This window comes from Danio aesculapii, chromosome 11 (assembly GCF_903798145.1).
Source record: "Danio aesculapii chromosome 11, fDanAes4.1, whole genome shotgun sequence".
Taxonomy (NCBI): Eukaryota; Metazoa; Chordata; class Actinopteri; order Cypriniformes; family Danionidae; genus Danio; species Danio aesculapii.
In genome coordinates, this window is record NC_079445.1 from 876,944 (window position 1) to 949,032 (window position 72,089).

A 72,089-nucleotide genomic window follows, 5' to 3' on the forward strand; every position below is an offset into this window, starting at 1 on the left:
CATCTGTTCAAGTAAAAATAAAAATTCACATTATTAACTACTGGTTGTTATTTGCATATTAACCCTCTTTTAATTCTGTATATACTTCGACTTTCAGGACAAAATGAGCCTCCTTCACTAAACCTCTAAAATAAAACAGATCAATTTCATTTCAAATTTCTAGCTATATTTATTAATTGCATGAAGTGGCAATGGTCTAAACCATTATAGAGGTGGTTTTAATTTGTTTAATTAGTTAATTAGTGAACTCTCTGACATTTGCTCACTGCTTATAAAAGTATTATCTTATTCCAGCCTGATCTCACGAGAAAACGTAAGTATTTTACGCTTTGTCAGTTTAGTGGCTAATTGGTACGAATTCGTACAAGTTCAGTTGTACGAAATTGTCCAATTTAAAAAGGAGGCGTGGCACCTAACCCCACCCCTAAACCCAACCGTCATTGGGGGATGAGCAAATCGTACGAAAATGTACGAATTTGATCGTACGAATTCATCCGAATGAGCCACTAAATCAAAAAGTTACGAATTGCCGTGAGATTGTGTTGTTTATTCTACATCCCTAATCCTAAACCCAACTACTATCTTAATAACTATTATTAAGCAGCTAATTAATTGTTTACTAAGCTAAAACTCATGTCTAATGATTTCTTTATAGATTGAATTTGACATTAAAATAAAGTGTAGCCATTTTGCATCTTTTGTTCATTGCCTCAATTTCACTCAAATGCATTTTTTTTTTCTGCACAGAATCGAAAAGCTTATAATATTTAGCTAGTTTATTTTCTGAACGTGGCATCCTCCAAATCTTGTAGTAATGACACAGAGCCAGAAACGGCACCACAGGTCTCGCTCCACTTTACATTTGCAGACCTAATTTGCTCCGCCAGTACACTATTGTGCACTCATAAGTGCATAATATGCCTGAGAGGATGCATTGCATATTACTATGTAGGTCAATGCTGCTTCTAGATGAGAACCTTGGCTTCTTTCTTCTAATTGTGTAGTTTTATTTATTCTGTATTTAAAACTTTAGGTAACACTGCCAATTCTCATTATTAATTATACTGACTTATCACCTACATGTTAAATTATGATATACTGTTCAAACACATATTCTGTATGTTTTTATTCTACATCTCTAAACCTGACCCCAACTACTACCTTAATAACTATTAATAAGCAGCTAATTAGGAGTTTTAGGCAAAACCATAGTTAAAATTGTGCCTTGACATAAAGTGTTCATAAACTTTAAAATGCAAGATTCAGTATACACATACACTACCTGACAAAAGTCTTGTTGTGGATTCCAGCTGTAAAGCAGCAAATAATATCTTGACTTAGTTGATCATTTGAAAAAGTGGCAGAAGGTGGATTTTTCCCATGAATCATCTGTTGAACTGCATCCCAATCATCACAAATACTGCAGAAGACCTACTGGAACCCGCATGCCTGCATGGACCCAAGAACCCAAGGAGGCATGCGAGAGATCTGCAGAGTGGATGGCAACTTCAACAGCCTGAGGTATTTGTGCTGCCCATTACATTACAAAACCACAGGAGAGGGCAAATTCTTCAGCAGGATAGCGCTCCTTCTCATACTTCAGCCTCCACATCAAAGTTCCTGAAAGCAATGAAGGTCAAGGTGCTCCAGGATTGGCCAGCCCAGTCACCAGACATGAACATTATTAAGCATGAGTGGGGTAAGATGAAGGAGGAGGCGTTGAAGATGAACATAAAGACTCTTGATGAACTCTGGGAGTCCTGCAAGAACGCTTTCATTGCCATTCCAGATGACTTTTACATTATTTCTCTTTATGGACAAGACTTTTGTTCAAGCAAAGCCATTAAATTGAATAATTCAAAATCAAGGCATGATCATATTTTATTGTGGTAAAATAAGCGTAATCTAGAGGCCTTTGCCTTTCTAATAAGCCACTTCTGATACCAAATGATTAACTTAAATTGGCAACAAGGCTTTTGTCAGGTAGTTTATTTTACATTACAGCTTTTTATGTTATATACATGTCTATGATGATATATGATATATGATGCTACTGGATAGTCAATATTAGACTACATTAAATATTAGGGCATGGAAATTATAATTGACTAGATGATTTCTGGCACTCATTGTGAATCAGGCCCCATCCACATGGCAATAGATTTATGTTAATCCGCAAAGGTCTAATAACGCTTTCATCCACATGGCACTATTTATTTTGATTGACATTTTAGTAGTTTGAAATAATAATAATAATATAATGTATAAGAAACAATCTCTAGAGAAACAGGTCTGTAAAATAACAGAAAATGTGCTGTAGTTTATTACAAGGTTTCTGTAGCGTAATATACAACACCAACACATGCAATACAGCACTGCACACTATTACAAATGACAATAAAAGTCACTTTTTTACAACTTTCCAAGGTTAAAAGTTGTTGGACGAAAGATCAAGATCCCATAATGCAATTCAAAAGCAGAAATAAATGAGGTAAAATAAAAACATGAATCAAGAAATACAAAAAAAACGCTCATTTATGGATATGATTTACAGTGCTTTCAGATCTTCTTCGCTTCCCCAGTTGGGTTCAGATGTATAGCAATAAAGTTCCACATGACATTAATGAGCAGAATTTGACCCCAGCTGAGCTTTTTGTGTGTTTGTGCATGTCTTTAAAAGTGGATTTACAGCATAGAGGAGTTCATAATAGGCTGATCGTTTGCTCTTACACTTCTGATAATAAGTCAAAAACACTACAAGTTTCTCCCTGAGGCTAAAAGAGAGAGAAAAGCCTGGATAATCACATGTGAGATTGAGTGATGGCGTCTCCATTTGCCTCCTACCATTCAGTTCCAGCGCTACACACACACACACACACACACACACACACAGAGAGAGAGCCTGGGCATGCTACATTAGTCAGCTAATATATAAGCAGCTCATAGTCGGAGCGGAAAATGCAGCTTTCACATTCATCATAAATTCTGTTGGTGAAGGAGATTGCAAGCACAAAAATATGAATACAGAAAATGCATCCAAATCAATTTCAGAATTTATTAAATCAATAATTACTTTAGCTGACAATGATATTAAATGCAGACCACATACAGCACTTTAGATGCTGATGTGGAGGCTAAACTGCAAAAATGAATGTACATTGTAAAAATGATGTTCTTTCTTAGAGTTTTGTCTTGTTTCTAGTGCAAATTTCTAAGAAATCTTAAATCAAGAAGCATTTTCTAGACATTTGTATTTTGTTTTTTCCATTATATACATTTATGGAGATCGTCAATTATGGAGCCAGAGGTACATATGGCTGCATTTGGTCTTTAAAATGAACGTTACAAGGCGGTATGACACCGTTCCTTTTCCCGCTTATCAGTTGACCACTTTTCCACTGTTACCAGTTTACCCAAAGTAGGTAAGACAAAAACAAAAGCCAAAAAAAGAGAAAATAAACAAGTAAATAACAGGGTGAGGATGTGGTAAAATCTGAAAACGTGGTAAAAATCCATCAAGGGCTTTTCTTTTGTCAGTTAGGTTTAGGGAAGTGGGTGGGCAGGTCAATCGGTGCAAAGTAGGAGGGTGGGTCAGTCGATTGGTCAGTCAGTCACTCGACAGTGGCCTCTGGTGGAGTTACGTGAGAACAGCAGACACGAATGGCACTTGCATATGTAATTTGAGAACTCAGAAAGCATACACAGCGGCCTCTGGTGGATTCGCGAAACAAAAACCGCAAAATATGTACCTCCTAGGACATAATTGGCGCTCTTCAGAAATGTATACAGGGGTGCATTTCCAGAATGTGCTTGGGTTGAAAGTAATTTTATAATGATGATCCCTCGGTTCCAGCTCGCATCTCAGCCTGCCTGTCAGACATTTCACACTGGATGAAAGATCATCATCTTCAGCTTAACCTCGCGAAAACGGAAATGCTTGAAGTTTCTGCCAACCCAACTCTACACCATAACTTTTCCATCCAGATGGATGGGGCAACCATCACTGCATCCAAAATGGTAAAAAGCCTTGGAGTAAGGATTGATGACCAACTGAACTTCTCTGAGCACATTTCTAGAACTGCTCGATCTTGCAGATTCGCACTCTATAACATCAGAAAGGTCCGACCCTTCCTATCTGAACATACAGCTCAACTCATTGTTCAAGCTCTTGTTCTCTCCAAACTGGACTATTGCAACTCTCTACTAGCCGGGCTTCCAGCTAATTCCATCAAACCTCTTCAGCTGCTTCAGAACGCAGCAGCACGAGTGGTCTTTGATGAACCCAAAAGAGCACATGTCACTCCGCTACTCACCCGTTTGCACTGGCTGCCAGTTGCTGCTCGCATCAAATTCAAAGCTCTGATGTTTGCTTACAAAGCGACCTCTAGCTTTGCTCCTTCTTATCTGCTCTCACTTCTGCAGATATATGTGCCCTCCAGAAACTTGCGTTCTGTGAATGAACGTCGCCTCGTGGTTCCATCCCTAAGAGGGAAGAAATCACTTTCCCGAACTCTCACATTCAATCTGCCCAGTTGGTGGAATGAACTCCCTAACTGCATCAGAACAGCAGAGTCACTTGCTGTCTTCAAGAAACCACTAAAAACTCAACTGTTTAGTCTCCACTTTCCTTTCTAATCTGTAACTGCCTCTCTGGCTATACCACTAACTGTACTCTCTCTCGAAGAAAAAGCTTACATTACTAATGTTTTGCTTCTTAGACTTTACACACCTGAAACTTGTCTATAGCACTTGTTCACTGCTGCTCTTATAGTTGTGTAAATTGCTTCCTTGTTCTCATTTGTAAGTCGCTTTGGATAAAAGCGTCTGCTAAATGACTACATGTAAATGTAATTTGCCAATGGGGTAAACTAATAATCTTGTTTTTCTTTTTTCTTACCCCATTGTTTGAAGGAAAAACTCACTAAATTTTGAAAAAAACTCATTATTTATGAAAACACAACAATAATTGCTTGTTCAGAAAATGCTTCTTGATTCAAGAAATCAAGAAGACAAAAACAAGATGAAAACTCAAAGTAAGAAAAGCATTTATGCAGCATATATAAGTATTAAAAATCAGCGTATAGTGTTAGTCTGTGCTGTCCGCAGAAATGCTGACTGATAGACCATTCTGGATTACTGAAGGCGGAGAATAACTGAATATGTGTGGAAGGAAAGATAACAGAAGTGGGCTATAGGAAGAAAACTAAAGATGCGAGGTGGACAATCTGATTCAGATTGCTTGTTTAGAAAATGCTTCTTGATTTAAGAATTATTTTGATATTTTTTGATTTTAAAGCAATGAACGCATCATCAACGCAACGGTGTGGTCTGAGTGGCCATGACACCTATAGAGTGCTCTCCAGATAGTGAGCGATCAATGATTGAACACATCAGTCAGAGACTCTGAAAGGGAAAGACACGTCAGGTCAGAGCACAGCGCTTGGTGTGAACATGAAGAGTCGCTGGTGCACTGTAATTAATGCTGACAATCAGTGCTGCGTCAGTCAGAGATGGAGAAGACCACTGTAGACACCACAGGAGGGACCGGGACATGGTGATCAGTGATGGAGCAGACCACTGTAGACACTGCAGGGGAACCTAAACATGGCGATCAGTGATGGAGCAGACCACTGTAAAGACTGCAGGGGGGAAACAGGACATTCTCTCGCGGGATAGCGTCGAATACTATGAATTAGGACATACTACACAGCTTGCATACTGTTTTTATCATACTACACAGCATGGAAGTGTGTATTTCCGGACGTAGCCCTTGTGATATCCACATATGCAAAGAAAACAAACCTAATTACTTCACAAATGAAGTTCTGTGTAATAAAATGAAATGACAGAGGGAAAAAGTATCGAACAGATGAAGATAGGAAGGTGTATTTGGGCAGTGAAAGCCCAGATAGTAGCTGAAATCTCTCAGCAGTTCTTCAGCAACCCTCTGCCCTTCCTCAGTGTAAATGAATATCAGCTTCTTCAGTCCAACATCTACATTAGCAGGAGGATGAAGATGAAACCAGGGTGGACATTTCAGCAAGACAGTGATCCAAAACACAGCCAAGGAGACTCTCAGATGCTTTCAGAGAAAGAAAATCAAGCTGTAGAATGGCCCAGCCAATCACCTGATCCCAATCCAATAGAAAATCCAAATTAAAGCTCAGATTTGGTAGACGAGACCCACAGAAACATCAAGATTTTGACACTCTGTTGAAGTCTGTGAGAAACTCACATCTGAGCAATGCATGAGGCTTTACTCTCCATATGAGAGGCGTCTTTAAGCTGACATCATTAAAAGAATTCCCCCACTGTATCTGTAGTTTATAATGGCGCTCAGTGATGGAGCATACCACTTGAAACAGAGCAGGGGGGAACAGAGGCGAGAACCAGACCATGGCCCTCAGTGATGTCATGCCAGGCAAAGCATACGTTTAGAATAATTACATAATAGCAAAATGGCAGATCGCCATTCAATTGCCCCAAAGGAAATAAAGCTATAACGATTTTGTTTTTTGTTTGTGTTGGGTATCTTTAGTGTGCGTTTGAGGGGTTGTCAATGGTTTTATAGCTGCCGGGGGCGAAATTGATCACCAAGAAATCTACATGGAGTAGATCTGAATGTGTTGGACCTTCATGAAAATATCAAAATAGAAAATGGTTCATTTAAAGGTTTATTAATCTGAATTAAGGAGACCCCTCCCCAAACTTTCATCCCTTTCAGCATTGTTTTGAATATCTCAATCTATTTGTTTATTTATTATTAATTTAGTTCCTTTATTTCAGGCTGGGTTAAGGCCCAAGCTGTTTTTTACATGCATGTTTTATTTCTCTTTGCTATTTGGGCTTATTGGAACCTAATTAGAATAAAACCTAAGTATCATCTTTCGATATGATGTACTTTTAGAGAAAAATGATGTCCATATGTGTGGACTCGTGGTCCGAATTTCCATAAAACACCTTTTCCTGACTGTTTTTAAGGCATTAATAACACACACATATTTTTTGAACATGTTTTGACTATCAGAGAGTAAAAACTAAATTTTTTGCCCATTTTGGACAGTTAAAATAGTGTTTGGGATATTTCATGTGCTTCAAAACAGTTGCAGGATGACACTGTGTGTCTTTAACAAAATATAAAACATTTAAAGTATTTTAAACAGCCACTTAAGAGCTAAAATGTGCTGTGCACGTATGTGGAAACTAAGCCAGAGGAGGTTAATTTTACTTTTACTTAACCTTTAACACATAACATTTTTTGGCACTTTTATAGTTTTATATTTATTTAATAGTCATTTGTTTTTAGGTTTATCATTATAGTATTATCATTATTATTTTATTATTATCATCTTCCTGTATAGACCATTTCAATGTGGTTGTGTCATCGGCCCATGAACATTTCCTGCTTGTTATCGAACTATTTCTTAACTGTAACAACAGGCAATTCAATCATAACTTAATGTTAAAACAGCTTTCATAACATTATCAATATGTGGCTCTTTGGATTCTCAGAAGCTATAGAAATTAAAAATGTAAAACAGGAGATACGTTGGGACCACTGTTTTTGTTTACATCCCTCAAAATGGTCTACTCCTGTATTTTGATTATTATTCATGCTTACTGTGGTGTGGTGATTGTCTACATTATAATTTTTGTGTTCACATAATTTCAAAACAATCAAAATTTGATGGCAAAAACAAGCAAATGAAACAGTTTCGGGTTTTCAGCTGTTGAAATGTTGGTCATTTTTGACCTGTGATTCAACAGAAGGGTTAAAATGCGGACTCTATACACAGGGCTGGAATGTGTGTGTCCAGTAATGGTGGCTACACCTAAACATGAGACTCTTGTTGTTTTATCAGTTCAAGCTTCCATCAAATAATGACCAAAGCTGGAAAATAAAAGTGATGTGTTTTAATGCACTCAATGGACTTCACACAGTGGGCTTTATCTCAGTAACATCAAGGAGGTTTTAATTGTAGTTTTTAAACTTTGCTAATTTAATAGGGAGCAGGACTTCTTGCAAATTGTGCTATTTATGCTAGAGGTGACTCTGTACCCTTGAGATGAATGCTGTTTTCTGCAACCTTGATTTTTAACTTTGTTATTGGCCTACATCAGAACAGTGTTGATTATATTAATCACATGTTATCCCTGTTTTCATGCATAAGTGAATAAAGGTTTTATCTGCTGATATGCTGATATAAATGTGTTTAAACTGGCATAGAGCTGGCTTTGTAGCATTGACCATTCGTCTACATTGTAAAAATGACACAATAAAAACAACATGGCGACGTACACAGCAAAAAATGCCTTTCTTACTTGAAGTTGTTGTCTTGTTTCTAGCCAAAGCTGACTCCAATGGACGTTTTTAAAGCTATCCAGTTGTTGACAGTGATCCTCAGCTCTGCATCAAGTTTGTTCTTCTTAAAATTAGGGTTTTAGGCAAGTTTAGTGGTTAGCTCATATAGCTCATGCTAAAGAGCTCCATTTTAGGGGAGGGGCTCAGTGTCTCCATTACATCATATATAGACATGATTTGAGCCCCACCCAAAAATCCTGAACACACTGGAAAATATGATTCATTGAATTTACTAAAAATATTTAAGGTAAGTGGATGCAAATAATTTATACGGGCTGAATTTAAACAAAAAAATCAAATAGTAGTAATGTTCAATGTAATTTGTTTGTTTAAATTCAGCCGATATAAATTGTTTGCAATCACTTACCTTGAAAAAATTTGTAAATCCAATGAATCAATGAGAAAATATGTTCATAACTCCACCATTTAATACCACATAGTTCACAGATTTAATGTGTTTAGAAACAATTCACTTAATTGCTTTTACACAAAATGTTATGATGGATATTTACTGTCCTTTCAATTTGAACAGGACTTATTTAAACAAAATGGTTAAGTGGATAATTCAGCAACTCAATAAAACTAAGCAAAAATGACCACTACTAATTGCTCTGCAAAAAAAGCTTTTATTACTTAATTTTATTACTTAATTTTATTATGTTGTCTTGTTTCTAGCCCAAATATCAAAAGATTCTTAAATCAAGAAGCATTTTCTAGACAAGCTAAAAATATTGTCTTGTTTTATGGAATGATGAGTCGAAATGTTTTTCATTAAAACAAGCTAAATAATCTGTTAATAGGATAAAATAATCTCGTTTTTTATTTTGACATACGATTATTTACCTTACCCCATTGGCAGATTATTTTGCTTGTTTTAATGAAAATCTCCTACCCAGGCCCGTTCTGAATATGTATCCCTGTATACATTTCTGGTGGGCACCAAATAGGTCCCACAAGGTTCATTTTTTGGGGGGGGTGTTTTTGTTTTGCGAATCCACCAGAGGCCGCTGTGTATGATTTCAGATCTCAAATTTCCTTTGCAAATGCCATTCGTGCCTGCTGTTCTCACGTAAAACCACCGGAGGCCACTGTGTATGCTTTTCAGATCTCAAATTTCCTTTGCGAGTGCCATTCGTGCCTGCTGTTCTCACGTAAAACCACCGGAGGCCACTGTGTATGCTTTTCAGATCTCAAATTTCCTTTGCGAGTGCCATTCGTGCCTGCTGTTCTCACGTAAATCCACCAGAGGCCGCTGTCGACGGACTGACCAACTGACTGACTGACCGATCGACTGACCCACTCTTCTCCTTCCCTAAACCCAAGCGACAGTGTTTCCAAAAGCAATCCAGACAAAGCAAAGCCCTCGTGGGCACCTAAATTTGACCACGTTTTCAGATTTTACTATATTCTGACCCTGTTTACTTGTTTATTTAATTTATTATTTTTTTGCTTCTGTTTTACCTGCTTTCTGGAACCATTCCTCACCAGTGGGTGGGTGGGTCTGTCGGTGCTTTTGAAAACACTGGGTTGGGTTTAGGGATAGTGGGTGGGCGGGTCAATCGGTGCTTTTGAAAACACTGTGGGTTGGGTTTAGGGAAGTGGGTGGGTCTGTCGGTGCTTTTGAAAACACTGTGGGTTGGGTTTAGGGAAGTAGGTGGGCGGGTCTGTCGGTGCTTTTGAAAACACTGTCGGCTGGGTTTAGAGAAGGAGGGTGGGTCAGTCGATCAGTGGATTTACGCGAGAACAGTAGACGCGAATGACAATCGCGAAAGAAATTTGAGATCTGAAAAAGCGTACACAGCGGCCTCTGGTGGATTCGCGAAAACTGCAAAAAAATGTACCTCCTGGGATGTATTTGGTGCACTCCAGAAATGTTTATAGGGGTACGTAATCAAAATGAGCCTGGCTTGATTATTTTGCAACCAGTATTGTGGTATGCTGATTGTCTACATTATAATTTTTGTGTTCATATAATTTCTGTCATTATCTGAGGTAATTCAATGAAAATGAGTAATTTCTCATGAAAAAGAAAAGAATGATTTGAAAGAACTGGAGTCACCTTCAGGTTAACACACTCTCAGCATGTTTATATAGCATGCACACAAGTTTATAATGATAGTGACTTCATAATTAATGATGGATGAATGCATGAATATAATGAATGCTATTCAGCAGAACAAAGTCAGATATTAATAGCAATGGTATTAGTCCATTCAGCATCGACAGACTCAATAAAGAATGAGAAGATTACTTCACTTTAACAGCAGTGACTGTGAAAAGCCTCGAAACAGGTATCAAATAAAAGGAAATTTGTAATGACATAACGACCAGAAGAAAATACAAGGCCAGTCAGAAATGTGACGTCAATAAATAAAAAAAAGCAATGCTGTTTCATCCCTCTTTCACACATCACAGCGGCTCTGGCAGTATTGTTGTTAAATTCTCATCATGGTTTCCTCGTATATCCTCTTTAGTGTCATCATGAAAGCTTTACAGGCCGATACTTTAGCAGAACGAGCAGAGAAAGGCACAGATTAGATGTTCTGTAAATTTGACTGCGGCATGTGGATAATATCAAGATGCAATTTAAATCATTTGGATAAACGCCTTAGATAACAATGGCTATCCTGACCTGCCATGTGCAGAGCACTGATAAGAGCAGGCAGTGTGTGTGCGTGTGTGTGTGTGTGTGTGTGTGTGTGTGTGTGTGTCAGGATTTGCCTACATTTGAGGAGCAACTGTTTCCACAAGGAGAGCAGAATTTGACATTATCAACATCGTGTGTCCAGCCAGGGGCTTCACAAGAGAAATAAACTGTTAAATATACTGAATAACATTTATCTAAGAATTGAAAAATGTTTCTTTGAGGATTAAGCGTAGAGGTACACTGTAAAAATATCTGATAATTAAGAGTTTTGGTATTTTGTGATTCATAAGTGTTTATTTGTGATTATGAATTGCATTATGGGATGTTGATCTCTGCTCTGTCCACTTTTGATGTTGAAAATTCAACTCTACAGTTTAACAAAGGGAATTTTATTGACATTTTAGTAGTTTGAAATGATAATATAATATATAAGAATTAATATCTAGAGAAATAAGTGTGTAAAATAACAGAATATGAGCTGTAGTTTATTACAAGGTTTCTGTAGCGTAATATACAACACCAACACAGACAATATAGCACTGCAGACTATCACACATGACAATAAAAGTCCCTTTTTTACAACTTTCCAAGGTTAAAAGTTGTTGGAAGAAAGATAAAGATCCCATAATGCAATTCAAAAGCAAAAATAAACAGCATACACTGCTAATTTATGCAGCACAGGCTCATTGTGGATACGTACCCCTGTCTACATTTATGGAGAGCATAAATTATGTAGTCAGAGGTGTGTTTGGCTGCATTTTGTCTTTAAAATGAACGTTATGGGGCGGTATGATGCCGCCAATGGCTTCTGTTCCCTTTAGCGATACCAGCTGACCACTTACCTTCGAACGGATACGCCAATGGACTTGGGGCATGGAGCTGAGCTGACCGTGATGACGGAGTTAGAGTTGGCAACAAAAAACAAAAAACGGTTAAATCACACGACCGCAACGACTTTTCTTTTTCTACTTTCCTTCTGAAAACACTATCGGTTGGGTTTAGGGAAGGGTTTAGGGTGGGTCATTCAGTCAACAGCAAGCTGGCCCAGTCAGCTGAAGTGTATTTTGTTGCCTCTGGTGGATATACATGAGAAGAGGATGCGTGAGAGAAATTTGAGATCATAAAAACACATACACAGTGACGTCTGGTGCATTTGTAAAAACAAAAACTGTGAGCAAACTGCAAGGAGACGTATTTCCAGTTTCGTATTTTGCTTTCCCCAGAAATGTAGTCCTGGGTAAGTATCTGTAATGATCCTGGGTTGGAAAAAGTACAGGCAGTTTTTGTAGTGTAATATACAATACCAACACAGATGACAGTATATCACTTTAAACTATTGCACATGACAATAAAAGTCACTTTTTTAACCTTTCAAGATTAAATATTGTTGGAGGAAAGAACAAGATCCCATAATGCAATTCAAAAGCAGAAACAAACAGCATACACTGCTAATTTATTCAACACAGGCTCATTGTGGATACGTACCCTTGTCTACATTTATGGAGAGCATGAAATATGTAGCCAAAGGTATGTTATGTTATGGGGCGGTATGATGCCACCAATGGCTTCTGTTCCCTTTAGCGCTACCAGCTGACAGCTTACCTTCGAACGGACGACTTTTCCGGTGTTACCAGTTTGCACAGCGCATACACCAATGGACTTGGGGCATGGAGCTGAGCTGACCGCGATGACGGAGTTTGAGTTGGCAAAAAAAACACCAAAAAATGGTTAACGGCCACAACAACAATGGCCACAACAACTTTTCTTTTTGTCTACTTTCCTTCTGAAAACACTATCGGTTGGGTTTAGGGAAGGGGGTGGGTGTGTCATTCAGTCAACAGCAAGCTGGCCTAGTCAGTTGAAGTGTATTTTGTGCCCTCTCAAAAGCAATTCCTGGAGGGCCACAGCTCTGCAGAGTTTAGCTCCAAACACCCCCAACTCACACCTGATTAATAGTCTCTAGTAGTCTTCAACACCTTGATTATTTATTTATCTGCTGTGTTTGATCAGGATTGGAGCAAAACTGTGCAGAACTGTGGCCCTCAGTCATTTTTAGACCTACTGTACTGTATGCACTAAACCTATCGCTGCATCCCTTGCTCTTTTCTTTCTTTGGGTAGGATTAGGGATGTAAAATAAGATCATACTTTAGAACTTTGGGACTAGTGGTGCTGCACATTGATGGATTTGCTCCAGACTTTCAGCAGTGAAAATTAAACTGCAATGAACTAAACTAAACTCTGAAAACTGGACTGACACAGTTTCAGTTTACTAGAACTTCTATGTTATGCTGCTTTGACTCAATCTACACTGTAAACGTGCTATAGAAATAAAGATGAATTGAATTTATAAGCGATAATAAACAGTTAACATCTTAATAACTGACAGTATAGTTAATCGTGTGAATTGTTAGTTAAAGTGTTTTTGTTCCACTTTACACTCAGATGTAGTTTAATACTGGAGCTCCACTGGGAATATTAAAGAGTTAACTGCAGAAGGAGATTAATTAAACTCACTCAAACTCTCTTAAAGGTTGGTACCTTAAATAACTCCGAGTTATTTATTTTTTCTAATTAAATTAATAGGACCAAATTTAATCAAATGTTTGGGTTATTGCATGTTTTACCCAGTTTGGGTCTAAATAACCTAGAATTTCTTCTTGAGATGTGTTTGGTTTCTGACATTTTCTCCAAACATCTTTCTTTGTGTTTAGCAGAGCAAAGACAGCAAAATGGGTTTGAAATTCATTTAAATTTTGTGTGAACTGTCCCTTTAAAAGCGTTGAAACTTTTATTTTATTAATGCTTTTATCAATTATTGGATTAATTATTTTATTAATAATTACATTCTGATTTTCAAGAGTTCACACTTAGCTGATGATTCATCAATAGCTTGTTTGGCATGCTGTCAAGGGATCCTCGAGCCCGGGGCTTCCTCCCGTTTGCAGAGCGAGAGGGGAGCCTGAGCTCGGTGGATCTCAGAACTCCCCGTCTGCAGTAGCTAAGGGAACACATGAGGAAAAAAAAGGGGGCTAGACAAATGTTTCATTGTTATGCATGATGTATATATTTGGATGGTGGGAGGAAACCGGAGAACCCGGGGAAAACCCACGCGGACACGGGGAGAACATACGAACTCCTCACAGAAACACCTACCGACCTGGCAGGACCAGGGTTGGCAGTGTTCTTGCTGTGGGGCTAACAGTGCTAACCACTGGGCCTCCGTGCCGCCCGATCTAAAGTGAAGGAGGAGAATGGGGAGGAAGGGGGGTTTCTTCCAAACGGAGATAAAGTGGACTGAAAACTGTGGTTATTTATAGTAGCTTATGGCTCATATGATTGGATGATACTGATTAGCTTAATATGAGACCGGCTGTGATAAATCATAAGCACGTGATCCTCTCGAAATTAGTTTATTAATAAACCTCACTTAATATTTGTTTGTTGAGACACAATGCATTGTTACAATCAAACCTATTCCTAATCAAACCATAAGATTAAGATATTAACTTGAGCAAAATGATGAAAGAAATGAAGAACGATGAGGAAAGATAGTATGATTTGCTTGAAAAATGAACAGCAGCGGTATAGACTCAAACTATTAATTCCACTGGCTGATCTTTATTTTTGTTTCGAGCGTAATTTTGACACATTTTCAGAAAACTAATTTGATGTTATTTTGCTTCTGCAATAAATGTATGTTGATTTAAGAATGTTAGGACATTCGTCCAGTGTGTGTGATTTTTAAAAGCACCAATGTTGATTTGCCCTTAAAGAGAAAAATAATAATAATGTGCTTTTCAGTGTGCATGAATTTGAGTGCATTCGTCACTCTCAGGTTTGGCTCTGATATATAGAGCACTATTGAGACAGATTTACAATTATAGGACGTGCAGCGCCTGAAGTGAATTACCTCCAGCACATCTGTCATTGGCTGAGCACTGAGACTCCTCCAAATGTCTGGTCCCTGATCAACCCCCCACCCAGACCACATTTAACATGCCAATTGGATCCACAAGCGCAGGCTATTATATCACAGCGGTGGTAGTGTATGTGGGCCACAGGGAACGGCAGAATGTTAAAATCCACAGTGCAACCTCGGAGATGAATCAATATCAGTTAAACATAAACAAAAAAAAAACATTACATTTGCAAATGCAGTCGATGAGATGAACAGTTTACGTGGAGTATTTGCATTTATGAGTGTATTTTTGTTAAATACAGTAGCTTTATCTTTATAAAGGTTTATATAGGCATTTAAATGCATATAATTGTCCATGGAGTATTTGCATTTGTGAGTGTATTTTTGTTAAATAGCTTCCCTGATCAATAAATCATGTTTTTTTTTTTGGTCACACTTTATTTTAATCTATATTTCAGGCTATTAACAAAGCATTAACTAACGCTATTAGATTAATAAACTACCAATTTGCTGCTTAACCTTAATCAACCCTTAAAATAAAGCTATATAGTCATTCTGAGATACGTTTACTTGAGTGAATGAAATGAACATGAAGCAATGCTTTGCTTTAAAAAAAAGGATGAGTGTATTTATGTTAAATAGCTTGCCTGAAAAATAAATCATGTTTTATTTTAATGTACAATTCTTGCTATTAACAAACCATTAACTAAGACTATTTGATTAATAAATCAATAATTAGCTGCTTATTAATATTTAGTAAGGTACTGTAGTAGCTGGTTTCAGGTATTGGGTAGGATTGGTGATGTAGAATTAGATCATACTTTATAAGCAATATTAAAGAGTTAATATCTTAATAATTGACAGTAGTTAATAGTGTGAATTGTTACTTATACTAAAGTGTTTTTGTTCCACTTCACACTCAGATGTAGTTAAATACTGGAGCTCCTCTGGGACTATTAAAGAGGTAATTGCTGAAGGAGATTAATTAAACTCTCTGGACAGAATCCATCAGGGCATCTATTAATCCACCATCAGGTCACAGGAATCATCATGCCTGCTGTACATCATATCCTACAGTAACGTTACAGCACTTAAAATAGATATTGTGTGTAATCATCTTTATATACACCTTCAAATCAGTATGGAATGGAATGGTAGTATGGAAAATGCAAATAAAAAGAAGAAAGTACTGATTTCTACATTTACTTTGACTCGTATTTCATTGCGGACAATAGAACAAACATTAATTATTATAATTAAATAAGGAATTATTATTCCTCATGATGATTTTTATAGTTTTTTCCCCTAAATAAACACACTGTAATGTTGCCGTTTCTTTTCACAACTCTTAAAGACACTGAAGACACCAAGTTATGAAGAGTTTTAGGTGTAATTTTGTCCCGTTCTTCCTGCAAACAAGTGGACAACAGTACGGGGTCAACATTGTAGCTATAGTGCTTCAAAATGCACTACACATTCTCAATTGGAGACAGGTCGGGACTGCAGGCAGGCCAGTCAAGTCCCTGTATCCTCTTAGTCTGCAGCCAGAACTTTGTAATGTGTGCAGAATGTGGTTCTGGATTGTCTTGTGTGGTGCACATTATACCCTACAGTAACGTTACAGCACTTAAAATGGAGACGGTGTGTTTTTGAATGATATTTTTCCTTCTTAATCATCTTTAAATAGAACAAAAATGAGCTTTCGTTTTAATTTACATATTAAAAAAAAGCAATATCATCATAAACATTTTATTTAAATTAAATTAGTTATTGCTTACTGGAAAAACAACCAGATCTACCAGTTAGAATTAAATAATATGTTTTTTTTCTATTGAATTAACCCAGCAGGCACAGGAAGTTAACATGACGTCAGATTAACGTTGTACCCCAACGTCGTGGGATGTTGCATTTTGGGTGAAAATGAAAATCGGGTTAACGTCAGAACTCAACATCAGTCTGACACTAGTGCCATCGTGGTAACGACACACAAGCTGTAACATCATTAGATGTTGATACTAGGTTGTTTTTAGGTTGTCATGGATTTTGGTCACTTTCCATCACAACCTAAAATTAACCAAAGATCAACGTCTACTGATGTTACAGCTTGACGTTGTGTGGACGTTACCAATATAACGTCTATTAAACGTTGGATTATGGTTGCCATACCTCACAAATAAATGTCAGTATTTGACGTCAATATGACGTTGGTTTAAGATGCTGGCTTGACGTTGGATTTTGGTCACTTTCCAACACAACCTAAAATTAACCAAAGATCAACATCTACTGATGTTACAGCTTGACGTTGTGTGGATGCTACCAATATAACATCTATTTAACGTTGGATTATGGTTGCCTCACAAATAAATGTCAGTATTTGACGTCAATATGACGTTGGTTTAAGATGCTGGCTTGACGTTGGATTTTGGTCATTTTCCAACACAACTTATAAATAACCAAATATCGTCATTTAATGTCATTATTGAATTGCAAAATAACGTTGTCTTTAGACGCTGGCTGGATGTTGAATTTTGGTCACCCTACATCACAACCTAAATCGAACCTAATATTAATGACGTTGTGTGCCTGCTGTGAAGTTTGTTTTTCTGTTGCCACTAATAGATTTAAAATCCTAATCGAAGATTGTTTAGATATTCGTAATGAAAAATGACATTGTTTTCATCCAGTGCATCTTTGCATTTGAACTGGCCTTTCTCCAAATGTATAATTGCAATGCATCGATTATTGAACACAAGACATGAAGCGCATGTTATAATCTATAATACTTTATTTTTTTTATCATATAACATATTGCAATCATGCTTTTTTTATAACACCATCTAAAGACATGTATTATATATATATTTTTTCTTTACATAGAATATTTTACATTAGGCCCAAACAGTTAGAAATATACAAAACAATATTTTGTTTGACTAGACATATTATCTATTCTCTTATGATCTTCCGTCGTGGTTATTCATTTGTTATTATTACTCTTCTTTTTTTTATTTTGTTTTTTTACACTTCAGAAAGATATGTGCTTTAGTTTCTGAGATGGATGCATTATTGCAGTAAACAGCAAATAATATAAGGTTCTTCAACAAGACAAAAACCTCAAAACGGACATTCACAGGTACTTTTACACGGTACAGTTTTACAACATTGTTTCAGAGAGAAATCTGATGAGTGGTAAATTTATACAATTTCACGAAAAACTCTTGATTGATTGCACGTTTTCATCAGACGTCAGAATAAATCGACTAATTAATCCAGATCTCTGTCACACGTTTAGCTGCCGGAGAAGCAAACTAGCAGTGTTGGTTTTTCAGATTCCCTTTGTGGCTTTGTGAACTTAAAGCTTTGTGCTTTTCACCAGTCAGTGACTTTTATTTTCTCTTTAAAAAAAACGGCGGTAAAATAAAAGAGTCGCTTCTCTCTGCGTCACACACATGCACACACGCATATTCCTTAACATCATTCCACGCAAAGTACTTATTATTGCCCTGTGTGTGTGTGTTTTTAAAAACAACGCAACATCGTTTTTGGGTGACGTTTTGTTTGTGTGTGTTTTTCTGGTTGGAGCGACGGCTCTGTCTGTTTCTGACACACACAGACACACACACACACAGAGTGCTGGTTCGCCAACGATGTCTGACAAAATGACCCTTGAAACCATGGCAACAGACGACAGAACTGATGGTTTGCTGCTCACAGCTATAATCGCTTCAGATCCAGGAGAGCAAATTTTGGTCACTTTCGCCATTTTTCCTGAGGAGTGGCATGCAAATGTGCTGAGCAGATTAACAGTGGTCTCACGGGGTGCGTCGGCCCCAAAAATATGACTTTGTGCGGTGATTCGGTGCGACGTAAAACAGCGTTCAGACCTGTCAGTATAGCGTACACATGAATTTGGTCCTTCTTACTCTTACATAGAAAACACGTACTAAAATGATCCTAAAAAACACATACAAAGTTATTTTTGTCTTAGAAAAAAGAAAAAGGAAAAAATAACAGTCTTTTTTGACGTCGATTTGCCCCTGCGGCTGCCCCCCGGGGCGTTTGTAAACCCAAATCCATATTTGTTGTCTTGTGCTTGTCTTCAGGGTTTGGCTGAACGGATTGAAACGCTCTCCAAAAGTGTATAGTCTGAATCTTGCCCCTTTTTTTAAATGCACTCCCTGCTTTTCATAGATATATATATATATATATATATAGATGTATGTTCATATATTTATATATTTTTCAGATACAATCAGATACAATTCGATTCTAACCTACAACTGTATTTTTATATTTTAATACATTAATTACATGTAATATCAAATTAACACTGTGCTGTTGGAATTACGTTGGGATGCCAAATCTCTTTTTTTTTTTTTTACCCCTTTTACTAATATCTTGCATATGAAACACAGGTTTAGCTTAGATTTGTTTTGCTGTTGGATTTTTTTTGGACCATGTACCAAAACGAGTCAAACTGTAATCAGGTTGGTTTTTCCCTCGGAGGTAGGTGGATATACTTTAGACATGGAAGTCCTTGGTTGTGATCAACCGTGATTACGCTTTTATTGGCTCTTGCTGGAGTACGGTTAAATGTAGGCCTCGTCGTTGGCTGGAGTCGGGTTTTCAGGTTGTTGTTCGGGCCCGTTCTCCTGAGTCCGCACTGCTGCCGCCGTGGGCTGGATCATTATCCGAAGGCGCTGCAAAATAAGGGAAGAGAATCACCAGCGGGCATTTCAGGAGAGACAAACAGGATGCGTTGATGCATGAGAGCGTAAATCAGGATCTTGATTGGTACACAATTAGCAAATCAAGAAGCTAATCTTTCACTTCACCAGTGTGAACCTGTCAGACGCGACACGGCAGAAACATTTAAATAGCAGACATTCAGAAGAAGAATAGTGCACTGCAATCACAACCAAATGGTGAGGTTTATAATTTAACCTTCTCATTGTCTGTATACACTACCCAGGGTCAGTCTTCACTAGATCCCTCAAATAGAGCAGATCAGTTTAATTTCTGTTTTTCATGAAGAAAGAAGCTGATCTTCATGTGTGTTCCCTCATCAGTGTTCACTCAGTGGACAACACTCCACTCTCACTACAGTTAAGAGTGTGTTTTATCATGATAAAATACCTGCAGGAGTGTAAGGGGTGTTTAGCAAGACAGCATTCAAGAGTTTCTTATTGTGTGTGTGTGTAGTGTGTGTGTGTGTCTTATTTATAGCTGGTGGGTCAAAATTGACCCAAAGAACAAGAGTTGTAGCCTAAATGACTTCAGCTTTCATAAAAAAAAAATTCCAATGTTGGGGTCATTAAAAAAGTCACCAAACTTCAAGATTGAAAATAAAATACAGTTTTTTTTTCTACTGTTAAAATGTTGCGAGTCATTTTTGACCCATAAGTCAACAAGAGGGTTAATTATTTCCAAATGAAATCTCTGATGTAATTCTAAGTCAGGATAGTGCGGCAGTGGGTAGTGCTGTGACCTCACAGCAAGAAGGTCGCTAGTTCGAGCCTCGGCTGAGTCAGTGGGCATGTCTGTGTGGAGTTTGCGTGTTCTCCCTGTGTTGGCGGGGGTTTCCTCCAGGTGCTCCGGTTTCCCCCACAAGTCCAAACACATGCGCTATAGGGGAATTGGTTGAGCTAAATTGTCCGTATGTATCTGTGTGAATGAGAGAGTGTGGGTGTTTCCCAATACTGGGTTGCGGCTGGAAGGGCATCCGCTGCGTAAAACATATGCTGGATAAGTTGGCGGTTCATTCCGCTGTAGCGACCCCAGATTAATAAAGGGACTAAGCTGAAAATAAAATAAATGAATATTCTGAGTCACAGTAATGTGAATTTTCAAACTATATGTTTGCTAGTTACTTTATTTTCAAAATCTGAGGTAAATTGACAGACTTCTGCTTTCAGTATAGCAATAAATCTCACGTAAAACAGTCTTCAAACTCACATTAGACACATTTAACACTGAATAAGGCACATAATCTGCAGCTGAGGTTATTAAAGTCATAGTAGTTTATACTGTAGTTCAGCCGTGACGAAATATAGAAACTTATTCATTCATTCTTTTTCCTTAGTCCCTTATCAGGGGTCGCCACAGCGGAATGAACCACCAATTATTCCAGCATTTTTTTTGTGCAACGGATGCAACCCACTACTAGGAAACACCCATACACCCTATAGTGCATGTGTTTGGATTGTGGGGGAAACCGGAGCACCCGGAGGAAACCCACGCCAACACGGGGAGAACATGCAAACTCCACACTGAAACACCAACTAACCTTGCTGGAACTCAAACCAGCGACCTTCCTGCTGTGAGGCCACAGTGCTAACCACTGAGCCACCGTGCCACCCAGAAATACAAAGTGTTTTGCACATTGCTATAACAGATAGTTCGAACAAAAAACAAATTTTATCATGAAAAAAGATGTCTATCATCGCATGTCGCTGCATCATGTGGTGTGTAGTTAGGACACACACAGTCTAAATGTGTCATTATTAAAGCTCTGTGTCTTTTTGTTCCAAATGCCTCGTCTCAGAAACCTGAATCAGCAACAGAGACAGACGTTTGCTTCATGGAATCTCCCAGTCTCTGATTGCATGCTCCAGCAACAGCAAGAACTGAAGGCTAATTGATGCAATTATAACGCATCCAATAGCCACGAAATAGGAGCAGTGCATGCTTCACCCCATGCTGGAACATCTGCATTAATAATGCACGCCATCCAAATCAATTACAGAGGAGAGACTTTCATGTTTCCTGACAGATGCACCTGTGGCTGAGGACTTGGCTGCAAGGTTATTACAGATTTTTAAATGGCCTTTTATTTTGAGTCAATTTTTTAATGTGCAGCAGATTTCAGTTTAGTTTTAGATTGTAGTTTAGATTGTATGGGCACCTCTTCCTGATGGAGAATAATAGTTTTGTTGTACTTCCATAATGTGCAATGACAAATAAAATCTATTCTATTCTATTAGCTTCAGTTTTAGTTATTCTACACTGCCAAAAGTCTTGTCGTCGGTCCCAGTTGTAAGAGCAACACATAATAACATGTGCAAACCTGTTAGTAATAAAAGTAAAACAATTTTTTGAACAAACACAGAACTAAAAACCACACAAATGCAACAAATAAAAAGAAACATTGTGGATTCAGGCAAACATCTTCGTATTACAGATCATACTGTATATGTAGTTTTAGTTTTTAGCAAAAGCAGACAATATAAAGCGCATTTTATGTTTATAGATGTTTTGGTATACAATCGTGCTGTTGACGGATGTGTTTGGCGCCACCTACTGGTGTTTCTATAAACAGCCGCAGGTCAGATTTATGCCACAGAATGACTGCTTTGCAAATTATAATTTATTTTTGCTAATTATTATTTAATTTCAGATTCAGTTTTTCCTTTATTGTGAAATTTTACTTTATTTCAGTTAATGAAAATGTTCCGTTTTTTTAGTGATCATTGTCAGTTTTAAGTTGTAGTTTTTCATTTATTGTGAATTTTTATTTTATTTTAGCTCGCGAAAATGTTCTGTTTTTCAGTGATCGTTGTTAGTTTCGTTTAGGTTTAGTATTTGATTTACTGTGAATTTTTGTTTTATTTTAGCTCGGGAAAATGTTTTGTTTTTCAGTGATCGCTGTTAGTTTCGTTTAGCTTTAGTATTTCATTTACGATGAATCTTAATTTTATTTCAGTTAGCAAAATTGTTTCACTTTTCAGTGATCGCTGTTAGTTTCGTTTAGGTTTAGTATTTAATTTACTGTGAATTTTTGTTTTATTTTAGCTCGGGAAAATGTTTTGTTTTTCAGTGATCGATGTTAGTTTCGTTTCGTTTCGAAGTTTTGTTCAGTTGTAGATTTTGTGAATTTTTATTTTATTTTAACTAGCGAAAATGTTCTGTTTTTCAGTGATCATTGTTAGTTTCGTTTAGCTTTAGTGTTTCATTTATTGTGAATTTTTGTTTTATTTTAGCTCACGAAAATGTTTTGTTTTTCAGTGATCATTGTTAGTTTCGTTTAGCTTTAGTATTTAATTTACGATGAATCTTAATTTTATTTCAGTTAGCAAAATTGTTTCACTTTTCAGTGATCGCTGTTAGTTTCGTTTAGCTTTAGTGTTTCATTTATTGTGAATTTTTGCTTTATTTTAGCTCGGGAAAATGTTTTTTTTTCAGGGATCGTTGTTAGTTTCGTTTAGGTTTAGTATTTAATTTACTGTGAATTTTTGTTTTATTTTAGCTCAGGAAAATGTTTAGATTTTCAGTGATTGTTGTTAGTTTCATTTAGCTTTAGTGTTTCATTTATTGTGACTTTTTATTTTATTTCAGTTACCGAAAATGTTTTGATTTTCAGTGATTGTTGTTAGTTTTGTTTAGTTGTAGTTTTTCCATTTATTGGGAGTATTTTTTAATTTATTTTAATTAGCTAAAATGTTTATTTGTTTATCAGTGACCATTGTCAGGTTCATTTAATTTTAGTTTTTCGCTTATTGTATTTTTTAGTACTTTATTACAGCTAACAAAAATGTGTAATCTTTCAGTGACTGTCATCAGTTTTGTTTAGTTTTAGTCTTTCATTTACGGTAATTTTTAATACTTCATTACGGTTAACAAAATTAATTCATTTTTCAGTGATCAATGTTAGTTTTGTTTAGTTTTTCAGTTATTGTGGATTTTTTTATATATTTGTCTTTATATATTTTATATATATACTTCAGTTAATGAAAATGGTGAATAGTTTCAGTCTTCATTTACTAACATAAGCTTCTTAATAATAATACTAATAATATTACACTTTACAATAAGGTTTCATTAGTTAATGTATTTACTAGCATGAACTAAGTATGAACGATACTTGTACAGCACTTATTAATATAATAATAATATAATAAATCAATTCAATTCAATAATATCATAGTTCAACATTTACTAATGCGTCATTAAAATCCAAATTCATGCTTGTTAACATTGGGCACAGGTATGTCCGCATTACCTCTTTGTATGAGCCCTTGAGGGTGAGGAACATGTAGCCCATGTATCCGGGAATGAGGACCATGGAGGACAGTGCCATGCACCAGCCCACGCCTTGCCCCCATTTCGGGAACACGTAATTGTTCAAGGTGAGCGGGACCATCTGAACGGCGCTGAACAGAAACACTCCCTAATGCACAACAAACAAACAATCTGTCAGGATCTGCAGCTCACAAAATATAAAGAGGCAGTAACCCCCCACAATGCCATCTCACGCCAATGGACCCGGGTTTCTCAGTAATAAGTAACAATAAGAAATAATAAGTCTAACAGCTGTTTGAGGCCAGATTTGACACAAAAATCGAAGCTAAAAGTCTGAACAAATTATATTTCAAATTTGAAGTTGATATCTCAAAGAATTAGCTTTCAGTAAAACAAATAATAATAATAAATTTGCCGCAGTACCAATATTATGGTTTACATATGTAACTGTAAATGGTCCCATAAAGCGTGACAGTAAATGGACTTTGATCTCTTACTATTCCTACATGAAAGAAACTAAAAAACTGAGATAAATATGTATTCAGAAGACTTAGATATCTATTAGATATTTACACTTTATTAGGTACACCTGTCCAACTGCTGTTTAACGCAAATTTCTAATCAGCCAATCACATGGCAGCAGCTCAATGCATTTAGGCTTGTAGACATGGTCAAGACGATCTGCTGCAGTTCAAACTGAATTAGATTAAGATAAGATAAGATAAGATAAGATAAGATAAGATAAGATAAGATAAGATAAGATAAGATAAGATAAGATAAGATAAGATAAGATAAGATAAGATAAGATAAGAATAAGATTTCTTAAATAATATATTTGCAGATTCAGTTCTAAAATGTGACCACAAAATCAGTCATAAATGCAAATTTTATTTATTACAAATAAATAGGCTTAACATTGATGCATGGTTGTTAAGATTGGACAGAGATGCATCTATGTGAAAATCCAGAATCTGAGGATTTAAATAAAATCAAAATACTGAGAGAACCACGTTTTTAAATAGTCAATATGAAGTTCTTTTGCAATGCACATCACTAATAAGACTAAGAAAAGCAGTGCGGTTTGTGCTTTTGTTGAGCTTCCTCATGTTTATTGTTAAACCTACTGTATGTTCATCGTCTTTGTTGCAAAACATAATACACTTTTTTAAAGCACGCAATAAATGCACCTACCGCCACGATCAGTGGAGTGAACACCACCCAGCACAGCTTCCACCAAATGCACGGCTTGTATCCGATCATCTCCTCTAGATTGCCATAGAATTTATTGACACCTGCAAAAAAAACAATATAAAGAGTGTAAATGCAGTACTGCGTGTGTAGTACAGCCGGCTGGAGGCCTGCGATGCCTCTTCATAAATGCAAATGGAGGATCGCGCAGTCGTTTGCATAATCAGGCCTGCCACGCACAACAATTAAGATTCTGCAGGTTCACATTCAGTCAAATCAACTGAGTGTGGAAATGAGTCTGGCACCGAGATTAGCATGAATTATGAAGATCTCTGATAATCATTAGCATGCGTTACGCATTACGCCTGCTAGTGAGGGGAATTAAATGCAAACAAATTATTAAAGGGACAGTTCACTCAAAAATAAAAATGATGACGTCGGTTATTCTTCACCATGTGGGTTCAAAAGGGACCCATTTTACCTATGATGTAAAATAAGTCTCTGATGTCTCTAGAGTGTGTGTAGTGACATTTCAGCTGAAAATAGCACACAAATAATGTTTTCTAACTCTCTGAAACTGACACTTTTAGGCTTTGATTCTAATCGTGACGTTTTGGTGACTGTCGCTTTAAATTTAAATGAGATTGGGCTCTTTTCAGAAGAGGGCGGAGCTACAGATGCCTGTGTGTCAGTATAGTGACACTTAAAAAAATCTGACTAAAACATTGTATGCTAATGAGGAGATGGTCACTTGTGGGTGGGACTTTCCCCCTCTGATGACACGTACAAAGGGAGAATGTCAATCAAAGTGTTTCTGCAGACTGTTTTTATCAAGTCTGATTATAACAAATACAATTAATTCATCTTTACTATTAGGAGCTGGAGATATTCACACACCACCGACACACAACTGTGTTTAAACTCCTTATTAAAGTGATTTTTGCATAATAGGTGCCCTTTAAATCTTTATGGCGTTGAATAATTATATTTGGCGATATGCAGTTTTTAAAAATGGATGTTAAATTTAACACTGCTTGGCCCACATACAAATCTGATGTAAGGAAATATTTGCAAATTACACATATGACATTCAACCAAGTTCAAATGTGTATTTTGCATATATAAAATATGTTATATTTGAACATATAATTAAAAATATTGCAAAAATTGAAGTTTTGATAATTATTTCAACTATTGGAGTTACAAATCTGTACATATGTGTTAAAAATAATGATAAATATTCATTAATTTATTCATTTTCCTTTGGCTTAGTCTTTGATTTATGAGGGCTCACCACAGTGGAATGAACCACCAACTATTCCAGCATATGTTTTACACAGCAGATGCCCTTCCAGCTGCAACCCAGTACTGGGAAACACCCATACACTTTCACATTCACATATACACAAATACACTACAGCCAATTTAGTTCATCAATTAAAAATATATGTTGCACATGTGATATATAAAAATAAACTTGTCTGTCGAATATGTAATTTGCATATATTGTCATCTAACAGATAATAATCTGCATTAATCTGCATGCAAAAGAGCATGAAAATTTTCTGCCACATTTATATGTATAATATATATATATATATATATATATATATATATATATATATATATATATATATATATATATATATATATATATATATATATATATATATATATATATATAAGCAATCTTTTATATATGTGCATGTTTGGAATTCCAATGGGTGAAAAAATATCTACCATTTTTGTAATATTTAAATATATATAATATGTTGCATATATGACATATTTATAAATGTGAAATCCATATAGGAACTTGCATGTCATTTATGTAATAGCATACAGTATACCACCATATATCTACCTGCATGCAAATTAATAGATTATCTTATATATTTAAGCACAATTACCGTAGAACCAGGATATGGAGATGCACTCGAAGAAGACGAGGAACAGCAGACACATCCCGCTGGCAGAGTAATAGTCGAAGAGCTTGAACACATACAGACCGCCCTGTCCACACAAGATAAACACAATTAAAGTCCACATGAAATCAAAACTATCAAATAGATTTTGTTAGCTCACATTGCTAGTTCTGTGGTGAACAGTTTCTCTGTGCATGTCATTAAGAGGATAAACAGTAGTTTGCTCTTGTAATCTTTAATCGAAGACTGCAAATGCACTTCCTGTTTGTTTCCAGTCAAATTCTCAGATTAGGTCTGTCTGAGGTATTGGGTGTGGCTAACATACTTAACCACGCCCCTCCAGCTGTCAGTTTTGTCAACAAACAGAAATAGTGAGCAGGAGGAGTCTGCTAGGTTGTAATAACTTTCCCCAAACCCTTTTCTCCATCTTTCTGAATGAAACGCCTACTTTATCTACCTTATCTACTTTATCTATCTATCTATCTATCCATCTATCCATCTATCCATCTATCTATCTATCTATCTATCTATCTATCTATCTATCTATCTATCTATCTATCTATCTATCTATCTATCTATCTAATTAATTATTTAACTGTATTTTATTTTATTTATTTATTTATTTAAATGTCCATGTATCAAAATTGCAAAATATCTTATTTGTTAGTTTGTTTATGTAGTAATATAACATTTCACAAAATGTGGGAAAGAGATTGTTTGTTTGTTTGTTTGTTTTCTTTCTATTAATTTATCTAAGATTTATTTATTTTATTATTCATTTATTTATAAAAAACATTTATATTTCAAATTTGCAAAAAAATTCATTTGTTAGTTTGTTTGCTTATGACATGTTATGACTTCACAAAATGTGAGAGATTATATATATATATATTGTATTTTGTAGTTATTGTTGTACATTGTGGTGTTTTATGTGGTAATAATTGCTGTTCATTTCAATTACTTGCTTTAGTGCACTTTCTTGTGTGTATTTCCATGTTACCTCCTATATACTATGGTGGTTATTATGACAGACTGGAAAAATGATAATAAATCAATTAGATCAACATGCATTTACTTGAGAAGCAAAATTACTTGCTTCTCAGAAAGAACATGTCATGTTTTCTTCAAAATACATCAAAATTAAGAATGTTTTTGCTTAAAAAACTTGGTTTTATTTTATTATTATTTAATTATGTAATAAAATAAATAATTCAATATTTAATTAAATAATGATAATGTGGCGACCCCAGAATAATAAAGGGACTAAGCCAAAAAGAAAATGAATGAATGAATGAATAAAATTTCTTTCTTTTTTCTGTCTTTCTTTCCTTAATATCTTTTACAGATGTTTAAACTGCTGAATTTTAGAGGACAGAACAAGAACGCTAAAGGAACAAAACCCTTTTATAAAATAACTATTCAAAATAAGTATAACAATGATATAAAATGATATACAATAACAATTATTAGAGAGATTTTTGTTATTAAAATACATTATTTACTGCTAATTACTATTATGCATTTAACAATAAATTAGTGCAGATTTTTAATTAATTATTCATTTAATCTATTATTATTGTTATTATTATTATTATTATTATTATTATTATTATATTATTATATTATTATATTATTATTATATTATTATTATTATTATTATTACTATTATATTATTATTATTATTATTATTATTATTATTATATTATTATTATTATTACTATTACTATTATATTATTATTATTATTATTATATTTCTATTATTATTATTATTATATTTTTATTATTATTATTATATTTTTATTATTATTATTATTATTATTATTATTATTATTATTTTATATTATATTATATTTATTATATTTTTTTGCAGTGTGTCCAAGCCTCTTCAATATTTTATATAACAGTATGTGTTTTATATAGTCTGACCACTTCAGAGTCACTGCAAACCACAGCAAATGTAGATGATCTGCTTAATTCAACTTCAAGAGCTCTCGATCTGCTCTTACTGTATTTTTACCTTACAGCCATTGCACATACATACACACGCACACACACACACACACACACACACAGCTTTATGATGAAATGCAGTGTAATGTGAAATATGAGCAATATGAGTGTATTTCTTCACCTGTGTGATGTTGGACAGGCCGATCAAATACGACACCAGACAGACCACAGCGATGAAGATTTCTCTTCTTCCTCGCAGAGCTCGTGGAAATTCATCCACCAGAGCTGTAATGAAGCCCTCCACTGTACAGAACTACACACAACACAACACACAACCCACAATATAAGAATAAAACAAAGAATAAAAAATGTGTGTGTGTGTGTGTGTGTGTATCTGCTTGTGTGCGTACCAGCATGAGTGTGTGTATGTGTGTCTTTCTCTGATAACACAATAATCAATCAGATCTGGAATGAGTGCATGTTGTATATCAGTAATTGTTGTGTATCTTGGTGTATATCAGCATGTTGTATATCTGTGTGTGTGTCTCTGTGCATGTGCATTTGTGCATGCATGTTTAAATGCATGTGTGTCTGTGCATGCCTATGTGTGTGTGTACGTGTCTGTGTGCGTGCACGCATGTGTGTTTGCGTGCATGCATGTGTGTGCGTGAATGTGTGTGTGCATGCATATGTGTGTGTGCGTGTTTGTGTGTGCGCAAGCATGTGTGTGTGCGTGTGTGCCTGTGTCAGTGTCTGTGTGTGCACGTGACTTTGTGTGTGCGTGCATCTGCATGTGTGTTTGTGTCCATGCAGTTGTGTGTGTCTGTGTGCATGAGTGTCTGTGTGTGCGTGCATGCATGTGTGTATGTGTGCATGCATGTGTGTGTGTGTGTCTGTGTTTTACCTGACTGTCGATGCCCAGCATGAGCAGCATGGAAAAGAACAGCACAGCCCAGAGTGGAGAGATCGGCAGCTGAGTGACGGCCTCAGGGTACGCCAGAAACGCCAGTCCCGGCCCTGCACACACACACACACACACACACACACACACACACACACATTCCATTAGATTACTATAAATGCTGATGAATGACCTCGAGAGCTGATTGAGACACACACTAGGATAGAGATCCACCTTCCACCAAAGTTCAGCTGTAACCCTGATCACACACACACACACACACACACACACACACACACACACACTACTCCAGTCTGTAATTCTCAGCACTGTTTCAGTGTGTGTGTGATTAGATTAACACTGAACTCTTTTCTCTGTCATGATGAGAGTAAATAATATTAGACTAGATATTCTTCAAGACACTAGTATTCAGCTTAAAGTGACATTTAAAGGCTTAACTAGGGTAATTAGGGTAAAGTTAGGGTAATTAGGCAAGTCATTGTATAACAGTGGTTTATTCTGGAGACAATCCAAAACTAATATTGCTGAAGGGGCTAATAATATTGACCTTAAAATGGCTTTAAAACAATTAAAAACTGCTTTTATTGTAGCTGAAATAAAACAAATAAGACTTTCTCCGGAAGAAAAAATATTGTAGGAAATGCTGTGAAAATTTCCTGAATCTGTTCAACATCATCTGGGAAATATTTGAAGAAGAAAATCACGGGAGGGCGAATAATTTGGACTTCGACTGCAAATACTAAATCCCTGTGTGCTTCAGGTATTATCAGTAATAGATCTGAATCCCTGATGGTCACCTGATGCCGCCACGTCTGCGATGGGTCGTTTTGTGATGTGCGCCATGAAACCAACGATGGAGAAAATGACGAATCCGGCGAACATACTGGTGAAGGAATTAATGCAGCAGACGATGATGGAGTCTCTGAGAAGCAGACGGAAAACGAGTTCACTCAATCAGTCGTCGTTCACCCTGCTAAACATCTAGTGCACTTCAGCTCTGCTCTGTACAGATTAAATTAAAGACATCATTTGAATGGCCTTTAATAAATCTTACAGTTGCCGCATACTTGTAAACGTTATTGTTGAAGGGGTTGTAGCTCCCGAGGGCGATGAGCGAGCCCAGACCCAGACCGTACGAGAAGAAGATCTGCGTGGCGGCGTCCAGCCACACCTGACGGAGAATTCACACAGTTAATATTTGATCAACAGGTTATTAATGTTTAGCATTTTTACAATTAGTTTAAGTTGTCGATTAAATTCTGTCATCATTAACTTACATGTTCCAAATCTGTTAATGTTAATATTCCAAATCTATTATACAGTTAAAGACAGAATTAGTAGCCCCCCTGTTTATTTTTTCCCCAATTTCTGTTTAACAGAGTACATTTCTTCAGCACATTTCTAATCATAATAGTGTTAATAACTCTAATAACTGATGTATTTAATATTTGTCATGATGACAGTACATAATATTAGACTAGATATTCTTCAAGACACTTCTATACAGCTTAAAGTGACATTTAAAGGCTTAACTAGGGTAATTAGGTTAACTAGGCAGGTTAGGGTAATTAGGCAAGTTATTGTATAATGATGGTTTGTTCTGAAGACTATCGAAAACAAATATAGCTTAAAGGGGCTAATAATATTGACCTTAAAATGGATTTAAAAAAATTAAAAACTGCTTTTATTCTAGCCGAAATAAAACAAATAAGACTTTCTCCAGAAGAAAAAATATTATCAGACATACTGTGAAAATTTCCTTGCTCTGTTAAACATCATTTGGGAAATATTTAAAAAAGAAGAAAAATTCAAAGGGGGGGGGGGGAATTCTGACTTTAACTGTATGTATATATATATATATATATTCTGGAAAAAACTGGTAACCATTCACTTCCATTTGTTTTTCTTATTATGGAAGTCAATGGTTACTGACTTTCAGCTTTCTTCCAAAAATATTCTTTAGTATTCAACTAAAATTAATAAATGTTTGGAAACACTTGATGGTGAGTAAATAGACAGTACATTTTCATTTCTGGGTGAACTGTCCCTTAAATTATAGTGTACGTTTGGAGCATTTAATAAACAGGTTAGCATTTTTAATCAGTTTTTTGTTTTTGATATTATTTTCACATGTTCTGTTAAAGGGATAGAAAAATTCTTTCATCATTTCGTGTCATTATTATTGTTTGATTTTTTTTCTTCTGAGAACCGGTAACCATTGACTTCCACTTGTTGACTATGAAAGTCAGGGGTTACCGGTTTTCAGCTTTCTTCAAAATATCTTCTTTTGTGTTAATTAGAAAAAAAAAACTTGATGTTGTTTCTTCTGTTGAGCACAAAAAATATATATTTTGAGGAAAACCGTTAACCATTGACTTCTATTTGTTTTTCCTACTATGGAAGTCAATGGTTACCGGTTTTCAGCATTCTTGGAAAAAATATCTTCTTGTTTGTTTATTAGAAGAAAGAAACTTGATGTTCTTGATGTTGAACACAAAAATGACTTATAGTGTTAGAAGAAAGAACTTATAGTCTTAGAAGAAACTCTGAAAGGTTTGGAAACACTTCAGAGAGTAAATAAATAGTCAATTGTAATTTACAATTTTTTTTGGCAAATGAAGAAAAGTTGCATGTCTTATGTTTATATTAGTGCTTTCAAATGAATAATCACAATTATTTGCATATAAAATAAATATTTCAGAACATTTGTATTTTAGTAAAATAATAATTAAAATAAAATATAAACATATAAATGAAAATATGAAAATATAAACTTGATGTTTTTTGTATTTACTCATGCACATGGACTGTGTTTGGCGCCACCTACTAGTGTTTCTCTAAACAGCAGCAGATTTTACGCCACAGAATGAAGAATTATTAATTCTGAAATAAAAAATTGTTTCTTTTGCTAATTATTATTTAATTTCAGTAAGATTTTCAGTAACTATCAGTTTTGTTTAGTTTTAGTTTTTTGTTTATTGTATTTTTTTATTTCAGTTAATTAAAATGTTGAATATATTTTGTGTCTGTTGTGAATTTCTTTAGTTTTAGCTTTTCATTTATTGTGAATTTCTAGTTTTATTTCAGCAAACGAAAAAAGCTGAATTTTCCAGTGGCTTTAGTATTACGTTTATTGTAGTTTTTTTCTATTTTATTTCAGATAACTAAAATGTTTTTAATAGACAGTTGTTTGTTTTATTTATTCAAATTTTTTATTTATTGTGATTTTTTTTATTTTTCATTTAATTTTTAGTTTTAGATTTTCATTTATTTTAATTAAAAAATATTTTTCGTATTTTATTTCAGTTGATGAAAATGTTGCATGGTTTAGTGGCTGTTATTTTGTTACTGTAATGTTTTTATACTTTCAGATATTCCTGAAAATATATTCCTGAAATTAGCTTTGCTAAATAATATTTGATTTCAGTTAGATTTTCAGTGATTATTTATCAAGTTTGTTTAGTTTTATCATTTATTGTGAACTTGTTTTTAATCGTTTATTTCAGTTAACAGAAGTGTTGCAGTTTTCAGCGATTGTTGTTAATTTACTGTAATTTTGTTTTATTCCAGTTGATGAAAAATGTTTGGTTTTTCAGTGACTGTTGCCAGTTTAGTCGTATCATTTATTGTGATTTTTAAATATATTTTATTTATGTTATTCCTTGAAAACCATTATAAATTTTGCTAAGTACTTTTTTATTTCAGATAGATTTTCAGTGACTATTTATCAATTTAGTTTAGTTTTGTTTTGTCTGATGAAGAGCCGGTATGCTTCAAATGTCAAACGCTTAGTCTTAGCCTTTTTAAGTTAATAAATGTATAATTTGGAGCTTTGGTGTTGCTGCATTTATGAATATTTTAGTGTTAGTTTTTCATTTATTGTCAATTCTTCCTTCTTTTCATTTTTATTTCAGTTAACAGTTCAGTAGTTTCATTTATAGTTTAGTCTTAGTCTAGTCTTCGTTTACTAAAATAACCGTGCTCCAAACACACACGTTCATTACTGTATGCTAATTACACACTGCTGTACCTCTGATTCCTTCAGTTTGCTGAACTCGGGCGTCACGTAGAATAAAATGCCCTCTTTGGCCCCCGGCAGAGTCACTCCACGGATGAACAGGATAAAGAGCATGAAATACGGGTATGTGGCGGAGAAATAAACCACCTGAAACAAACATTAACAGCCTTGAGAAACACGCAAACACACACACACACACACACACACACTCACACACACACACACACTCACAGGTTTGCTTTGATATCATGAGATACTGATTTTATCTCTAGAAATGGAAGCTCATCGAAGTGTGACGAGTTTTCATTATTCTCTTCAGTCTCATCGGTTCTGGACTTGCTTGACTCGGGGGGCAATCAAAAAAAATGTGTCGTTTCTATGCTAATATATTCATAGCTATTAATTTTAATATTGACTTTTTTCCTTTGTGTAATAATACACTGAAAAAATGATTCTTTGGATTTACTAAATGTTTTTTAAGGTGAGTGGTTACAAAATTTTAACTTGGGCTAAATTTAAAAAAACAAATGAAGTTGAACGTTACTAAATCTAATTTGTTCGTTTAAATTCAGCCCATATAAATTGTTCGCAACCACTTACCTTCCAGTGAATCCAGTGAACCATTTTTTTCATTGTGTGTATTGATGCATTCATTCATTTTCCTTCAGCTTAGTCTCTTATGGATCAGTGGTTGCCACAGTGGAATGAACTGACAACTATTCCAGCATATGTTTTACGCAGCGGATGCCCTTCCAGCCACAACCTAGTACTAGGAAACACCCATACACACTCATTCACACACACACACATATACTACGGCCAACTATACTTATTCCCCTATAGCACATGTGTTTGGACTGTGGGGGAAACCAGAGCACCCGGAGGAAACCCATGCCAACACATGGAGAACATGCAAACTCCACACAGAAATGCCAACTGGCCCAGTCAGGACTCGAACCAGCGACCTTCTTGTTGTGAGGCACCGTGCCTCCCTATTGTTGGCATATTGTGCTGATTGTTATTCCCTTATGTGTTCATATGCAATATTATTATTATTTTTGTCACTTTGTCGCTGGTTCGAGTCCCGGCTGGGTCAGTTGGCATTTCTGTGTGGAGTTTGCATGTTCTCCCCGTGTTGGCGTAGGTTTCCTTCAGGTTCGCCGATTTCCCCCAAAAGTCCAAAAACATGCGCTATAGGGGAATTGGGTAAGCTAAATTGTCCGTAGTGTGTGTGAATGAGTGTGTATGGGTGTTTCCCAGTGATGGGTTGCACCTGGAAGGGCATCCGCTGCATAAAACATTTGCTGGATAAATTGGTGTGTCATTCTGCTGTGGCGACCCCAGATTATTAAAAGAACTAAGACGAAAAGAAAATTAATATATATATATATATTTAGACATTTGCTCCCCTTGATAAATATGAGTGATAAAGTTGGGGAAATAAATCTGCATTATTTCACTTTTTAATGTTTTATTGAAAAATAAAATCACAAAACTAACATTTAATTGAAATAAAACAAATAAAAACGAGTCAGAATTCATGAAGAATTCTCGTATTACTCAAATTCAATGTTTTTGCAAGCTCAGGTTTCTCAGAGAACAGCTTTAAACCTCCTTTAATGATGACGAGCTTCGAGGAAATCTGGAAAGAGCATTCTCATTTTTTATACTTTCAATTATTGTTTGCTTGTTTGTTTGTTTGTTTGTTTGTTTGTGTAAGTGACCAACCTTCCTTGCTGTGTTTCTCATCCAGTTATCAAAAGGTTCTTAAATCAATAAGTAAACACTGTTTTGTTTTCAGAAAGAAAGAAAAAAACACGTCAAAATTTAAAACAAACTAAATAATCTGTCAGTGTGGTAAGCGAAATAATCTAAAAAAACAGATTTATTTTGCATAACCCACTGGCAGATTATTTATCTTATTTTAATGAAAATCTTGCTCAATTTTGACATGCAAAATCTTTTTATATTTTTCCTTTTCTGAAAACAAGAAACACATAAACTCTAAACTTCTATTTCTTTTTTACTATAACATGTATCTTGATTTAATCTGAATGCATTTTTAGAAATTTACACTAGAAAATAAAACAATATAATTAAGAAAAACACTTTTAAAACTTTTTTATTTAATGTATTAAAAACAAGTGTTTAAGTGTTTATTGTTGATAAAAATGAATAAAATAAATAAAAAATGCTTTTTGTCTTGAGTTTTGGTCTTATTTCTTATTCAACTTTCTAAAAAGTCTTAAAACAAGAAGCATCTAGACAAGTAAACATATGTATTGTCTTGTTTTCAGAAACAATGAGTCAAAATGAAGTGAGTTTCTTCTTAAAACAAGCAAAATAATCTAAAAAGAGGTTTATTTGGATGATTATTTTGCTTATTTGAATGAAAATATTGACTTTATTTTCTAAGAAATGACATTTTTTTACTTGTCTATATAATGCATATGAAGAAGGATGAAGAATAGAAACAAGACAAAACCTCTAAGTAAGAAAATCATTTATTATTATTATTATTATTTTTATTTTTTTGCATTTATATGTTCATTTAATGTAATAAAAAGCAAGTGCAGAAGCCTTGATTTTTATCCCCAATCCTCTACCATACAGTGTAAATCCCAAAATTGTATTTGCACAAGAACATTTGTAACCTTTTGAAAAAAGTCTAAATTAAATAATAATGCTAATAATAATAATAATAATAATAATAATAATAATAATAATAATAATAATAATAATAATAATAATAATCTGCCAGTGTGGTAAGTAAAATAATCTAAAAAAACAGGCTTATTTTGCTTACACTGCTGACAGATTATTTTGCTTTTTTTTTGTGTTTTTGTTTTTTGTTTTCTGAAAATTAAATGTTATGTTGGACTTTTTTTTTTTTACCATAAAACGCAGATATTTAATATGAGATATTTACACTAGAAAAGGCCAACATAATTAAGAAAATCCCTTCTTTTTACTTTTTTGTGTTTATTTATTGTGTTAAAAGCAAGTGCTTAAGTGTTTATTGTTGATTAAAAAATAAATTAAAATGATTTAAAAAAGATTTTTGTCTGGAGTTTTTGTCTTGTTTCTAATCCAAATCTAAAAATTCTTAAATCAAGAAGCATTTTCTAGACAAGTAAAAAATATAGTCTTGTTTTCGGAAATAATGAGCTAAAATTAAGTGATTTTCTTTATAAAACAAGCAAATTGATCCAAATAAACCTCTTTTTAGGAAATTCTTTTGCTTATTTGGATGAAAATCTTGACTGATTATTTTCTGAAAACCAGATAATGTTTTTTACTTGTCTATAAAATGCATCTTGACTGAAGGATAAAGAATAGAAACAAGACTAAACCTCTAAGTAAGGAAATTATCTATTTATTTTTGCATTTCTATCTTTATTTAATGGATTAAAAGCAAGTGTTTAAGTGTTTATTGATGATTAGAGTTGTCCTTTGGGAGTGGTGTTGTGTGCAGAAGCCTTGATTCTCATCCCCAATCCTCAACCGTAGGCCTAAATCCCAAAACTGCATTCGAACAAGAACATTCGTAGCCTTTTCATGAAAAAAGTCAAAATAAAAGAATTATAATAAAGATAATCTGCAGTAAAACAGGCTTATTTTGCTTAATTTTGAGGGTTTTTTCTTCCTTTTCTGAAAACAAGACATTTTTTTACCTAATTATTTAGACTTTATACCTACAAAAAATATCTTGATTTAATCTGAACGCAATTTTAGAAATTTACACTACAAAAAATGTAATTTATTAATTATTAAGAAAAGCAGTGTCTATTTAATGCATTAAAAGCTTATCCTTATTTGTGTATTGTTGATTGGAATTTTTATTTGGGGCGGGGGGGAGGGGGGGGGGGGGGGGGGGGGATTCTCATTCCCATTTGAAGCCTCGACCGCAGACCTAAATCTGAAATTGCCTTTGCACAAGCCTCATACCTTTCCAGTCCATCCTACACCCTTCCAGATGCAAAAATAGACCAGGACCCAAGCGATGGCCAGTGTTATAGCTAAAGGCAGTCTGATCTCGCCCGGCTTCTCCAGGCCGTCCGTCAGCTGATGCATGTTACGTCTAGACAAGAAAAGCAGAATGAACACCATTAGAGCATGCAGAATTAATGAATATCCGCCAGCACATAAATGCTTTGCAATAGAGCCGGGCTAATTGTAGATGCAAAACATTCAGCTGGGCATGTTTGCCAGAGAAAATGGGACAATAGCTGCATTTCTGAGCGACAACAGTGGCTCTTTTACACAGCCCGGCACAAAAGAGGAGTGTGTGCGTGTCGCTGGAATACCAAACTCCAGAGTTTTTCACAGAAATCGGCTCTTACTCCCAGAACTCCACCACGGCGCTGGTCATGTTCCCGATGTTCGCCATGCTGTAGTTGGAGAAGCATTTGTCCGTATTCCAAGGGTTGTCGCAAGATTTCCAGGGGAGCTCCTGAAAACATTTTAGAGAGCGTCTGAATGTGCAGTTCTAGGGATTTTAGCTCAGATTTTAGCTGTTTGCTCAAACTGCTTATCTAAAATGAGCTGAATCAACCCAATTCTTGAGGTATTTTTTGTGGGACAACTTAATTTTTTTATGTTCAACCCACTTAAATGTGTAAAAGTCATTCAGTTAGCTTAATCAGTTTGTGTCTGGACAACATTGTGTGGAAGCCAGGCTTTTTTTGCACAGTGTAGCTCAAGTGAGAAGCGTGTACTTACTGTGGTGAATGAGTTATACAGATAGTAAATCGCCCATGCAATGATGACAATGTAGTAAATGTTAAGCCAGAACGACAGGACTGCTGCAGCCAGGCCAACACCTACGGAAATATGTGCGCTACAATAACTGCACAGTTCATCTCATATTGTGTGTGTGTGTTTGTGTGTGTGTGTGTGTGCTTTTTTGGCATGAGTGACATTTACAAGCTTTAGTGCAGGCTGTGTTTTAGCGCGCTATTTATCATTTGAATGTGCGAGACTTCCGGTGTCATTTTTTTATGAATCGACATATTTATGTCACATCAATTATTATTTCATATCATATTGTGCTCATTAACACAGCGTTATTAACTGATCTCGACACTCGCGGAAGAATATTCTCGCGCATTCACAGAAAATAGCGTGCATGCGTAATGAATGCAATAATTAGCGCAATAATCTGAGGTTATTTATGCTCCATATGTTTGTTACCTTTGAACATAGGAGCAAGTTTCCACACTCCGAGACCACCAATGGACGTGTACTGGCCGAGGGCCGTTTCCAGAAAAAACAACGGGACCCCAGCAAATATAAGGGTCAAAAAGTAAGGAATCAAGAAGGCCCCTACACAGACAGAAGAGCAACATAATCAGACACATTGAAATATAATCCGTCTCTGCGCTTCCAATGATTTTTTATCTCCTTTTCTTTCGAAGGTGGAAAATACATTTACCTCCTCCGTTTTTTCCGCATAGATAAGGAAATCTCCAGACATTGCCAAGTCCAATGGCGTAGCCAACACAAGACAGAAGAAAGTCAAATTTTCCCTGCCATGTTTCCCTGTCAGGAAGTTCCTTTTTCTTCTGAACTTTGACCACCAGAGTTTTTGGTTTGTCGTTGGCGGTGGGCGCTTCGTTCACCTCTGTTAAAACGTGTCCATCGGAGGCTTTGGTGCCGTTCGTGGCCATGTCTCGGGGTTTGGTCCTGGCGGTCGGACGGGAGAGTTCAGCACCGGTCCACGTAGACAGCAGCTTCGCGGTTCGGTAAACCAACGACTACAGCCAAAAAACGCCGATGATGCTTGACAGTGACCTGGAAATGAAGGAGAGAGAGGGGTGGTTTAGATATGTGCATTGGATATAGCTGTTTCAGCACAAACATTTTACGAAAATCAAATGGGACGCGAATTAAAATATAAATTAGGCGCGTGCGTTGGGCGCGCACGCATGGATTTATTTAATTTTTAGAAAGCCTACAAAACTCGCATGTTCATATTTATTTACTTTAAATATCTGAATTGCGTTTTTTGTTTGTTTTCTAAAACTTTAACCGTGCGATTTATTGCAAAATATTCTAGTTTGCATTTCTTATTCATTTCTAATTATTTTAAGCGTGAATTTTAACACAAAATTCAAATTATAGATCTTACTTTAGTTGACTTAAACAGTTGCAATGAATGCAATAAAAGATTATTATGTCGATTATTATGTAGATTACATACATTTAAAATGAATGAAGCTCCAAGCGCGCGGCGCGTCCAGAGCTGTGCGCGCAGATGTCAATGCGCCCGCGCTGAAAAGCGCGCACAAAAAAAGTCGCGCAAATCTGTCCATTTGCATCTGCGAAATGTTTTTAATACAACAAATCAACATTTTTCGATTACAATCCTGATTGGAACGAAAGAAACTATAATATTTCCAATTACGCACAGTGCATTCGAAGAAAATATGTGACGCGCGCTCAAGCAATGCGTTTCATAATACGCATGAAAGTCAATCTATCATTTCTCAAATAACTTTATGCATGCATTTTTTGAATGCGTGTGTTTTTATGCGAAAAACGCACGCTATAAATCAATCATACGTGATGTAGGTACTTACACCGGAACAGGTTTCCAGCCAGTTTGGTTTGTGGCGGCGCGTATCCGCTGGTTCCTCTCCAATTCGAGCGCTTGCAATTTCACTTGTCCAAAACAGTGCAAAATGTCTCCATGAAGTCAAACGAGGAAAATAAGAAGAAAGGGAGAATAAGAGTTATCCAGAGGGTAAAGGTGAGCGGGTCCGGGCGCCTGGTGCTGTCCAAAAGTGCGGTGGTGCTGAAGGACAGACGGGGAAACAGACACGAGCAGCTCCTGCGTCTAGTATCCGCGTCCAGTGATCTTACATGAAGCACAGACCGTCACTCTCAATGTCAGCTCAAAGTCGACCCTCCCCGAACTCAGCATCTCCACCACTGAGATCCCACACACTGACACCTTCTCCTCTCCAAGCGCTTTATATGCTTTCTATACATGCTGGCTTTTCTTCTTCTTCTTCTTTTACTTCAACATGCGCTGCATGGTCTGTGTGTGAGAGAGATCAGTAATGCACACTGGCATTGCTTTCTACTAATCATTTACTCATTTTTACTGCGCAGTAATGTTACTGATATCTGCCTGGCAATGCGTATTGCGCTAATACACTGCGAAAAAAAGCTTGGATGATTTTTTGTCTTGCTTTTATTCCAAATAAGACTAATTTTCAAGACACGCGAAAGTATTGGTTTGTTTTCAGAAATAATGAGTCAAAATGAAGTGAGTTTTTAATTAAAACAAGCAAAATAATCTGACAATGGGGTAAAGGAAATAATCCTGTTTTTCCTTTTGACATAAGACTATTTGACTTTCCCCATTGGCAGATGATTTTTAGATATTTAGACTGGAAACAAGACAAACTCTAAGTAAGAAAAGCATTTATTGCAGTGTAGTTGTAAATGCAAACCAACATGCAAAGAAATGCTAAGCAAACAGATTTTCTAGATAAGAGCTATTGTTTGTAGATTTCTTAAACAGTTTATTTGCACATTCTGTTAAAAAATGTGACCATATAAGCAGTCAAAAATGTTAATTTTATTTGAAATGAGATTTATACATAAACAGGCTTTACACTGTATGGTTTGTTAGGATTGGACAGAGATACAACTATGTGAAAATCTAGATTATGAGTGTTCACAATAATCTAAATACTGATAAAATGACATTTAAATAGTCTATATGAAGTTCTTTGCAAAGCTCATCACTAATTAAAAAAATGAGTTGTGATTTATTTACAGTAGAAAAATCACAAAATGTCTCCATGGTACATGATCTTGATATTTTGGCATAAGAAATGTATTATTTTGACTGTTTGTTTGACTATACCCATGCAACTGAGTCTGATTTTGTGGTCTTGGGTCTCAAATCTACCCATTTTAAAAATAAATGTAATATAAACCCAGCATTACACTGAAAAAAATGTTGCATGCAAAGCTGTTGCAAACAATTTATTTGTGTTGAATTTAAACAAACAAATTGAGCAATGTTCAACTTAATTTGTTTGTTTAAATTCAACCCAAATAAATTGTTTACAACCACTTAACGTAAAAAAATTGAGTAAATGCAAGTATTCATCTTTGAATAATTTTTTTCAGTGTAGAAATAAATAATAAAGATAAAAAATTGCTTTCATTTCATTGCATTAAACACTGATTTGCTTTTCCTACTGATTTTTTTGTCTTGTTTCTAGTCCAAATATCTAAAAATTGCTAAATAAAGAAGCATTTTCTAGACAAGCAAAAAATTATAGACTTGTTTTCAGAAATAATATACCAAAATAAGTGAGTTTTTTCTTAAAACAAGCAAAATAATCTGCCAATGGAGTAAGCGAAATAATCTAATGTCAAATTGAAAAACAAGATAATTTTTCTTCCCTCATCGGCATATTATTTTGCTTATTTTAAATGAAAAACTCACTTAATTTTGGCATATTATTCTTTAAAACATGACAATATGTTTTGCTTGTCTAGAAAATGCTTCGATTTAAGAATTTGTAGATATTTAGATTATAAACCAGCATTTTTTGCAGTGTATAGATGCTGGCATACATGCTTTTGCCATCCATTGTAATTAAATTAGGTACAATATTAAACGTGCGCATAAAAATGAACAGCCCTGTTACTTTTGTCCACACACAACATCCATAACCTGAATATTTACAGCCATTCAGAGTTCAGAGCTGAGCTGAAACAATGTAGACGTTTTTTTTTTTTTAATAAGAGTTGAAAAAGGGCCGAACTGCTTTACTCTGGTATAAAAAAAACACACAGCGTCAGATTGGGATGACGATGCCAGTCATTCAGTGGATTCTGCTAAACAGTGATAAGGAAACAGTCAGTCAATAAGTAGAGTCTGGGGGAGGCAGATAAATTGAAAACTGCTCTTATAATCTTCTTAGCCGACTGTCTCCCGAAATAAAATACCCTTGCGGGGGAACCTAAAGCGAGAGTCGGTGCAGAAGTTAACTCTACCCCACATTCATTTAGTGCTCTGTAATTGGATGTTAAGCATTCGCAGATCAAGAAGTCTTCAGACAAGATGAGCATCCCTGATTCAGGGTGACAATGAAAAATAAGTGTGTGTTCATTCATCAACTCCTGCGTTTCTGGAGACCGAAGCCTGTAAGGAGACTTTTCACACATACAAACACACGCATGAATATATGAATCACATTATAGCACTGCACTGATGTAGATGTCATTATAACAGATAAACTGCATTGCAGAGACAACAATATCATTTATGTTGGACATGTTTATACAGATGCTTCAGGATGTCTGAGTATGTTAAATCCAGGCACTCTCAGAAACACAAAAGCTACATTTATTGCATATAAAGGGTCTAAAAAGACACATGAAGGTGTATATGAGATCCAGGACCACAAAGGGTCATGCTCTGTTAGACATTTTATTGTTTTGTTTTTTTGCGGTAACTTACTGGCAGCACTGTAAACTGCCCCTGTTTTTCAGTAGCAGGGCTCTACCGCAATTTCATTTTACAGTAAAATAGCCTCAGCGCAACTGCCCCTTTACAGTAACTTACCTGTAAATGTGTTTTACAGTAGCAGGGCACTACCGCAATTTCATTTTACAGTAAAACAGCCTTACCACAACGGCCCCTTTACAGTAACTTACCTGTAAATGTGTTTTACAGGAGCAGGGAACTACCGCAATTTCATTTTACAGTAAAACAGCCTTACCGCAACGGCCCCTTTACAGTAACATACCTGTAAATGTGTTTTACAGGAGCAGGGAACTACCGCAATTTCATTTTACAGTAAAACAGCCTTACCGCAACGGCCCCTTTACAGTAACATACCTGTAAATGTGTTTTACAGGAGCAGGGCTCTACCGCAATTTCATTTTACAGTAAAACAGCCTTACCGCAACGGCCCCTTTACAGTAACTTACCTGTAAATGTGTTTTACAGGAGCAGGGAACTACCGCAATTTCATTTTACAGTAAAACAGCCTTACCGCAACGGCCCCTTTACAGTAACATACCTGTAAATGTGTTTTACAGGAGCAGGGAACTACCGCAATTTCATTTTACAGTAAAACAGCCTTACCGCAACGGCCCCTTTACAGTAACATACCTGTAAATGTGTTTTACAGGAGCAGGGAACTACCGCAATTTCATTTTACAGTAAAACAGCCTTACCGCAACGGCCCCTTTACAGTAACATACCTGTAAATGTGTTTTACAGGAGCAGGGCTCTACCGCAATTTCATTTTACAGTAAAATAGCCTCAGCGCAACTGCCCCTTTACAGTAAATTACCTGTAAATGTGTTTTACAGTAGCAGGGCACTACCGCAATTTCATTTTACAGTAAAACAGCCTTACCACAACGGCCCCTTTACAGTAACTTACCTGTAAATGTGTTTTACAGGAGCAGGGAACTACCGCAATTTCATTTTACAGTAAAACAGCCTTACCGCAACGGCCCCTTTACAGTAACATACCTGTAAATGTGTTTTACAGGAGCAGGGAACTACCGCAATTTCATTTTACAGTAAAACAGCCTTACCGCAACGACCCCTTTACAGTAACATACCTGTAAATGTGTTTTACAGGAGCAGGGCTCTACCGCAATTTCATTTTACAGTAAAATAGCCTCAGCGCAACTGCCCCTTTACAGTAAATTACCTGTAAATGTGTTTTACAGTAGCAGGGCACTACCGCAATTTCATTTTACAGTAAAACAGCCTTCCCGCAACGGCCCCTTTACAGTAACATACCTGTAAATGTGTTTTACAGGAGCAGGGAACTACCGCAATTTCATTTTACAGTAAAACAGCCTTACCACAACGGCCCCTTTACAGTAACTTACCTGTAAATGTCTTTTACAGGAGCAGGGAACTACCGCAATTTCATTTTACAGTAAAACAACCTTACCGCAACGGCCCCTTTACAGTAACATACCTGTAAATGTGTTTTACAGGAGCAGGGAACTACCGCAATTTCATTTTACAGTAAAACAGCCTTACCGCAACGGCCCCTTTACAGTAACATACCTGTAAATGTGTTTTACAGGAGCAGGGCTCTACCACAATTTCATTTTACAGTAAAATAGCCTCAGCGCAACTGCCCCTTTACAGTAAATTACCTGTAAATGTGTTTTACAGTAGCAGGGCACTACCGCAATTTCATTTTACAGTAAAACAGCCTTACCACAACGGCCCCTTTACAGTAACTTACCTGTAAATGTGTTTTACAGGAGCAGGGAACTACCGCAATTTCATTTTACAGTAAAACAGCCTTCCCGCAACGGCCCCTTTACAGTAACATACCTGTAAATGTGTTTTACAGGAGCAGGGAACTACCGCAATTTCATTTTACAGTAAAACAGCCTTACCGCAATGGCCCCTTTACAGTACCTTACCTGTAAATGTGTTTTACAGTAGCAGGGCACTACCGCAATTTCATTTAACAGTAAAATAGCCTCACTGCAACTGCACCTTTACGGTAACATACCTGTAAATGTGTTGTACAGTAGCAGGGCACTACTGCAGTTTTATTTTACAGTAAAATAGCCTTATCACAACTGCCCCTTTACAATACCTTACCTGTAAACATGTTGTATAGTAGCAAGGCACTACTGCAGTTTCATTTTACAGTAAAATAGCCTTACCAGTCAGCGTAATAGCCTAGTGGTTAGCGTGTCGACATATGGTGCAGTAGCACGTCAGGGCGTCCCGAGTTCGAATCCCAGCTCGAGGACATTTCCCTAACCTACCCCCCCCCCCCCCCCTCTCTCCAACTTCGCTTCCTGTCTAAATACTGTCCTATCTAATAAAGGCAAAAAGGCCAAAAATAAATCTTAAAAAATAGCCTTACCACAACTTGGTATATGTTAAAATGCCCTTTACCACATTTTAATTTTACAGTATGACAGTTTTACAGTAGTTTTACTGTAATTTATTTACATTTTACACTAGCAAAACCTACTTTTTAAAGTATTTACTACTGAATTTTATACTAAATACTAAATTCCATACAAGTGACTAATTATATAATCGTCTTCAATTACAGTACAGCAGAAAGAGATTAGTTTGATTACAGTAGAGTACCGCAAATTCCTAATATGCAGTAAGTTACAGTAAAAGTTTTTAAATGATCCACAATGCAGTGCATATTACAGTACTGAACTAAAGAATGTATGTGGTAATTTACCGGCTGTTTTTGCAGTAAATAGCTAAAACATCCATCAAAGTGTTTTCATTACACAAATTTTGTCTAATGGTACTTAAACTTTCACATTCTAATAAAATATGTCTTATAGTGAGAGCAGCTTGACAGTAATTACATGTTGGTAGAGCATCATTATTCAATAAATACAAATGAGTCAACCTAGAGTGACCAATTCAGCATCTCTGTTCATGTCTGGTCTCAAAAGTCAAATTTGAAAAGTGTCTTTTATGTATTTTCAGGTTGATTTTTATGTAGTTTATTATTTACGCAGCTGTCCCATTCCATTTATATTTAGACTAGAAACAACATTGACATTTTTAAGGTAAGTGCTTGCAAACAATTTAATGTATATAGGCTGAATTTAAACAAGCTAATTAAATTGAAAAAACATTACTAAATTTCATTTGTTTGTATAAATTCAGCCCATATAAATTGTTTGCAACCATTTACCCTAAAACAATTAGGAAATCTAAAAAATGGTATTTTTTTCAGTGAAATTTTTTCTAGAAAATGCTTCTTGATTTAAGAATGTTCAGATATTTGGACTAGAAACAAGACAAAACTCAAAGTAAGAAAAGCAGTTTAAAACCACTTTAAAACCAGGTTCACTTTAAAACCAGGTCCATTTTCACAATGTACTATTGCAAAGTTTATTCATGAATAACATTAAGCATATGTAGGCCCACACGGAATCTTTGCATGAGGAACTCTGCAGGTTTTTGCCCATCATTGAGTCTATTCATTTACTTGTGCAAATGTGTGTAAATATTTATTCAGTTGGTGTTTCTGTGTGGAGTTTGCATGTTCTCCCTATGTTGGCGTGGGTTTCCTCCGGGTGCTTCAGTTTCCCCCACAGTCCAAACATGTAGAGGAATATATAGGGCAATTGGATAAACTAAATTGGCGGTAGTGTATGAGTGTGAATGAGTGTGTATGTGTGTTTCCCAGTATTGCGTTGCAGCTGGAAGGACATCTGCTGCGTAAAACATATGCTGGATAAGTTGGCGGTTCATTCCGCTGTGATGATCTCTGATAAATAAGGGACTAAGCCCAAGGAAAATGAATAAATGAATGAATGAAAATGTTCATCTGGTTTATTTATAATACAGTTTGTAAAGTCATATTTTCTGTCTTTTATTAGATATATCACTTGAGAGACTTGCTTTACTTACCAAATAATTGAATCTAATTGGATTTTTATTTTAAGCATTCAATAAAAGTTTAAAAGGTGTTATTTTTTATTTAATATATTTAGTTTTTAGTTATGATATTCCCAAAATCATTCCGCATAAATCTGCAGATTTTGTTTTTTTACAAAATTCTGTGCAGAAATAGCAAACAATGTCCACAGATTCTGTCTGGCCCAATACACATGTAATAAAATAGGAGAGACAATATTTTTAGACTTTTTTTTTTAAGGATATTTGGACTAGAAACAAGACAAAAGCTCCAAGTAAGAGACACATTTTGTTGCAGTGCGGAGATCAAACTTCTGCATCTGATCCTGACAGCAGATGGTGAGCCAATGAGGGGTGAACTAACCTACTAATGATACCAATGAAAGTTTGCATTTAGAGCCCATCTGCGTTATTCAGCCTGTGGGGACGGAGGATTGTTGGTGGCACACATGATTACTCGACTGTGCAATGAATCTCAGCGCAGCAGCAAAGGGTGGCAGTAATTTACACCTTCTGGACGCTTATCTGTCCCTGCACATGACCACCATTCTCCACATCATGATTTGAACTGTATACAGTCATAGGCTGACATGATGCCACTGTTGAAGTGTTATACTGCAAAAAAACATGTGTTTACTTACAAATACCTCAGAATTTCTAAATCAAGAATCACTTTCTAGACAAGAAGATGATATTGTGTTGTTTTCAGAAATATTGAGAAGTGAGTTTTCCATTAAAACAAGCAAAATAATCTGACAATGGGGTAATTCCTTGGCACGTTTGCAGATTATTTTGCATGTTTTAAAATAAAACTCACTTTATTTTTACATATTATTTCGGAAAACAAACCAATATTTTCATCTTGTCTAGAAAGTGTTTCTAGATTTAAGAATTTTTAGATATTTGCACTGGAATCAACACTTTATCATCAAAAAATGAGCATTTCTTACTTGGAATTTTTGTCTTGTTTCTAGTGAATTACAGTAATCTAGTCGTGATGTTAACAGTCTTCAAAAATTGTTTCAGTTTAGCAAATGATATTGGAAGAAAAGCTGCCGAAGAAAAGCCCTTTACCTCCAAGAACAAGTCATTTTAATATTATTCTTTAGCACACAATACTGCTGGAGCTTTTATATAATAACAGCTGAACCACTGAACACACACTGAATATTTTGACAGTCATTTCTGGACTCGGATCATCTCGGAACCATCGCTATATAAGGAGGATGAAGAGCTCCAGGATTTCATCTACAACATCTTCATTTGTATTTGAAGGTGAATGAATGCTCTTATGTTATTGAAACAACATGAGGGAGAGTAATTAATGACAGAATTTTCATTTTTGGGTGAACTAACCCTTTAGGATACAACAAATCTCAGTCAAATATATAGAGCGAGCTACTGATGGATCAATAATTAATTACATTTGTCCTCTTTTCCAGTTTCCATCACCTCATCTATAGCATCACATGATCTGTTAAAAAGAAATCACTTGACTTTTTTGATGCCATCTTAGTTAATTATATAATTATTAGTTGATTAGTTAATTGTTTATCAGTTGTGCACATACGTTTTATGCACATTTAACACTTTAACTGCATCAGATCAGGGTTCGACACTAATGGCAAAACATCACACTGCCCCTTTAAATGCACACCCCGGTGTGAAAGAGAATATACAGTATAGGCAAATAAAGTATTTTTTTACAATATTTTAGCACACAAAAGTACTGCCCGTAGTTAATGCACACCAAAGATATAAGCGAATCAAGTCATTTTGCTGTTTATTTAGCACAGAAAAGCAGTAAATGCGCATCCTGACGCAGAAGAGAATATATAGGCAAACAAAGCTGTTTTTACTGTTTTTTAGCACACAAAAGTCCTGCTCATAGTAAACTCACACCCTGACGCAGAAGAGAATATATAGGCAAACAAAGTTGTTGCACACAAAAAGTACTGTCCATAGTAAACACACACCCTGATGCAGAAGAGAATATATAGGCAAACAAAGTTATTCTTACTGTTTTTAGCACACAAAAAGTCCTGCTCATAGTAAACACACACCCTGACGCAGAAGAGAATATATAGGCAAACAAAGCTGTTTTTACTGTTTTTTAGCACACAAAAGTCCTGCTCATAGTAAACACACACCCTGACGCAGAAGAGAATATATAGGCAAACAAAGTTGTTGCACACAAAAAGTCCTGCTCATAGTAAACACACACCCTGACGCGGAAGAGAATATATAGGCAAACAAAGTTGTTGCACACAAAAAGTCCTGCTCATAGTAAACACACACCCTGACGCGGAAGAGAATATATAGGCAAAGTTGTTCTTACTGTTTTTTAGCACACAAAAGTACTGCTCATAGTAAACACACACCCTGACGCAGAAGAGAATATATAGGCAAACAAAGTTATTCTTACTGTTTTTAGCACACAAAAAGTCCTGCTCATAGTAAACACACACCCTGACGCAGAAGAGAATATATAGGCAAACAAAGCTGTTTTTACTGTTTTTAAGCACATAAAAGTACTGCCCATAAACGCACACCCTGACGCAGCACAGAATATATAGGCAAAGTTGTTCTTACTGTTTTTTAGCACACAATAGTAAACTCACACCCTGAAACAAAAGAGAATATATAGGCAAACAAAGTTGTTTTTACTGTTTTTTAGCACACAAAACTACTGCTCATAGTAAACACACACCCTGACGCAGAAGAGAATATATAGGCAAACAAAGTTGTTGCACACAAAAAGTACTGTCCATAGTAAACACACACCCTGACGCAGAAGAGAATATATAGGCAAACAAAGCTGTTTTTACTGTTTTTAAGCACATAAAAGTACTGCCCATAAACGCACACCCTGACGCAGCACAGAATATATAGGCAAAGTTGTTCTTACTGTTTTTTAGCACACAAAAGTACTGCCCAAAGTAAACACACACCCTGACGCAGAAGAGAATATATAGGCAAACAAAGCTGTTTTTACTGTTTTTAAGCACATAAAAGTACTGCCCATAAACGCACACCCTGACGCAGCACAGAATATATAGGCAAAGTCGTTCTGACTGTTTTTTAGCACACAAAAGTACTGCTCATAGTAAACTCACACCCTGACGCAGAAGAGAATATATAGGCGAACAAAGTTGTTGCACACAAAAAGTACCGCCCATAGTAAACACACACCCTGACGCAGAAGACAATATATAGGCAAACAAAGTCGTTCTGACTGTTTTTTGCACACAAAAGGTACTGCTTATAGTAAACTCACACCCTGACGCAGAAGAGAATATATAGACAAAAACTTATTTCCCAAGTTATGTTTAGCAAAGCAAGATCATTCACACAGTATTTCCTATAATATATATATATATATATATATATATATATATATATATATATATATATATATATATATATATATATATATATATATATATATATATATATTAGTTTGGCTTGAATAAAAGAAGTTTTTCAATTTTTTCAAACAAGTTCAAGTTCAAAAATAATGCTTTTGTGTACCAGAAAAGCTGTAAATAAAACTCTATTCGCCGATGTCTTCTGTATCAGATCAGAGTGTGCATTTACAACAGGAAATAGGCGAGAAGATATAGGCAAACAGGGTTGTTTTTACAATTTTTCAGCACACACTAGTGTTGTTGGAGCTTCGTATGATTACAGCTGAACCACTGAACACACACTAAATATTTTGAGTCTTGGGACTCTTGCTGTCTGTGGAGGATGGAGAGCTCCAGGATTTCATCTAAAATATCTTCATTTGTGTCTGAAGATGAACGAAGCTCTCATTTTATCGAAACAACATGAGGGAGAGTAATTTATGACAGAATTTCACTTTTTGGGTAAATGAACCCTTTAGGCTACAACAAATCTCAGTAAAATATATAGAGCGAGCCACTGATGGATCAATAATTAATTACATTTGTCCTCTTTTTCAGTTTTCATCTGGTCAAATGTTTGTGACGTTTGCAAAGGGCCAGATCCAGACAGCATTACAACCCAAATGTTTTTTTGTCTTGTTTTTAGTCCAAATATCTAATCTTGTTTTGGCTTTGAAATCATTTTATTTCACTTCCCCCATTGGCAGATTATTTTGCTTGTTTTAATGAAAAACTAATTTAATCATTCTGAAGTCTAGTCTAGAAAATCCTTCTTGATTTAAGAAGTTTGAGATATTTGCACTAGAAACAAGACCATACCTCTAACTAAGAAAGCATTTCTTGCAGTGTGCTTCTTTCACGCTCGGAGATGTCAGATCTCTTTAAGTGTGACGCGGCTCTGGGACGCTGGCCTGGTCATTTGTAGGACGGTCAGGTATGAAGAGGTTTCCGCTTCACACAGATCAACAAGGTGCTCAATGGAGGGAGAAAAAACTGGGAATGGGCTCAAAACAAACAGATACCTCTTCCCATAATGCAATATGAGCTCCAGGGGAAGCTTCTTTAAAGATGTTTTTCTCTTGACTTTGTGGACGTTACACCGCAAAACATGCTTTTATTGCTTAGACTTTTGCTCTTGCTTCTTGACCAAATATCTATAAATGAAGAAGCATTTTCTAGACAAGCAAAAAATATTGTCTTGTTTTCAGAAATAATGTTTATGATTTTAAAATTAAATAATAGTCAAGATTAAAACTATTTTTGTAGATTTATTAAATAATATTTGAGATTTATACAACTTGGCTTTACACTGATGTACCGTGTGGTGTGTTAGGATTGGACAGAGATGCAACTGTGTGAAAATCTAGAATTTAGAAATCTAAATACTCATAAAATCACATTTAAATAGTCTATATGAAGATCTTTGCAAAGCACATCACTAATAAAAAACTGAGTTGTGGTATATTTACAGCAGAAAATTACAAAATGTCTTCATGGTAGATGATCTTGATATATTGGCATAAATAATGCATTATTTTGACTATTTTATGGCTATACCCATGCAAATACAAGATTTTTGTGGTCTCAAATCTACCCATTTTAAAAATAAATGTAATATAAACCAAGGCTTAGATTTAAATAATACAAATAAAGCGTTGCTGTAAACACTGATATTACTGCTACAAAAAATGCTTTTCTTACTAACAGTTTTTGTCTTGTTTCTAGTCCAAATATCTAAAAATTCTTAAATCAAGTCACATTTTCTAGACAAGAAAAACATATTGTTTTATTGTTAATTAAGAGTTTTTTTTCTTAAAACAAGCAAAATAATCTGCCAACGGGGTAAGTGAAATTATCTTATGTCCAAATAAAAAGCAAGATTATTTTGCTTACCCCATTGGCAGAAAAACCTCATTTAATGTAGGCATGTTATTTCTAAAAACAAGACTTTTTTTGCAAGTCTATATATATATATATATATATGAATATATAGATATTTGCTAATATATAGATATGAGATATTTGGACTAGAAAATCAAAGTAAGAAAAGCTATTTTTTGCAGTGTAGATATTTGGACAAAAACTAATAAACAGTGCTCTGACAGAAAACACTAATTTCTTATTACAAAAGTGTAATAAAGATAATTTAGTATTCATAAATGTTTTATTTTGATTACGTTTTTAACTAAATTGATCGTACACTAAATATTTTCAGATTTGTCATAATATATGTATTAATTACAGTACTTTTACTATAAACCGACATATCAACCATTTGGTAGAGGTTGATATTTTAGAAATTATGGGATGTGTTGAAATAAAATGCATTGAGTGTGTTAACTAAGAACATTAGGAGTTAAATTACGCAACTCAAAAATGTTTCTATTGATTTTTCTTACATGATTTCACCAGGAACGTGGTTGAGAAACACTGAACTATGACTATGTTGTCAAAAGAAATGGGAGACAAGTATTGAATATTTACCTTTTAAGTATATAATCAATTCTTACTTAGAGGTTTTGTCCTTTTTCTAGTCCAAATATCAAAACAAATTTAATCAAGAATCATTGTTAAGTAATTAAAAAATGACAAATGATTGTGTTCAGAAATAAAAAGTCTGAGTTTTGTTAGTTTCGCTTCAAAACAAGCAAAATAATCTATCAGTGGGGTCAGTAAAATGATATAAAACAAGCTTATTTTGCTCACCCCAATGGCAGATTGTTTTGCTTATTAGTTATTTAATACTTTAAGAGCAGTAGAGTAGTAATCAAACAAAACATTCTGATTTGTGTCGCCTGTACAAATGATAATTTAACATTTAAATAAAAAATAATTCAGTCACTACACTGATAAGATTCTGAACAAGCTGAAGTTTTTCCCATCTGTGTGTAGTTTTGTGTAAATGGCTCATTATTTTATATTTGCGTATGTTTAATATGCTAAAATAACAGTTTTAGACGAGTTAAACTAGTCTGCTTTCCCACAATATGTGTGTTGTTTTGCTTGCTGTGTGTTCATGGAGTTCAGAAAAACTGTGTGTAAGCATTATGGGGAAAAAGTTATTTTACTTTTAATATTTCTACAAGTAAATAACAATAAAGCTATTTTGAACTGAACTGAAAGAGAGACAGAGAATAAATATACTGATGATTATTATTTATTACTACTGTTTTATCCATAACTGTTGATCGTTAAATGTGCAGTTTAGTCTGATTTATTTATTTTTTAATTTGTATTTTAATTTTATTTTTATTATTATTATTAAACAAATTATTATTATTATTATATATATGTGTGTTCTTTTTAATGTAAACTTTATAAATTCTTTGCTAATACACTTGTATCATTTGTCATGCCAATAAAGCAATTATTGACTTGACTTGACTTGACTTGACTTGACTTGACTTGACTTGACTTGAATTGAATTGAATTAAATTGAATTGAATTAAATTGAATTGAGAGAGATTTCGTATTACTAATTGTATATATATTTTCATTCATTTTCTTTCGGCTTAGTTGCTTACTTATCAGGGGTCGTCACAGCGGAATGAACCGCCAACTACTTCAGCATATTTTTTACGCTGCGGATGCCCTTCCAGCTGCAACCCAGTACTGGGAAACAGCCATACACTCTCACATTTACACTCATACACTACGGCCAATTTAGTTAATCAATTCCCCTGTAGCACATGTGTTTGGACTGTGGGGGAAACCGGAGCACCCGGAGGAAACCCACACCAACATGGGGAGAACAACTCCACACAGAAATGCCAACTGGGCCAGCCGGGACTCGAACCAGCGACCTTCTTGCTGTGAGGCAACAGTGAAAACCACTGAGCCACCTTGTCACCCATTTTCAAACATTCACAATGATTTGTTTATACTCCAGATACCCTCAAACTAGCTTATATCTCCTTCATCCAGAAGTACAAACTGTATCTATCTACACTGTAAGAAATAGCTGGTAATGAACAGCGTCCGTATTGTTCCGTTTTGTTTTTGTCTCTCCAGAAAATCAGCTTTGATTGGTGGAGTCCAGCTTCCCCTGGGTGATTCCTGTCTGCTGCTCTATTTGTGGTAATGGAGGTGGACAGAAATAAATTCAGCAGTCAAGGCCAATATCAGGAGTTAATGACTTTTGCAGATCCACCCTCACAGCGCAGCGGGACGCACACACACACTGCGCTTCAGCAAAACTATTATATTATATTATATTAATTATATTATATTATATCATATTATATTACATTATATTATACTATATTATATTATACTATATTATACCATATTATATTATATTATATTATACTATATTATATTATACTATATTATGCTATACTATATTATATTATATTATACTATATTATACCATATTATATTATATTATATTATACTATATTATATTATACTATATTATGCTATACTATATTATATTATATTATACTATATTATATTATACTATATTATATTATATTATACTATATTATACCATATTATATTATACTATATTATACCATATTATATTATACTATATTATACCATATTATATTATATTATACTATATTATACTATATTATACCATATTATACTATATTATATTATACTATATTATACCATATTATATTATATTATATTATATTATATTATATTATACTATATTATACCATATTATATTATATTATATTATATTATATTATATTATATTATATTATATTATATTATATTATATTGCTTTGGAGGTCTGTGTGCGTGTATGTGTGCATGTTTGCATGCGTGTATATGTGTGTGTGTTAGCATGTGTGTCTGTCTGTCTGTGTGCGTGTATGTGTGTGTGTTTGCATGCGTGTCTGTCCTCCTGTGGACAGACTCACCGCAGCAGCTCTAACAGCTTCATTAAGTTTTATAGAGCCCCACTAAACGTCTCGATTACGCATCAGAGGTTAATAACACACATGCAGATAACGGCCTCTCAAACACTTGCTCTTTCTTCTCCACACCTCTGACATGTTCACTTCCTTCTTTCTGCTATTTGCAATGCATCATCTTCATGGTACGTGTTCATTTTTATTTATAATGCCATGAGAATGACCAGAAGATAATGTATGGAGTTTGCATGTTCTCCCCGTGTTGGCGTGGGTTTCCCCCGGGTGCTCCGGTTTCCCCCACAGTCCAAACACATGCGCTATAAGGGAATTGACTAAACTATAGATGAATTGTTGGGGGGTGGTGTTTCGTAGGCTTAGGCTACTATAATAAAGGAAATCTTCTCTAAATGTAGAACTAAACACACTGATATGCATTGAAATACATGATGAATACTCATGACACATAAAAATGTAAAGCCTGCAGCCCACAACAAACGTGGAAAGTTATTGCATGCCATATTTAACAAACCGTTTACTGCTAATTTGATGTAATTTTGCTCACGTGGATAATTGAAAATTAATCAGATGATGTCATTACGCTGCTGGGCCGTCAGCCAATCGTTGCATTGCTAATCATGATTTCGAGGATCGATAGATCTGTCCTTCACAACACACACAGCGATCTCAGATCAGTTTATCCAGACATTTTAATCTGATTCGCGAACTTGTTTGAAGAACCAAATTAGCCAGAGATCAGTTATCAAGATAAACAGATCCAGGATCTGCCAAATCGTCTTAGATCATTTAAGCGAGGTATGAAGAACGGACCCCTGGTGGGAGCTTTTCTTTTTCTGGATTGCTTATCAGAACACGGTCAGTTGGGTTTAGGGAAGGAGGAGGGTGGGTCAGTTAGTCAGTCAGTCGACAGCGACCTCTAGTGGATTTATATGAGAACAGCAGGCGCGAATGGCACTTACAAGAGAAATTTGAGATCTGAAAAAGCATACACAGCAGCCTCTAGTGGATTCACGAAAACAAAACCTGCAAAAAAACATAGCTCCTGGGACATACCTGTACTTGGCATGCTCCAGAAATGTATACAGAGCTACATATCCATAATGAGCCTGTGTTGGCATTACAAACACCTCACCTAAGCAGTTATGTTTTTTTGTAATTGGATGCGAAGATGATATAATACATACATAAATACAAGCAAATGTTCATACGTTTTTAAACGTAAAAATCTAAATATTAAAAACTTTCAAGAATTTAAGATGCCGTTGACTGTTAAACACGTCATACAGTCTTGTGAAAAGACTCCATTATTTAGATTTTTTTATTTTTCTGATTTTATATCTTACAACCTTCTGAGTTGAATCCTTCAGCTAATTCAGCAGTGCACGCTCAGATCCCTCAGCTGGAGGTGTCCTCATAATCCGTGTGCAATCATTTTAGGTCACTGCCTTTTTTTTAAACATCAACATTATCATCCGCTGCGGGACTGACTATCAGCCACAGGCGTTTTCCAGCAGAACAGCACAGTCTTTAGGCTCTCTTTAACCTATACACAACCTGTGAACTTCACTCACTTCTGTCCCTTCAATAATCGAGTAAATGAAGTCCGTCTGTGACATATTGGAAAATCAACATTCAGTGTGTTATAAATGTGTCTGAACGCCACAAGAAAAGGTTATAATATTTTATCCTGCATGTAGGCTAATGGACTGATTGATTGTGGCATTTCCACTTTTCATTATGTGGATTGATCAAGTTGGTTAAATTTGCATATTAATTTGCATAAAGAGGTTAACAGCGAGTAATTCCCCAGGGTTCGGTGCTGGGTCCATTTTTATTCCCAATGCAGTTTGTAGCTATTAATCACTTGTGATATAAACGTTCCGCTGCAGTGGACAGACTTCCAGAACATTCATGCAATCCAAGAGCAACTTATACACAGCCTAGTTTACTCTCAGAAATAAAGACGGTAACTTTTCAAAAGGCACATGCAGATATTAATATGTACTATTGAGGTACAATAGCAGGGGAAATAAGTATTGAACACCATGGGCATTGCTAGGCCTATTTTAGGAGGGATGTAGCCCCCCTTTATTTCTACTCAGCCCCCTAAAACTTTTCAGATTGGCTCATAAACTGTAGACCAAATTATCGTCTCTGTCCCCTATAAATTTGATATGAAGACGGCGGCAGAATTCGCCACAGGGAAAAGTATCGAATACATTAAGAAAGAGAGGTGTATTTCGGCAGTGAAAGCCCAGACTGCAGCTGAAATCTCTCAGTAGTTCTTCAGCAACCCTCTGCCCTGTAAATGAATATCAGCTGCTTCAGTCCAACATCTACATTAGCAGGAGGATGAAGATGAAACCAGGGTGGACATTTCAGCAAGACAATGATCAAAAACACAGCCAAGGAGACTCTCAGATGCTTTCAGAGAAAGAAAATCAAGCTGTAGAATGGCCCAGCCAATCACCTGACCCCAATCCAATAGAAAATACAGAAAAAAGCTCAGATTTGATAGACGAGACCCACAGAATCATCAAGATTTGGACACTCTGAGCATTGCATGCGACTTCATTCTCCATATGAGAGGCGTCTTTAAGTTGCAGCACCAAATATATTTCAGTAGTTCAGCTCTTTCTCTTTCTGTCATTTCATTCTTACTACACACAACTCATTTCTCAGATTTATTTGTTTTGTTTTATTTATATGTTTGTATTGTTTGGGTTTTTACCTAAATTTGCTTTAATTCCATGTCAACAGCTCCATTAGAGATATTATTCCAAGGAAAAAACAAAGCAATGTGTTCAATACTTATTTTCCCTGCTGTATGTGCAATGTAAAAAAAAACTTCGCAAAATTTACGGTAAAAAAATGGCAGCTGTGGTTTTCAGTACTTTACTGTTAATAATACAGGACAAACCATAAAAGTAATTCCTCATTTTTACAGTAAACTACCGTATTTCATAAAATTATAGATGTAATATGTCTGTATTTTGAATTGCCAACATCTACACATCTTTTGTTAGACAGTCAGACACGTTAACACAGCCATATGCAGGTGGTGATGAGGACGTTACATAATGAACCAATGCTCATCACAAACAACTTTTCCCACAAGCAGAAGAGTGTAATAGAGTATAGAAGGTGCTACTGAACACCAGTATGGTAACACGCATAGAATTAAAGTCAGGAAATAAACATTGTTCATCAACATTAGATGTAATATAAATCTCTGATGTACATCACTGATGGGGAAACAACTAAAAAGATTCATAGTAATGTCAACAACAAGCATAAAAAGGGATGTGCCTTGCAGGGAATTCTGGGAAAGTCAATTTACGGTTATTCGCCGTATATAGAAAGGAAACATACTGTTAACCAGGTTATGGAGTTTTACTGTAACATTTTTACTGTTTTTTACCGCTGAAATCACGGCCATTTTTTACAGTGTAGCCTTAAGGTGTGAAAGGTGTTTGTAAATGGTGTAGAAAAAAGGATTTTAATTATTAGGACAAAACCTTTAAAAAGTCAAAGGATGTCATACTCTGTGTCTATAATGTATTATCATAATTAAAATCAGTTATAATGTCCATACATCCTTGTGATTAGAATGTGCGTTTACTTTCTGAATGATAAATATTTGTGATATGGATGTACATTCATTTGATTTTGCACTTTTACAGTAGTTTTATATATATATATATATATATATATATATATATATATACACACACACGACATTTGGTGCATGGATGTATATTCATTTTGATTTAGCCTCTTTAAAGTAGTTCCCCAGGGTTCAGTGCTGGGTCCATTTTTATTCCCAATACATTCTGCTGCGGTTTTCCCAAAACATTTTCGCAACCTTGAAGCACGTCTATCTTAGCCCAGTACCCTTTTTACACAAATCTGTGTGAACATCATCATTTTAACAAAACATTTGAAAAAATGTAAACCATAATCAGTGTGAGAATTAAACATTGACTATCAGGGAGTGCGCTTTTTTCTTTTAATACTTTGTGTAATTGATATGAATGCTTCAGTGAACCAAATGCATACAGTATATTTAATTTAGCTACATTTCATTCATTTATTAAATTTATTAAAGGTTTCTGAGTTTTAGGTGATAGTAAGTGTATTGTGAAAATAAAGATAAAACTTTGAATTTCACTCAGTTGTGACATTTACATCCTTGGTCATTTAACATAAATAAATGTTAATAGATTGCACTTACTGTTTAACTTATATATATAATTTATATTTATATTATTTAAGGGGTATATATATATATATATATATATATATATATATATATATATATATATATATATATATTTTTTTTTTTTTTTTTTTTTTTTTTATATTTATATTATTTAAGGGGTCAGACGCTTCCAAACCCTAGCAATAAGACATTATAGTTGGTTTTACTGAATTCGTATTTGTGAATTTGGTCCATGGATGTATATAAATTCCACTTTTCATTAGTTGAAATCCTTGATTCTCTTAAATTAGCATTTTTTTACAGTAATACCCCAAGGTTCAGTGCTTGGACCAATTTAATTCACAATATGAAGCAATTAATCATTTGAGATAATAATGTTTTGACTCGCTCTTTTGAGGATGTTTTTACTTTCAGATAATGCAGTACACATACGCTACAAATTGAGTCTAGTGTTATTTAATTTTCCATACTGAAAAAACCCACATTCAGTTATTTTGTATAGCTGTAGTTGGTTAATATCATACGGCTGGATGAGCAAGAAAATGGTGCAATGGCCTTCACAGTCCAGATTCCCTATGGGGAAAACACATCACATGACTTTTTTCCTTCTGTTAGTCAGTTTACACTTCTAATGTAGTCCTTGAGTAATTGCTTGTACATGCATTAAGGCTGAGATAAATATCGCCAGTTCTTACCATCGTAAATTCTCACACAAAAGCGAGTGCTTTGCTTTATACGCCCCCTGTGTCATCTTGTTGAAGTGTTTATCCTCAAGTGACCCCTAAACTCTTTAACTGCCATTTTAGAGCCCTTTCAAAAGGAAGCCAACGTGTGAACAATGCTTTTAAAGCCATAAAAGCGAGCAACACTTTCAGCATTTACATGCTCAATATCTGTCAATGCATGGACTGAGACTTAATGCTGGTGTTTGATCACCCGTCTCTATTTTCTGCCGATTTCCACATCATTCTGTGATGTTGGGCGTCATGAGCAGGTGTTTGATGGATTCAGTTTTAGGTCAGTCGGTGTGTTTAATTGGCCGTGTAATGATTTAACCCAACCCTGCTTCACAGATCAACTCCGCAGAGAGCGACGCCAATGAACCAAACGCATGCATGCGATGGCTGAAAAACGCCAACAAACAGTTCAGATCTTCTGTACTACAGCTATTACTCAGCTATTACACTAAGGATGGGCGAATAAATATATCACATGTATAAATATATAATACTTTCTGGTGTTTCCTGCAATAACAATATTGAGATAATGATATAATTATGATAATGATATAATTGCAGAAGTATCCACTGAAAAAAAAAGTGTGTTTCTTTAGAGAAAGTATTCATTTTTACATTTTTAATTTTTATAATTATATATTTTAACATTTATTTTCAACCCTGCTCCTTGGTGTTTGCCATGCACCAAAGCTAATCAATAACAGTTCAGATCTTCTGTACTACCAGCCTGATCTCACGAGAAAAGTATTTTACGTTTTGTCAGTTTAGTGGCTAATTCGTATGAATTCGTTCAGTCATACGAAATTGTACGATTTTAAAAAGGAGGCGTGGCACCTGACCCCACCCCTAAACCCAACTGTCATTGGGGGATGAGCAAATCGTACTAAATCGTACGAATTAAATCGAACGAATTCATACGAATTAGCCACTAAATCAAAAAGTTACGAATTGCTGTGAGATTGTGTTGGTACTACCGCTATTATTCACCGCTAAAAATAGGCATTTAAAATAGACCACAATACTTTCTGGTGTTTATTGCGATAACGGTATTGTAATAACAATATTAGTAATGATATAACTTCATTAGTATCTACTGAAAGACAAAAAGTCTTTAGAGAAAAGTATAAAGTTTTTATTATCTTTTATTATTTTTTATTTTATTATAATTCTACATTTTTAAAATTTATTTCAATCCCTGCAAGAGATGAGCAATTAAAATATATCAAAATATATTGTGCTATTTTGTTGCGGTGTCAATATTAGTAACGTATTATTTTTAATATCAACTCAAAGACTAAAACATCTAGTATCTTCAGAGAAAGCGCTCATTTTCATATTTCTTATTGTTATATTTTATTAAATATATATATATATATATATATATATATTTTATTAAATAGAGCAGAGGTTTTTAACCTCAACAGATCTCAACAGCCAAACAAATTAAAGCAGCTAATAAAGTTTGGGTCAGTTGTAGGTTGTTAATACGATAAGTCTAAAGTCTAGATCAAATGCACTGTAAGTAGAGAAAACAAATGCAAATAGAAAACAATTCAGATAACAACTTTTACAATTTGACAAAACGTGCAAGTTCTCACAACACATGCAAATACCGAAACACACTGCAAATAACGCAAACCACAACAGAAATGTGCCAATATACCCCATTCCCAATCACTGTGGGATAAAACAAATACTCCTTCCATTGATAATTCATTAGCACACAATAAATAAAAATGTCAAAAAACAATCTGAATAGAGAGAAAATCACCTTTATAGTTGTGCAAACTACATCATTGGCGATGCATATTAGCAAATCAAGAATAAATTTGAATATATTTACAGTAGGAGAATGTCTTCATGGAACATGTAACATGTAAACCACAATAACTACACATTGAAGCATGGTTTTACTATAGTACTTAAGTAAAATCATAGTAACTACAGAATAGACCATGGTTTTACTAAGGCATTTGAAGTAAAACCATGGTAACTACAAAATTAAGCATAGTCTTACTGTGGTATTTGAAGTAAAACCATGGTAACTAAAAAATTAAGCATAGTCTTACTGTGGTATTTGAAGTAAAACCATGGTAACTACAAAATTAAGCATAGTCTTACTGTGGTATTTGAAGTAAAACCATGGTAACTACAAAATTAAGCATAGTCTTACTGTGGTATTTGAAGTAAAACCATGGTAACTACAAAATTAAGCATAGTCTTACTGTGGTATTTGAAGTAAAACCATGGTAACTACAAAATTAAGCATAGTCTTACTGTGGTATTTGAAGTAAAACCATGGTAACTACAAAATTAAGCATAGTCTTACTGTGGTATTTGAAGTAAAACCATGGTAACTACAAAATTAAGCATAGTCTTACTGTGGTATTTGAAGTAAAACCATGGTAACTACAAAATTAAGCATAGTCTTACTGTGGTATTTGAAGTAAAACCATGGTAACTACAAAATTAAGCATAGTCTTACTGTGGTATTTGAAGTAAAACCATGGTAACTACAAAATTAAGCATAGTCTTACTGTGGTATTTGAAGTAAAACCATGGTAACTACAAAATTAAGCATAGTCTTACTGTGGTATTTGAAGTAAAACCATGGTAACCACAAAATGAAAATGAGTTTTATAATGGCATTTGAAGTCAAATCAAAGTAACTACAAATTTAAGCATTTACAGTTGTGCAAACTACATTATTAGGCATATTACCAATTCAAGAACAAATTTGAATATATTTACAGTAGGAAAATGTCTTCATGGAATATGACCTTATGATTATTGCCAAAAAAAATAATAATTTTGACCTATACAATGTGTTTTGGCTATACCCATTCTGGTTACAGAGTCCTAACTATTGCTTCCCACTTTCCCTCCAATAATCATAAATGCAGGACTTGTATTTTTCAAGATTTGACGACTAATGTCTCTCAGTTTTGTGTCACAGAGACATACAGTACTGTAATTACCAGAATCCAGACATATGATGAAGTGCAATTAAGGCCTTTTTTCAAGCGCAGGTGTCTGCAATCTGTTCTTCCGTCTCCTGCACTCGTCCTGCTATTCATCACTGTGGAAACGGCTGGAGGAAGCACTCACTGAAAACCATTTACAGCATTTACCACGTTTTAGAATCCCAAACACAACATGCTTTTACACAAAATACAACCACCATCATTTGTTTAACATATCAGTGACAGTCCTAATAAAAAATAACCATGCTTTTATTGCAGAAACCACAGTTAAACTAGGGGTTTTTTTAGTAAAACCATAGCAACTCCAAAATGGACCATGGTTTTACTATGGCATTTAAAGTAAAGCCATAATCACCACAAAATGAAGCATAGTCTTACAATGGTATTTAAAGTAAAACCATAGTAACCACACAATGAACTACAGTTTTATTATGGCAAGTAAAACCACAGCAACTACAAATTTAAGCATGGTTTTACTGTGGTATTTGAAGTAAAACCAGTTAAAGCATGGTTTTACTGTGGTTTTTAAAGTAAAACCACAGTAACTACAATTTTAAGCATGGTTTTACTTTAGTATTTGAAGTAAAACCACAGTAACTACAAGTTGAAGCATGGTTTTACTATGGTATTTGAAGTATACCCACAGTAATCACAAATTTAAGCATGGTTTTACTGTGGTATTTGAAGTAAAACCAGTTAAAGCATGGTTTTACTGTGGTTTTTAAAGTAAAACCACAGTAACTACAATTTTAAGCATGGTTTTACTTTAGTATTTGAAGTAAAACCACAGTAACTACAAGTTGAAGCATGGTTTTACTATGGTATTTGAAGTATACCCACAGTAATCACAAATTGAAGCATGGTTTTACTGTGGTATTTGAAGTAATACCATAGTAACTACAAAATGAACAACAATTTTATTTATGGCATTAAGTAAAATCATAGTAATTACAAATTAAAGCATAGTTTTACTCGGGTATTTGAAGTAAAACCATAGTAACCATAAAATTAACAAAAGTTTTATTACGGTATTTGAATTAAAACCACAGTAACTACACGTTGAAGCATGGTTTTACTGTGGTATTTAAAGTAAAATCATAGTAACTACAAAACAGATCATGGTTTTACTGTGGTATTTGAAGTAAAAACATAGTAACTGCAAATTGAAGCATGCTTTTACTAGGGTATTTGAAGTAAAACCACTACAAAATTAAGCATAGTCTTACTGTGGTATTTGAAGTACAACTACAGTAATGGTTTTACTATGATATTTGAAGTAAAACCATAGTAACTACAAAATTAACCTGTTTTACAATGGCATTTAAAGTAAAACCATAGTAACTAAGACATTTAGCATAGTCTTACTGTGGTATTTAAAGCAAAACCATAGTAACCACAAAATGAAGTGCAGTTTTACAATTATTTCTTTACGGTTTTACATTATGCCATAGTAAAATCATGGTTTTAAAAACAATTCCAACAGTGTTATGATAGTATTACTACAATATTACCATAGTAAAACTCAGTCATGTTTTTTTAAACCACACTACGCACCAAAAAAAAAAAAACAGCAGATCTAGTAAAACCATAAGTGTCATAAGGGAAATGTCTGAAGTCGTCTTTAACATGTGACAAAATTATAACTGTAATTGTGATCAGTGGATTGTCCCTGGTCAATTACAGGTCTTTGCTGTTGATTGATATCTGTGGCAGAAGCAATTGAAGATCCCAGTGCAGCAATGTGGCCTTGCAGGAGCAGCTGCACTAATTAGCATGGCTGTAGAACACAGAAAAACGCTATCATCACCATCCTTCAGCTGTCATGATCTACACTACAGCGGACGACATGTCGACTACTGCCACCGCTGACATTAACTCACCATCGATTGATTTTAATTGCTTTTTAGCACTTTTTCTAGCAGCCCAGGCTGAGAAAGTCTCGAAGGAGTGGGACAATAGATACCGATTAAATGCACTTTCACACAACTGGATGCACACTGCAATTAATGCTTTTCAGAGGTTTTGTCTTGTTCTAGTCCAAATATCTAAAAATTCAAAAATCAAAAAGCATTTTCTAGACAAGCAAAACATATTGTCTTGTTTTAAGAAATAATAATGTCAGATTTTTTCTTAAAACAAGCTTTTGCTTTTGACAGATTATTTTGCTTACCCTGTTGGCAGATTAACTTGCTGGGCCGACCATTGGCTTGGTGTATCCTGGCCTTTAATCAAACCTCAAATCCAGCAAAACCATTGGTAACACTTTATTTTGGTGGTCCATTTGAGTGTTAGTAGACTGTCTGTTTAATATCTGTTGATATGCTCCTTCAACAGACATTAAACTGACTATAAGAAACTTACTAAGTACATGTCAATTCACACTAACCCTAACAGTATACTCATAATCTAATGGGAATCAGTTGGGATGTAGATGCAATGTAACTTAATTCAACAAACGGACCATCAAAATAAAGTGTGATCAAACCATTAAACCAGTCACTAAATTAACCAAAATTTTATCTAATCAATACCACTAAACCATTGACTAAATTAGCCACCATCAAACCAATCAATAACACTAAACTAATCAACACTTTAACCAATCAATATTACTAAACCAGTCACTAAAGTAACCACCCTTAACCCAATCAATATCACTAAACCAGTCACTAAAGTAACCACCCTTAACCCAATCAATATCACTAAACCAGTCACTAAAGTAATAAACACTTAAACCAATCAATATCCCTAAACCAGTCACTAAGTTAATCAACACTTAAACCAATCAATATCCCTAAACCAGTCACTAAGTTAATCAACACTTAAACCAATCAATATCACTAAACCAGTCACTAAATTAATCAACACTTAAACCAATCAATATCACTAAACCAGTCACTAAATTAATCAACACTTAAACCAATTAATATCACTAAACCAGTCACTAAATTAATCAACACTTAAACCAATCAATATCACTAAACCAGTCACTAAATTAATCAACACTTAAACCAATTAATATCACTAAACCAGTCACTAAAGTAACCACCCTTAAACCAATCAATATCACTAAACCAGTCACTAAAGTAACCACCCTTAACCCAATCAATATCACTAAACCAGTCACTAAATTAATCAACACTTAAACCAATCAATATCACTAAACCAGTCACTAAATTAATCAACACTTAAACCAATCAATATCACTAAACCAGTCACTAAAGTAACCACCCTTAAACCAATTAATATCACTAAACCAGTCACTAAAGTAACCACCCTTAACCCAATCAATATCACTAAACCAGTCACTAAATTAACCAACCATTAAACTAATCAATATCACTAAACCAGTCACTAAAGTAACCACCCTTAAACCAATCAATATCACTTAACTAATCACTAAATTAATCAACACTTAAACCAATCAATATCACTAAACTAGTCACTAAATTAATCAACACTTAAACCAATCAATATCACTAAACCAGTCACTAAAGTAACCACCCTTAACCCAATCAATATCACTAAACCAGTCACTAAATTAATCAACACTTAAACCAATTAATATCACTAAACCAGTCACTAAAGTAACCACCCTTAACCCAATCAATATCACTAAACCAGTCACTAAATTAATCAACACTTAAACCAATCAATATCACTAAACCAGTCACTAAATTAATCAACACTTAAACCAATCTATAACATTTACCAGTCACTAAATTAACCAACCATTAAACTAATCAATATCACTAAACCAGTCACTAAAGTAACCACCCTTAAACCAATCAATATCACTAAACCAGTCACTAAATTAATCAACACTTAAACCAATTAATATCACTAAACCAGTCACTAAAGTAACCACCCTTAACCCAATCAATATCACTAAACCAGTCACTAAATTAATCAACACTTAAACCAATTAATATCACTAAACCAGTCACTAAAGTAACCACCCTTAACCCAATCAATATCACTAAACCAGTCACTAAATTAACCAACCATTAAACTAATCAATATCACTAAACCAGTCACTAAAGTAACCACCCTTAAACCAATCAATATCACTAAACCAGTCACTAAATTAATCAACACTTAAACCAATTAATATCACTAAACCAGTCACTAAAGTAACCACCCTTAACCCAATCAATATCACTAAACCAGTCACTAAATTAATCAACACTTAAACCAATTAATATCACTAAACCAGTCACTAAAGTAACCACCCTTAACCCAATCAATATCACTAAACCAGTCACTAAATTAACCAACCATTAAACTAATCAATATCACTAAACCAGTCACTAAAGTAACCACCCTTAACCCAATCAATATCACTAAACCAGTCACTAAATTAACCAACCATTAAACTAATCAATATCACTAAACCAGTCACTAAAGTAACCACCCTTAACCCAATCAATATCACTAAACCAGTCACTAAATTAATCAACACTTAAACCAATTAATATCACTAAACCAGTCACTAAAGTAACCACCCTTAACCCAATCAATATCACTAAACCAGTCACTAAATTAACCAACCATTAAACTAATCAATATCACTAAACCAGTCACTAAAGTAACCACCCTTAAACCAATCAATATCACTTAACTAATCACTAAATTAATCAACACTTAAACCAATCAATATCACTAAACCAGTCACTAAATTAACCAACCATTAAACTAATCAATATCACTAAACCAGTCACTAAAGTAACCACCCTTAACCCAATCAATATCACTAAACCAGTCACTAAATTAACCAACCATTAAACTAATCAATATCACTAAACCAGTCACTAAAGTAACCACCCTTAAACCAATCAATATCACTAAACCAGTCACTAAATTAATCAACACTTAAACCAATTAATATCACTAAACCAGTCACTAAAGTAACCACCCTTAACCCAATCAATATCACTAAACCAGTCACTAAATTAATCAACACTTAAACCAATTAATATCACTAAACCAGTCACTAAAGTAACCACCCTTAACCCAATCAATATCACTAAACCAGTCACTAAATTAACCAACCATTAAACTAATCAATATCACTAAACCAGTCACTAAAGTAACCACCCTTAACCCAATCAATATCACTAAACCAGTCACTAAATTAACCAACCATTAAACTAATCAATATCACTAAACCAGTCACTAAAGTAACCACCCTTAACCCAATCAATATCACTAAACCAGTCACTAAATTAATCAACACTTAAACCAATTAATATCACTAAACCAGTCACTAAAGTAACCACCCTTAACCCAATCAATATCACTAAACCAGTCACTAAATTAACCAACCATTAAACTAATCAATATCACTAAACCAGTCACTAAAGTAACCACCCTTAAACCAATCAATATCACTTAACTAATCACTAAATTAATCAACACTTAAACCAATCAATATCACTAAACCAGTCACTAAATTAACCAACCATTAAACTAATCAATATCACTAAACCAGTCACTAAAGTAACCACCCTTAACCCAATCAATATCACTAAACCAGTCACTAAATTAATCAACACTTAAACCAATTAATATCACTAAACCAGTCACTAAAGTAACCACCCTTAACCCAATCAATATCACTAAACCAGTCACTAAAGTAACCACCCTTAACCCAATCAATATCACTAAACCAGTCACTAAATTAACCAACCATTAAACTAATCAATATCACTAAACCAGTCACTAAAGTAACCACCCTTAAACCAATCAATATCACTTAACTAATCACTAAATTAATCAACACTTAAACCAATCTATAACATTTACCAGTCACTAAATTAACCAACCATTAAACTAATCAATATCACTAAACCAGTCACTAAAGTAACCACCCTTAACCCAATCAATATCACTAAACCAGTCACTAAATTAATCAACACTTAAACCAATTAATATCACTAAACCAGTCACTAAAGTAATTAACACTTAAACCAATCAATAACACTAAACCAGTCACTAAATTAACCACCTCTGACTTAACTCTCAACTTAAACTTACTTAATTTTGACTCATTATTTCGGAAAACAAGACAACCTTGTCACCAAAATGCTTCTTGATTTAAGAATTTGTAGATATTTTGACTAGAAACAAGACAAAAACTCAAAGTAATGAAAGCATTATTTGCAGTGAGAGAAGATGAGTCAAACAGCCTGAAAACAAACCCTGACGAGGACACGTCCAGTCATCAGATGACTCCAGATCCTCCATCCGCTTAAAGAGGACAGCCTTCAAGCGCTGGAAAAAAAATCTCCATGCCATGTTTGATTTGTTAGGATACACTGTAAAACATGTGCACGGTTTTAACACTGAAAAACTGTGAAACGTTGGGACAGTATTGAAAACGCAAATACAAAAAACAAAGTAGTGATTTCCAGATTTACTTTGACTCATATTTAATTGCAGACAATATAAACACAAAATATTTCGGTTTTGTCTGGTCAACTACATTTCGTTAGTAAATATCCAGCCTTTCCTGTCATTCAGACCTGCAACACACTCCAGAAACAGTTGTGCCAGGAGCAGTTTAGGGCTGTAATCAGGTAAATTGATTAAATAATGATGAATCAGGTGATGTCAACAGGTGATTATAATTATGATTTGGTACAAAAGCAGCATCCAAGAAAGGTCTAGTCCTTTAGGAGCAACGATGGGTTGAGGATCACCAGTTTGCCAACAAATACCTGAGAAAATGAATGAAATGTTCAGACACAGTGTTCCTCAGAGAAAGAGAGGAAGACATTAGATATTTCACCTTCAGCAGTGCAGAACATCATTAAAAGATTGAAGGAATCTGGAGGTGTGTAATTTCAGTGCGTAAAGGACAAGAGCGCACCCTAAGCTGAACAACCGTGCTCTCCGATCCCTCAGGTGGCGCTGCATCAAGAATTCTCATTCATTTAGAAGCCATATCGCCACATGGGCTCAGGACTACTGTGGCAAACCTTTGGCAATACGTAGTTGCATCCACAAATGCCAGTTAAAACTGTTCTGCGCCAAAAGGAAGCCCTATGTTAACAGTGTCCAGAAGCACCGTCGACTTCTCTGAGCTCGGAGGTGTCTGGGATGGACCATCACAGTTAAAACTGTTCTGCGCCAAAAGGAAGCCCTATGTTAACAGTGTCCAGAAGCACCGTCGACTTCTCTGAGCTCGGAGGTGTCTGGGATGGACCATCACAGTTAAAACTGTTCTGCGCCAAAAGGAAGCCCTATGTTAACAGTGTCCAGAAGCACCGTCGACTTCTCTGAGCTCGGAGGTGTCTGGGATGGACCATCACAGTTAAAACTGTTCTGCGCCAAAAGGAAGCCCTATGTTAACAGTGTCCAGAAGCACCGTCGACTTCTCTGAGCTCGGAGGTGTCTGGGATGGACCATCACAGTTAAAACTGTTCTGCGCCAAAAGGAAGCCCTATGTTAACAGTGTCCAGAAGCACCGTCGACTTCTCTGAGCTCGGAGGTGTCTGGGATGGACCATCACACAGTGGAAATGTGTACTGTGCTCAGATGAAGCAGTATTTCAGGTGTTTTTTTGGAGAAATGGACACCATGTGCTCCGGACCAAAAAAGAAAAGGACTGTTACCAGCAACAAGTGCAAAAGCCAGGCTCTGTCATGGTATGGGGATGTGTGGATAACTTCTGTGATGCATCATTAATGCTGAAAAGTACGTAGAGATTTTGGAGCACAATATGCTGCCTTCTTTTCCAGGGATTTCTGATTTGGGGTCGTACATTCTGCAATCATTTATTCACCCTTTACTTGTTTCAAATATTTATGAGTTTCTTTCTTCTGTTATACACGAAAGAAGATATTGTGAAGAATGCTGAAAATTGACTTTGATAACATGGTTTACAGGTCAATGATTTACAGCATTCTTCACAATATCATCTTTTGTGTAGAACAGAAGAAAGAAACTCATAAAGGCTTGAAACAAGGGAGAGTAAACAATGATAGACTTTTCACTTTTGGGTGAACTGTCCCTTTAGGTTTATAATGAATTGACTTTCCCAGAATCCCTGCATGACACCTCTTTTTATGCGTTTTTCTGTTGACATTACTATGGTACTACTATTTTTTCCTCATCAGTGATGCACATTAGAGTTTTATCTTACATGTAATGCAGATAAACAATGCTTATTGTATTATTTAAGTGTCATGTGTGTTACAAGCAAAAAATATTGTCTTGTTTTTATAAATAATGCGTCAAAATTAAGTGAGTTTCTCCTTAAAACAAGCTAAATAATCTGCCAGTGGGATTTAAAATAAGATTAATTTCCTCGCTTTTCCCCGACATATTAATTTGTCTGTACTCATGTTTTGTACTGAGATCTTCAGTGTCTTTGCTAGATTAGTTCATCAGTTTTGTCTTTGCTACTGACTAATCTAATGTATATGCACAGATATATTACTGTAAAGCATCCTGTAGATAATATTAATATAAAAGAAACA

At 35.1% G+C, this 72,089-nt stretch overlaps 1 protein-coding gene across 1 annotated transcript; it reads right to left on the bottom strand.

The window, feature by feature from the left end:
* Positions 1-17,693: 17,693 nt before the first annotated feature.
* Positions 17,694-41,020, bottom strand: slc6a1b (solute carrier family 6 member 1b). The gene is made up of 15 exons (XM_056467809.1): positions 40,533-41,020; positions 39,386-39,744; positions 39,145-39,276; positions 38,674-38,774; positions 38,295-38,404; positions 37,900-38,032; positions 33,964-34,098; positions 31,001-31,104; positions 30,731-30,855; positions 29,916-30,028; positions 29,193-29,324; positions 27,047-27,149; positions 25,140-25,240; positions 23,929-24,096; positions 17,694-19,630 (listed from the first exon to the last, which is right to left on the bottom strand). The coding sequence occupies exons 2-15, from the start codon at positions 39,618-39,620 to the stop codon at positions 19,520-19,522; spliced, it is 1,803 nt and encodes a 600-aa protein (XP_056323784.1). The 5' UTR covers positions 39,621-39,744; positions 40,533-41,020; the 3' UTR covers positions 17,694-19,519.
* Between the last annotated feature and the right edge of the window lie 31,069 nt (positions 41,021-72,089).

Coding starts and splice junctions, on each gene's coding strand:
- slc6a1b (XM_056467809.1), bottom strand. CDS start 39,620: ATGGCCACGAACGGCACCAAAGCCTCCGATGGACACGTTTTAACAGAG. Junction 30,856..31,000: donor TTCAACAATAACGTTTACAA/GTATGCGGCAAC, acceptor TCTGCTTCTCAG/AGACTCCATCATCGTCTGCT. Junction 30,029..30,730: donor CGCAGACGTGGCGGCATCAG/GTGACCATCAGG, acceptor GTGTGTGTGCAG/GGCCGGGACTGGCGTTTCTG.